Source organism: Castanea sativa, chromosome 8, assembly GCF_040712315.1.
Source record: "Castanea sativa cultivar Marrone di Chiusa Pesio chromosome 8, ASM4071231v1".
In the NCBI taxonomy this organism is placed as follows: Eukaryota; Viridiplantae; Streptophyta; class Magnoliopsida; order Fagales; family Fagaceae; genus Castanea; species Castanea sativa.
In genome coordinates this window covers 32,867,673-32,939,761 of record NC_134020.1, presented here as the reverse complement: position 1 = coordinate 32,939,761, position 72,089 = coordinate 32,867,673, and the positions used below count along the sequence as shown (strand labels likewise).

At 34.4% G+C, this 72,089-nt stretch overlaps 2 protein-coding genes across 2 annotated transcripts; one reads left to right on the top strand and one right to left on the bottom strand.

The window, feature by feature from the left end:
• Window positions 1–15,741: 15,741 nt before the first annotated feature.
• LOC142606219 (taxadiene 5-alpha hydroxylase-like) lies at window positions 15,742–17,665 on the bottom strand. Its single transcript, XM_075777602.1, has 4 exons — window positions 17,301–17,665; window positions 16,605–17,173; window positions 16,189–16,379; window positions 15,742–16,050 (listed from the first exon to the last, which is right to left on the bottom strand). Exons 1-4 carry the CDS (start codon window positions 17,663–17,665, stop codon window positions 15,742–15,744), a joined length of 1,434 nt encoding a protein of 477 aa, XP_075633717.1.
• Window positions 17,666–48,045: 30,380 nt separating this feature from the next.
• LOC142605717 (transcription factor RF2b) lies at window positions 48,046–52,749 on the top strand. The gene is made up of 4 exons (XM_075777153.1): window positions 48,046–48,902; window positions 50,996–51,128; window positions 51,694–51,778; window positions 51,943–52,749. The coding sequence occupies exons 1-4, from the start codon at window positions 48,310–48,312 to the stop codon at window positions 52,305–52,307; spliced, it is 1,176 nt and encodes a 391-aa protein (XP_075633268.1). The 5' UTR covers window positions 48,046–48,309; the 3' UTR covers window positions 52,308–52,749.
• Window positions 52,750–72,089: the final 19,340 nt, after the last annotated feature.

Below are 72,089 nucleotides of genomic sequence, written 5' to 3'. Positions count from 1 at the left end.
TTGGGCTTTCTTTTCTCACAACCATAAACATATATAAAGATTATTTTAAGGGCTGTTTAGGGTTGCATGAGTATTGGGCAAAGTCTTGTTCATTTAAATTGTGACCAGAGACAGAATTTGCCCTAGTTCTTCTTTCTCTTGAAGAAGCTACTGTGTTTATACACTGTAGGGTTTTATGACCAAGCAACTTCATGATCTTCATCATGTTATGAATAGAAGAACTTTGTAGCCAACATCCTTCTCAAGTTGGTGATCAAGTCGCGTACTGGGATTTGCACATCTATTGGTTAGTCACGTACTGGTAGCCGTGCAATACAAGGAGAGATTGTCACTACCGAACAAGTCCAATTGGGTATGGGGTAAGGGTTCAACTGTAGGTTGGTATAAGGTACTGAGATTCCTTTACTTGTAACTGCTTGTTTTGATAATAGTGGATTCTTGAGAGTGGTGACCTTAAAATCACCCGGTGGGGTTTTTGCCTTGGAGGTTTTTCCCATTCGTAAACAAATTACCGTGTCAATTTATTTTCCACTGCATATTTATTTAGTTGGTGATTTGTTTATATTGCCACGTATATTACATGTTAAATTGATTAATTAATTAACCTTGGCTAATTAATCAACTAATCCATCACAAGGGGTCAATACGTTTTTGGCCTATCAAAGTTGTTGACACATAACTACCAAAGTTGAAAAAATTAGAGTTGTTCAAACACAACCAATATAATTGTTATTCAAGACAAAAAAAAAAATAGTTAACCCAAAAGACACTCCAATACCACGACTCTAAGTCTTAATTAGAGTGCAACATCGTCATTTAAACATGACTCAACAAAAAATTGTTTAAACACAGCTAAAAAATACTAAGTTGTTCAAACACAACTAACATCGTCATTCAAACATGACTCAACAAAAAGCTGTTTAAACAAAGCTAAAAAATATTCACTTGTTCAAACACAACTAACATCGTCATTCAAATATGACTTCACAAACAGCTGTTTAAACACAGCTTAAAAATACTAAGTTGTTCAAACACAACCAACATCTTCATTCAAACATGACTCAACAAAAAGCTATTTAAACACAGCTAAAAAAAATACTAAGTTGTTCAAACACATGACTAAGGTTGTCAATCAAATATGACTCAATAAAAAATCATTCCAACACAATCGGATGTAAAGAGTTGTTCATATACAAGCTAAGTACGAAAAAGCTGCTCAAGTGCAAGCTAAACCTAAAGGTTGTCTCAACACAACAAACGTCATCATAGAAGGTTATCCAAGCATAAAAGAATTGTTTACTATAGCTAAAAGCAGGAAATCCATAAACCTATCTATCATTGTTAAAGGAATTGTTTAGTTGCCCAAAACAACGGGCCCAAAAGAATTGTTTAGTTGCCCAAAACAACGGGCCCAAAGAGAAATATTGTTCTTGCCTTGCAAGGAAATAAAAATAAAGTGAGAAGAAAAAATAAAAGATTACTGCTTATCAGGGATGGGATCTGCAGGGGTTACAATAGTGGCCTCCTTCATTCCTTTAGCAACATCTGTGGCTTCCTCCGTCACATTCTCCATTGTAGTCTCAGAAAGGATGATCAGACATAAGCTCTTTTTCGACGTCGTCAATAGCCAAGCCAGAAAGGTCCAAGCAAGGGTGATGCTTTGCCATCCACTTCACGAGAAGATCAAAGCCCTCCATGTAGTACTTGCATAATTCATCAGAGTACTTGTCAGAGTCTTTAAAATCCTGTATCGCCGTGGCCCCAACATTTTGCAGCTTCAACTCCAGGTCACCGATCTGCTTGTCCTTCAGCTTGCAGAAGTCCTTCTCCACTTGTAGGCTCTTCTCCAAGGTTACCACACGCTCCTTGTCATTCTCAGCTTCAACAGCGAGGATGGCCACCTTATTCTTAAACGTCTCATTCTCAGCGGATAAAGACTTGATCAAAGGCTCAGACGTAGCCTCCTTCTTTTCCAAATCCAAGAGTTTTCTAGAGAAGAAAAGAGACTCCCCCAAAGCCTACAAAAACTTCCCTCAGTAAAAATAAAGCGAAAGAAAAAAGAAGCAAAGACGACCAACGACACATACTTGCACAAGCTTTTGGATGTGTGACGACATCACCTCACTAGATGACTTCGCCATCAGAGGAGTTAGATCATCCACAAAAAGTGCCCCATGGACCTTCAAAGCTGCCGCATCAACATCGTCCCAGAAGGTAGGAAGGAAAGATTTACCACCAACTTTCTTCTTCTTCCTAATCTCCTCTCCGCCGGAGCCAATCATCTCTAGTGACGAAGTGGGAGAGGCAAGGCACTTGGCAGGAGGAGGTGTTTCGCATAATCTTTCTTAACGACGTCACCAGCTTTCTTCTTGGACAAAAGGCCACTGACGGTTCCACCCTTGGCTTTCTTCTCTTGAGCTTCGACTAATTTTTGCTTGCTGAACCTGGTAGTCATTCCTTAAAGGAAGAAGAAAAACATAGAAAAAAAAGTTTGAGAAGACGATTCCAGACCCAAAAAGCACTCACTCTTCTTCACAACTTCCAAATCTCTTCGAACCTTAGTAGACGGTTCTGGACCCAAGAAATGAAGAAATGAAGATTGAGGAGAGACGAGCTTGTCAAAATCCTTGATGGTCTTCAAATATTCCCTTACTTTTTCAACACGAGGCTGGTACCTCTTCTTCAAATGAGGATGCTGGGCAACTGTAAAACAAGAGTACAAGTAAGTCACCTATCACTGTCACTCCTAAAAAAAGGGAAAAAACAACTAAAAAGACGAGAAAGACGCACTAGACACGGGAACTCCCCAACTAAGAAAAAACTTGTGGGCTTCGTCCAAATCCTTACTAGGGATGAACTCCCAACCACTTCTAGAGATAAAAAAGAAATTTGGCTTCCAGTTTCGGAGAGACGAGGGGTAATCAAGGATTAACCTAGAAGCCCTATCCCACGGCTTAAACTCATAATAACCGGGGTTCTTAGACTTCCTTAGACGATAAAAATGGAGGAATTCGTCCCTCCTAATGACATCTCCATCATTGGCAGACATCTATACCACCATGTAAGAAACTAGAATCCGCTAAGAGTTAAGCACCAGCTGTGCTAAAGTGAGATGCAAATAGGAAAAAAGTCCCCTAACCAAGGGATGAACAGGGAAACGAAGGCCATTGGCAAAGTCAGCCTCGTAAAAACAAACCTCATCAGCATACGAGTGACAAACCTTTTCTTCGTCACTCGAGATCCTAATTTTTACAAAACCAGGGAACTAAAATCTGTCCCTGATCTGCTTCTCATCCTTTTCTGAGAGGGAACACGAGATGTTCCAGGCTTTATAGGGGGTAGAGATAGAAGTGGCCTTCGAGACCACACAATCATCAAATGAGGATAACCCCATCTCCAGGTCAGTAAACCTTACCTCGGACATCCTCAGCAACCTAGCTACCTCAGCAGAATGGGAAACTAAAGGAAACAAAGAAGAGAGGACAGAAGTATATGGATAGTCCTTCCCTATGAAGGAACTGATCCTCTCAAGATGCTCCCCCTCTATGGACTCAAGTAAACTACCTAAGTGAGCAAAAAAGAAAGCTATTGAAGGAAAATCTGCTCTAACAGCAGAATAATTTACCATGGAAGAATCAAAAAAGAAGAAGGAGCACGAAGGACTTACCAGGAAATGCAGAATAGAGAAAGGAAGCTCGGAGGAGAAACAAATCCTAGAATAGAAAACTAAATAAAGAAAAATACATAAGAAAGGAAAGAGGAGGGAAAAACCCAAAACAAGTGGCCAAAACTCACGTGGGAAAACCGAGACATTTTCGCACGTCGAACACATCCTAGCCGTACATGTGGCGCCCAACCACCCACAGCACACGGAATACGAAGCATCAGACGGATTTGTTCTTATCTTGTCTAAAAGTCAAGAAAATGAATAAGGGGGCAGTTGATGAACGAGAAATTTATGGTCGTCATTATACACAGATTGTCATTCACTCAGAGAAGACGTTACACATTTATTATGCTTATTGATGACAAAACGTAAATGACGGAGCAACGGTTAGAGAATGAGCTGTGGCCTTCAGACAAAGAATTTGTAACGCACTAGCCGTTGAGCATAAATGTTGTGCATTATTGCCCATTAATGAGGCATAAAATTATAAAAGAGAAGATAACAGAAGCTAAAGGTACACACAACTACTCTAGGAAATCACTCTCTACTCATTTTCTCTCTAGAATCTTTCTTCCTTACTGACTTAGGCATCAGAGGTGGTTTGGCTGACGCCACACCGGCGTGTTACTCTTCCATCTAGTTCATTTTATAGGGTTATCATTTACAGGGATGATCCCATTCATAGCATTGTCCATCCGCTACAACAAGGAATTCAACCTTTTGATTTTTTGCATTATCAGTGTGTATATGAGTGTAAGCTACTCTCTTATTTTCCCTTGAACACATACGTGTAAACTGATTAAGAGACCATATTTCTTCGACAGAAGTGGAATTGGAGTGAAGACTAAAAGTGTTCCCAAGTACTTCTAATCTTTGGTTTTGAATTTCACTGCATCAAGGTACGCTCTTTTGTTCTTGAATTCTGAAATTTACATAGTACATGTTATCAATTACGAATGAAGTATATCTGTTATTTTTTCACTGCGTATATTTTGTATGCGAAACAAACTATGTTTTTCCAACACCTTTTTCCAAAATAGGCCTTAAAATATCTTTATCACCTATCCTCCCTCAATGCTGGGCTGTCCCTTTGTTTCCATGCATAACTTTGAAGATATGCCATGTTCGTCTGACCAGGCTAATCGTGGTAAGAAATCAGTTTTAGCATTCTTTACATGAGGGATTTGATGGAACTCGATATTGTCGAAATACTGTAGAAATTCTTTGACAATCTTGAGATACTTCTGCATTCTTTCCTCATTCGCTTCATAATCTCTTTTTACTTGGCCAACCACAAGCTAAGAATCGGCTTGGATGATGAGGGTCTTGGCTTTAAGTACTCTTGCAAGACTTAACCTTGTCAGAAATGCTTCATACTCGGCTTCATTGTTGGTTGCTGGGAATTGCAATTTGACCATGTACTTTTGGATTTTTTCCTTCTGGTGATATGAGGACCACACTTGCTCCTCTAGCTTTCTTGGTGGAAGACCAATTTGTTTGGATTGTCCATGTCTTCTTTTGGGCTCTTCTTTTTCTTAAGGATAAGTGAATTTTGCAATGAAATCAGTGAGGACCTAGGTTTTGATCACTACTTGAGGCCGATATTTTATGTTGAATTGGCCAAGCTCTATAGCCCATTGGACGAGGTGCCCTGTTGCATCTATCTTATTCATCATCTTGCTTTTCAGTTGGTCTGCCATGACGACGATGGGGTGTGCTTGAAAGTAGTGGCGCAACTTTCTAGAAGCGACTACTAGGGTGAAAGTGATCTTTTCTAACCTTGGGTAATTCGCTTCAACTCCCTACTGAAATACTTGGCTGGTGTAGTATACCGGCCTCTACACATCTTCCTCTTCTCTGATTAATGCTGAGCTTACTGCTGTATTGGATACTACCAAATAGAGGTGCGGCTTCTCTCCTGTTACCGAAAGGCTTAACAACGGCGGTTGTGTTAGGTATTCTTTTAGCTTTCTCAAGGCTTCGACACATTTTTCTATCCATTGAAAGGCATTCTTCAGGACTTTAAAGAAGGGTAGGCACTTGTTTATTGCTGAAGAGATGAATCTGTTTAATGCCGCAACTTTTCATGTTAAGCTCTGTACTTCCTTCACTGTCTTCAGGGACTTCACCTTCATTATTGCCTTTATCTTGTCTGGATTGTCCTCTATGCCACATTGAGATACCATAAATCCCAAGAATTTCCCTAATGAGACAGTAAAGACACACTTTGTCGGGTTCAGTTTCATCTTATGCTTACGTAGTGTGTCGAATGTTTCTCTCGTCTAGGTGGTCTGCTTCATCATTGCTCTTCACCAGCATATCATCTACATATACTTCCATGTTTCTTCCTATTTGATGAGAGAACATACAGTTCTCCAAACTCTGGTATGTGGCCCCAGCATTCTTCAGTCCAGAAGGCATCACCTTGTAACATTATAACCCTTGGCTAGTGATGAATGCAGTCTTCTCTTGATCTTCTTCCTCCATTATAATCTAATTGTAGTCAGAAAAAGGTGTCCATGAAGCTTAAGAGCTTGTGTTCAGAAGTTGAATCCATCAGTTAGATAATCCTGGGTAAGGGGAAGCTATCCTTCGGACATGCCTTGTTGAGATTTGTGAAGTTGACACACATCCTTCACTTGTCATTGTTCTTCTTTACAATCACTACATTGGCTAGCCATTCAGGGTAGAATGCTTCCCTTATGAAGCCTGCCTCTAGGTTTTTCTCAACCTCTTCTGCTATTGCCATATTGCGTTTAGGCGCAAATATTCTTTGTCTTTGCAGTATTGGTCTGCACTCTGGATTAACATTGAGACGATGCTGGATAACTCTTCTATCGATACTTGGCATATCCTTGTGCTTCCAAGCAAAAACATCTTGGTTCTCTCTTAGGAAGTTTGTTATCTTTGTCTTCTTTAAAGGTGAAAGTGTTGAACCTATTTTCAAGACTTTGGACGGATCTCCAAGGACGACCTTAATTTCTTGTAGCACTTATGATGGTTTGGGGGCTAGTTTAGGTTTGTCTATCATCCACGTGTGGTATTCTCCAGATGCTAAGGCAGCCTAATAGCATTCTCTTGCGAGGGCTTGGTCTCCTCTAATTTCCCTATGCCATGGGCCGTAGGAAATTTAACCTTTAGGTAATAGGTTGATGTTGTCACTTTCAACTTGTTGAGCATTGGTCGTCTAAGGATGACATTGTATGTCGATGGGCAATCTACCATGAGAAAATCAATCTCCTTGGAGACTTATGCTGGATAAGTGCCTACAATTATGGTTAGCTTAACAACACCTTTGGGAATAACCCTGTCCCCGGTGAAACTTACAGATGGGGAAGTGAATGGTCGAAGCCTTTCTTTGTTCAGCTTCATCTATTGGAAGGCTGGTAGATAGATGATATTTGCTAAGATTACATTGTCTACCAATACCCGGTGCATGTTGAATTCTTCCATCCTGAGCATTATAACTAGTAGATCGTCATGGGGTTGTCTAATGCCTCGGGCGTCCTTCTCGAAAAAGGCGATATCCGGTTCGTTATATCTAAGTCTTTTTGAAGGTGGGAACCTTGAGTGCATGCTGTTCACCTCTCTTGCATATGCCTTCTTTAGTGACTTGAAGGATCCTTCCATTAGTAATCCTCTTGAGATCATCCTTATTTCATCTATGGGGGCTTTATCGCCCCTTTGTCTCTAGCTCCCTTTCCTTCTTGTCCCTCTGTTGTCTTCTATAAGACTTTGTTCTTCGTACAAACTTCTGCAATTTTCCCTGACGGATTAATGTTTCTACTTGGTCTTTTAGATGCCTGCATTCGTCAGTGCGATGCCTATGGTTCTGGTGGAATCTGTAGTACTTGCTTTTGTCTTTTACTTTTGCTGGAGCGTGAATAGGTTTGGGCCATGCAGAGAAGGTTTGTCCTTTATTTGCATCAATATTTGCTCGATAGGCATCACTAGGGGAGTGAAACTAGTAAATTTTGGCCTTTAATATGGGAGGTTCTTCTTTTTGTCTAACACATGCCTAGTACCTCGTGTCTCCTTCTTCTTCTCAGGGTTGTAACTGGTTCCTTCGTCTCGTTTCCTTTTGGTCGTCACACCTTTAGTAGTCACAGCGTCTTTTGCATTCATATATTTCTGGGCTTTGTGAAGTAGTTCTGCCACTGTTTTTGGCGAACTCTTGGTGATTGAGAAGAAAAAATATCCTAGTAGAAACCCTGCTTGGAAGGCCGTCATGATGACCTGATCTTCTGTTTCGTCCACCTGCAGCAATTCTTTATTGAAGCGCGTCACATATTGCCTTGGTGATTCTCCTTCTACCTGGCGTATGTTGAGAAGATGTCCAGTTGGCTTCTTGTGTTGCCGTTCTCCAATGAAATGATGAATAAAGCTTTTGCTAAGCTGATCGAAGTTTGCAATGGTGCCTGAGGGTAGCTTGCCAAACCACATCCTGGTTGCACCTTTCAATGTTGTTGGGAAGGCCCTACACATTACTTTGTCTGGGGTCATCTACAAAAGCATCAAAGTTTTGAACGGCTTAATGTGATCCAAGGGATCTCTTGAGCCGTCAAAGGACTCTAGTTGGGGAAGGCGAAACTTCGGTGGGAGTGGATGGTTCAATACTTCTGTGGTGAATGGTGAATCCATCCTCCGAATCATTCCATCTAAGTTTTCTATGGCTCTATCTTTTACTACATTCTTGAGCTTGTTTATCTCCCTCCTTATATTATGAAGCTCACTCTCCATTCTAGATGAGTTTTCTTTTGACGTTCTCATCCTCTTGTTGGCCTGGCTATCCAACCCTTCCTCATTATGGTTTCCTTTGTTGGGCTTTGTGGAGGCTAGTTGTGTTTGATCCAGTTGACGACTCGACCTAACCAGAATAATGTTGCGTGGTTTTTTAATGGGAGAAATTTTTGGCCCGTTTTGTAGCCCATTGTGAATCATGTGCACAAGATATAGAAAAAACGTTATTTTTGGTGATTTGGGTTTTTTCTGTTGTCGTTGTTGTGAGAGAAAAAGAAAAGATTGTAGCCGCACTTTGTATTTTTCCCTGATAATAGTGAAATTCATGCAACTTTGTGGATATAGGCAAATTGCCGAACCACGTGAATACTGTCTTGTGCGTGTGATTATTTTTTCTTTGGCGTGTGTTTTCTCTGTTTTTTGTTTCTCATAGGTTGGGAATTTCGTGGTAATTTCCCTATAACTGGTATCAGAGCCTAGGGTTAGGTTTGAGTGGGAGCAATGGCAGAGGAAGTAGGAAAGACGTCTGGAATAGAAAATTTCAATGACATAGACTTCGTGTATTGGAGGATGCAGATTGAAGAATATCTCTATGGGAAGAAATTGCATCTGCCTTTTTTGGGGATAAAACCTTCGACTATGAAGGATGAGGAATGGGCTCTTCTTGACAGACAGTTACTAGGAGTTATCAGGTTAACGCTATCTAGGTCTGTTACACACAATGTTGTAAAGGAGAAGACCACAGTAGATTTGATGAAGGCATTGTCTGGTATGTATGAAAAGCCGTCAGCAAATAACAAAGTGCATTCGATAAAGAAATTGTTTAATCTGAAGATGGTAGAGAACGCATCAGTAGCACAACATTTGAATGAATTCAACACTATCACAAATCAATTGTCGTCTATAGAAATTGATTTTGATGATGAGATTCGTGCACTGATCGTTTTGGCTTTTTTGCTAAACAATTGGGAGGCAATGAGGATGGTAGTAAGCAATTCCACAGGAAAAGAAAAGCTGAAGTTTAATGATATACGAGATTTAATTCTGGCCGAGGAGATTTGCAGAAGAGATGCAGGTGAAACCTCAGGATCTGGTTCTGCCTTAAACCTTGAGTCAAGAGGCAGAGGTAATGATAGAAATTCAAATCGGGGCAGATCAAAATCTAGAAATTCTAATCAGAATAGAAGTAAATCTAGATAAGGCCAATAAGTGCAATGCTGGAACTGTGGAAAAATAGGTCACTTTAGGAGGCAATGCAAAAGTCCTAAGAAGAAGAATGAAGATGATTCTGCTAATGTTGTAAAAGAAGAGGTACATGATGCATTACTTCTTGTAGTAGACAGTCCACTTGATGATTGAGTTTTGGACTCAGGAGCTTCGTTTCATACCACTTCACATCGAGAAATCATACAGAATTATGTTGCAGGTGACTTTAGTAAGGTGTATTTGGCTGATGGTACAACCTTGGATGTTATGGGTGTGGGAGACGTCCGGATATTATTGCCCAATGGGTCTATTTGGTTACTGGAGAAGGTTCGACATATTCCTGACCTGAGGAGGGATTTGATTTCTGTTAGATAACTTGATGATGAGGGCATGCAATACTATTTGTTGGTGGGACTTGGAAGGTTACAAAGGGAGCTAGAGTATTGACTCTTGGAAAGAAGACTGGTACTCTCTATATGATCTCAAGTCTAAGAGACACAGTTGCAGTTGCTGAAGCAAGTATTGATACAAGCCTATGACATCGCAGACTTGGTCGTATAAGTGAGAAAGGGATGAAGGGGCTGCTATCAAAAGGAAAACTACCAGAATTGAAGTCCATTGATTTTGACATGTATGAAAGCTGCATCTTAGGAAAACTAAAAAATGTGAGCTTTTTGAAAACTGGCAGGACATCGAAGGCTGAGAAATTGGAGTTAGTACACACTGATTTGTGGGGGCCTTCTCCGGTTGTATCCCTTGGAGGTTCAAGGTACTACATCACTTTCATTGATGACTTAAGCAGAAAGGTATGAGTTTATTTTCTGAAAAATAAATCTGATGCATTTGAAACTTTTAAGAAGTGGAAGGCTATGGTTGAGACAAAAATAGGTTTGAAAGTAAAATGTTTGAGGTCAGATAATCGAAGAGAGTACATAGATGGAGGGTTCAATGAATATTGTGCTGTACAAGGAATTAGGATGGAAAAGACCATTCCTGGGACACCACAGCAAAATGATGTGGCTGAGCGCATGAACAGAACTCTCAATGAGCGTGCTAGGAGTATGAGGTTGCATGCTCGACTACCAAAAACTTTCTAGGTTGATGTTGTTTGCATTGCAGCTTACTTGATAAACTGAGGACCATCAATTTCTATGGAGTTCAGACTTCATGAAGAGGTTTGGAGAGGTAAAGAGGTAAAGTTTTCCCATTTAAAAGTTTTTGGTTGTGTTTCTTATATTCATATTGATTCTAATGCTAGTAGTAAACTTGATGCAAAGTCTAAAATATGTTTTTTCATTGGCTATGGTGATGAGGAATTTGCGTATAGGTTTCGGGATGAACAAAACAGGAAAATCATCTGAAGTAGAAATGTGATATTTAATGAACAGGTTATGTATAAGGACAAGTCAACTGTAGTGCCAGATGTTACAGGGATAGATCAAAATAAATTTGAGTTTGTCAACTTAGATGAATTGACTGAAAGTACTGTCCAAAAAATGGGTGAAGAAGATAAGGAGAATGCAGATTCACAGGTAGATCAGAGTACACTTGTAGCTGAAGTCCACAGATCTTCTAGGACCATTAGACCTCCACAGCGTTATTCACCCACTCTAAATTATCTCCTGTTGACTAATGGTGGTGAGCCAAAGTGTTATGATGAAGCCTTGCAAGATGAGAATTCAAGCAAGTAAGAGTTAGCCATGAAGGATGAGATGGATTCCTTATTGGAGAGTCAAACATGGGAATTGACTGAATTGCTAGTAGGAAAGAAGGCTTTGCACAACAAGTGGGTATACAGATTAAAGAATGAGCATGATGGTAGCAAACATTATAAGGCCAGATTAGTTGTTAAAAGGTTCCAGTAGAAGAAGGGCATTGACTACTCAAAGATATTTTCACTAGTTGTGAAGATGTCAACAATTAGACTGGTATTGGGAATAGTGGCTGCTAAAAATTCACATCTTGAGCAATTAGATGTGATGAGCAATTAGATGTGAAGGCAGCATTCCTTCATGGTGACTTGGAGGAAGACATTTACATGATTCAGCCAGAAGGGTTCATTGAGCAATTAGATGTGATGAGCAATTAGATGTGAAGGCAGCATTCCTTCATGGTGACTTGGAGGAAGACATTTACATGATTCAGCCAGAAGGGTTCATTGTTTAGGGATAAGAGAATCTAGTTTGCAAATTGAGAAAGAGCTTGTATGGCCTAAAACTCCTAGACAGTGGTACAAACAGTTTGACAGTTTTATGCATAGAATTAGGTTCAAGAGATGTGAAGCTGATCACTGTTGCTATGTTAAATTTTTTGACAATTCTTACATCATTTTACTGTTGTATGTGGATGATATGCTCATTACAGGGTCTAGCATTGAGGAGATTAATAATATGAAGAAACAATTGTCAAAACAGTTTGCAATGAAAGATTTAGGAGTTGCAAAGCAAATCCTTGGTATGAGAATCATTAGAAACAAGGCTAATGGTATATTGAAACTTTCACAGTCAAAGTATGTGAAGAAAGTTCTCAGCAGATTCAACATGAATGAAGCTAAGCCAGTAAGCACACCCTTGGGTAGTCATTTCAAACTAAGCAAAGAACAATCACCGAAGACAGAAGAAGAAATGGACTATATGAGCAAGGTGCCCTATGCCTCAGCTATTGGCAGCTTGATGTATATTATGATGTGTACAAGGCCAAATATTGCACATGCAGTGGGAGTTGTGAGCAGATTTATGAGTAGGCCAGGAAAGCAGCATTGGGAGGCAGTCAAGTGGATTCTGAGATATTTAAGGGGTTCATCAGATACATGTCTTTGCTTCATAGGTGCAAGTTTGAAACTGCAAGGTTATGTAGATGTTGATTTTGCTGGTGATATTGATAGTAGAAAGAGTACTACTGGGTTTGTATTTACTCTAGGTGGTATAGCTATATCTTGGGCCTCAAATTTGTAAAAGATTGTTACTTTGTCTACTATAGAAGCTAAGTATGTTGCAGCAACTGAAGCTAGAAAGGAGATGATTTGGCTACATGGCTTCTTAGGTGAATTGGGTAAGAAGTAAAAGATGGACATTCTACAAAGTCGAAGCATATATAGACAAAATACCACTTTATCCGGTACCTTGTTAAAGATAAGTTGGTAATACTTGATAAGATTTGTGGATCTAAGAATCCGATAGACATGTTGACTAAGGGTGTCACTATTGAGAAGCTAAAGCTGTGTGCAGCTTCAGTTGACCTTCTAGCTTGAGGATAGGAGGATGAGTTGTAGGAATGAGGGATTGTTTTTGGAAGATAGCGACTGATGTTGGTGATTGACTAGTCTCCAAGTGGGAGATTTGTTAGGCTTTGTAGAGCCTAGTTGTGTTTGATCCGATTGACGACCTGACCTGACCAGAATAATGTTGCGTGGTTTTTTAATGGGAGATTTTCTGAGGCTTAGTCCATAGAGTAGTGTTGGCCCAAGCCGTAGTGCTCATGGACAAGCTTCTTGGGGGTCCGAGGGCAATACCCCTAGGAAAAATTTTTGGCCCGTTTTGTAATTCATTGTGAATCATGTGCACACGATATAAAAAAAAACGTTATTTTTGGTGACTTGGGTTTTTTTTGTTGTCATTATTGTGAGAGAGAAAGAAAAAAAGACTGTAGCCGCACTTTGTATTTTTCCCTGATAATAGTAAAATCCCTACAACTCTATGGATATAGGCAAATTGCCGAACTACGTAAATATTGTCTTGTACGTATGATTATTTTTTCTTTGGCATGTGTTTTCTTTATTTTTTGTTTCTCACTTGGGAATTTCATGGTAATTTCCCTACACCTTTCAATCCTTCGACGCTCTTCTTCATTCTGATTTTCCATAGTCTGATGTCGTTCCTCATTTTGGTATTCAGCGGCTCTCCTCAGTTCTTCATTCTGGCAAGTCACTTCTTCCAAGTTGGCTGTTAGGGCTTGAATTTACTATGCAGCTTGTTCAGCATCCATCTCGTGCTACGAGGTTCTCTTTTGTCACTTAGAGAAGATGGTTTTGAATGATCAGCTTCCCACAGACTGCGCCAAATTGATGATGCGAAAAATTACCAAAATCACCAAGTTGAGGGCATTGTCTCACTGGATGGAAGATCCCATGGTGGATCGTGTCTCCGGTCCGAACCTGTAAGAAAGTTTGGAAAAGAAGTGTAATGCACCGGTGTGGTGTTTGCCAAAAACACTTCGATGCTTAAGTCAGAAAGAGAGAAAATGGTTTTGAGAGTAAAACTGATTTGGAGTGGTTTTTTTTTTGGTTTAGTATCTGTGTGTACCTTTCAATTATATTGTCCATTTCTTTTATAGTTGTTTTCCTGACGTTATGGATAGTGAATTCCGGCATTTATGAGCAACGACTAGTATGTTATCAATAGGAGCTCTGAAGTACACAGCTAACTTGTTATTGTTGCTTTGTCCGTTACATTCTGTCATCAATGTGTGCAATAAATGTGTATCACTCATTTTGGTCTTCATTAATGTTGAATGAAGATTCCATGTTATTTTTAACTCGTCAGATCTAATTAACAATTAGGCCTTAAAATTGATTAATTATAGTTTTTGACAGCGACTAAATCTAATAGCAACGTAAAAGAAAAAGAAAAGAAAGAAACTAAGAAGTTTATCAACCATGGCCGGCAAAGAATGAGGATGACGAAATTAAAAGCTATTGAAAATAGGAAAGCCTACTGAGATGTATCACTATCAGGTATCATGTATGTAACCAAAACCCAGTTAACAAATTATTATTTTCAGGTCACCTGATTAAAAAATAATAATCATTGATTGGAAAAACTCAGAAATAATGACAACCGTATGATAATTGATGGAGATATGCAATTGGTCCTTTCATGTGACAAGCAATGCAGTGTGTTCAATATTATTGGGACAAATGCCCCGGAGCAACCTTTCAAGAAAAACTAGAAAACTTTTGTTTTTTGTTTTTAAAATTATTTTTTCCTTCAAGTTTTTGTAATTGCCTTATTGAGTTGAGATTTAAGGGTTGCATTATTTTAATCTTTAAACTCAGGCTTATCTGAAGTGTCCTGTGAATAGCGTTAACCCCACCTGCACCTTGGTTCCAGTAGCTTTCTGCTATAGACAACAATAAACTTGTGCCAAACCAATGTCATGAGTTCTCTTGAGGTTTCAAACTATGGACTTACCCTACACTAAGTTCTTGAAAATAGACAGGGGACCAATCATTCAAGAAAATTGTCCCACCTACCTAATCCGGAATGGACGATTTTGTTGTCTTCTCAACCTCATTAGTTGGAACATTTTCGAACCCAATGTTGTTGTAGGTTGATACTCAACTCGAGCTCGGCCAATCCATGATCAATCCTAACCACTTACCCTAGCTATCTCTTAATTAACCTGATACTTCGCTGTTGTTGTTGGAAATTTGACATGAGCCAAAACTCATTGAAATGGTTGTACACATCAAAGTCCAAACGCTAGAAAATTTTATGTGAAATGTTTTGAGAGAGAGTGATGCATGCCATTAGATTAGAGTAATTGTTATTGTAATTTTTATTTGTTACAATATAATCTTGTTTTGAATGATATAGTATAAACCGTATGGTATTAATAATTTGAATTTTTACGCATATATAACGACGTCATTATTGATTTATTTTTTGGCTTCAACGCAAACATCCAAGTTCAAAACCCCTATACAGTGCTATATACTTGATTACCTTCATCTTTAAATTTCATATTATTGGTCCTTTATTTTATTTTGGATGTCCTAAAATTTGTTTATTCTAGAAGTTCTAGAGAAGTTAATAAACATAGTGCTGATAAATTTTTTAATTTATCATTTACTTTATTTGAGAAGTCAGTACCCTTTTTTTAATAGTTTTATTTGAGTTTAGATTAAGATAGATAATTTTAAAAGCTTATACTTCTTGTATTGTATGCTTCGATTTCGTGCTTGAATGGTCTCTCACCCGTCTCACGTCTCTTAAATGAACATGTTCTGATGTTCATACATATATACGAAATTGGCTAGACAACATTGATCAAAATAAAGCAAGCTCCATTAATTAGCAGGCCAAACAAGAGTGCAGCATAAATAAAGTAATACATGAGGGACAAGCCTTCTAAAATAGACGCCTTGGTTTGATCTTAATTGGAAGATGCATGGATGGGTATGGCATTGGTTGACGTGTAATCACTTCCTCAGGGTTCAATTGTGACCATTCGTACATAGTCACCAAGTTGTGGATAGTAGTCAGGGTCTCAACCCTGGCAAACTCATTTCCTATACATGTGTGGACTCCTCCTCTAAAGGCCATGTAAGCATAGGGAGGGATTGGCTTGGCAGGGTTCCCAAACCGAGAGGGATCAAACACTTCCCGATTTTCAAATATGTCATTGTTCATATGAGTTCCATCGGAGGACCAAAACACCTGAAGAAGCAAATAAAGTTGCGAGTTGAGTACTACCATGCACTGATGTTGGATAACAATCGTGTTATACAATTGTATTAGTTGACAAGCAAAGTTGTGCCTGGTGAATTGGGACTACTGGGATGAAATAGACCTTACCTGCCATCCTTTGGGAATGGCATAACCACCATAGCTAGTATCTTTCAGTGCTTTTCTAAAGCCGCCAAAGACAGGAGGGATTGTTCTCATCAGCTCCTGTGCAACCTGCCATGTGTATTTCATCTTTTGTATCTCGGCCCATGTTAGCTTATCTTCTTTTCCTTCTCTCTTCTTTACAATGTCCATTTGTTCTAAGATTATGCAGAGAAAAAAATGTTAGAGAAATGTGTGTTTGACAACACTTATTTCTTTTAGCTTTTTTACTTTTTTGCTTGGATACAACTGTTTAAAGTACCATTTTTGAGGTAGAATTATATTTTAAATTTTTAACAACTTTCAGCAAAAAGGCAATATACTTTGAGCAATCAATAGGATAATGCAATCATTGAGATGCAGCCATAAAATTGACTAATTACCTTCTAAAACTTTCTTGTAGATCTCAGGATCTCTAGCCAGCTGCCGTATCATCAGACTTAGAAGAATTGTAGATGTATCATGACTAGCAATCACAAGGGTGATGCAATTGTCCATAATGGCATCGTCTTCGATTGGTTGTTGATTTTCATCTCTCAAAGCTAGCATGCAAGGTATGACGTCGCTTGTAGGGCTCAGAATCCCACTTGAAAGGTCCTCCCTTTTCTTCCTCAAGATAGGCAAAATCAGGTTGGCAATACTTGACCGAGCTCTTAGGCCTTTCCAGTAAACAGTGCCAGGGAAGTTTATAGGAAGAGACCAAAGTGCTTTGGATGCTGAAGCGAATTCTTTGAATAGTGCTTCCATTGTGTACTCATCTCTAATGCCAAAAAGGATGTTGCATGCCATAGTAAATGTAAGCTTCTTCATGAAAAACGCAGCCTTAATTGTGTCTTTTTCTTTAGTTTCTCTCAATATTAGGGTCTTGGCTAAACTATCCATCTCTTTGATGTAATTTTGAAGGCTTTCAGGCTTTAAAAAGGTCACCAATGCTCCTTTTATCAGTCTATACCTGTGCGACAAATGAGAATAGGTCCATCAAATAAATGGAACTCAAAAATCTTGCATCTTTGAAAAGATTTACAAGTAGATAAGTTGAGATATCAAATTATCGACATATATAGTTAGTGATTTAGTACCTGGAACCAGTGAGTTCCAATATATTTTGCTTTCCGAGAATGCCTTGCATGGTAGCTGGTTGTTTGGGTGCAAAAACATCTTCTTCCGCACCAAGTACAAACTTGTTACCAGCTTGACCAATTATAACCACAGTTGGTGAACCCATTAAGGAGGTTTTGAACACTGAACCATGTTTCAATATCCTTTCTTCTAACCAATCCCAGCCTCGATTTTCTCTTTGAGCTCGAATAAAACTCAATGTCTCTCCAATTAAAGGATACCCTAAAGAGCCTCTAGGGAGATTTTTGGTTTGACACTTGGAAAGATATTTTGATAGGAGGAAAGCTGAAACCAAAGTGAAAGCAATTAAGAAAAGGAAAGGCATTCCGACAACCTCGGACTCCAAGTTTTCTATGGGGGAGTAGAAGAAGTTCTTTGTACATTTTGTATAAGCTACTTTGGCTTGAATTATATAGTGTAATTTGTCCCTCCGACAAAAAAAGAAGAAGAAGAAAAAAAAAACAAAATGAAAGAAACAAAAACCCAACTAAATTAAATATATCAACCATGTAAGGCCGGCAATAAAAAATAATGTTGAAATAATAAGGTGACGGAATTGAAAGCCATTGAAAAAGATGGAATATATCATCTATTACAGCCCTTAAAATACCAAGGGCTGCTGAGATAGACCATTGTTAACAGTTGTAATCTCTAAAGATTGTATTTAATATATAAGTAAATAATATTTTTAAAAATTTAGGAAAATTATATAGCATCGTCCAAAGTTTATATTTTGTTTCAAATTAATTCTCAAGTTTTTGATTCTGTCAATTAAGGAATTGGTTCAATTAGAAACTTCTGTTATCCTTCTTTGTTATTCTAGGCAATAATGAAACAAATAAAATGAAGATTCATTTTCACTTTTTCACTCTAGGTGAAATTTTTTTCTCTAGACAAAGTTTTCACTTTCTATTCTCTTTGTTTAATGATCGCCAAATTGATTTACAAATAAGCACTAACTAAAACACATATTAAACTTTTATAAATGGCTTAATGTTTTTCTTTGTTTCGTTAGTGTCCAAAATAAATGAGATAAATACTGGAAATAGACTGAAACTTTAAATTGAAATACTCTATATATGACTTTGAAAACCTGAGAACTAATGTAAAATATGATATAATTTATGGGTGTTTTTAAATTGGATGTTTACTGTGTTTTTTTAGAAGAATATCTTCTATTAATTAGTGCTATTCGGATACTCGTTAGCAAGCTCCACTAAAATATACGTAAACAAGAGCAAGCTAGCAGAGTATTATGAATGGGGCTAGAGAATAGATTTATGAATAATATATATGAACTCCAATGCAATTTTAAAAAAAAAGAGAAATATACTTGTTAGCAATTCATTAGTTTGCACAAACAAATTCATCTTGATCATGTGTGTTTATTGATATTTATGCATATTTTGACTTTATTTAATTTTAAAAGCATGCATTATTTAATGGAGTATAAATGCACCTTAACCTATGTCCTTTATGCATCGAGTAGTTATAGAATATTTTTAGAGTACAATAAATGCATGCTACTTTCTGTTACATAATAGTAGGTTACATTACCACCACCCACCCTTGGTGTGATGGTCACTTCACAAATATAAGTGCTTGTGGAGTGTGGGGGGCAAGGGCCCAAATTCAAGCCTCTAGGAGAGAACTTTATACATATATATACTTAAATTATGCTAGAATAGAATTCTATCTTATATAAAAAAAATAGTTAGTCACATTAATTAAATTTAGAGTGGAATTTATAATTTATGAAAGAGGAAGGAATAGGTATTTATAATACTTCCTGAATATTTAATAATTTTCCTTATGCACTTGTTAGAAATAGTTTTAGCAAATCCATGACAACGTGAGCTGAATCTTGAACTTAGTCGAACTCAAATATCAATGTCACAACTTAATCAAACCTTTGATATTTGACTTCAAGACTAAGTCCAAGATTCGATCAGCTCAGGTTTGAGGTAGTTTCCGATTCCTCTACTTTCTCAAAAAAAATCTCTTGATCTATCAAAGAGTGCCTGTTAATAGACTCTTGATGATAACCATCACAGTGTTTTTTTCCTTTGGATTCGTTTGTTGATTTTCACTTTTTTGTCATTTAGTTTACAACACTTTACTATACTTAGTGATTTGTTTACTGTGAAATGATAACTGAATTTCACAGATCATTATAATTGGTTGATTTAATAAAGTTTATTAATTCTACTAAAATCAACAAACAAGTTCTAAAAATAGTTGCTTTTCAGCACTGTTAACAATTCATTTTTTTTCAAGCTCAAATGAAGTAACCCCTTGAAACCATTAGCCGAATCCCTCGAGAAACACAAATTTTGATTACTTTTTTTTACATCACATTGTTAAATTATTAATTGTCCCAAAAGTTTAAACTACTGAGATATGGTAAATTTAAACATTTAACTAATACTTATAACACTCCCTCCCTCACGTGTTGCCGAAACTACCTTTTAATAGGTGAGGTTCAATACATGAGAATTTAAATGGAAGGTAGAGTGGAGAAGACAAAAATCGAACTCAAGATTTCATGCTCCGATATCATTTTAAATTATCAATTGTCCTAAAAGTTTAAGCTATTAGGATATGATAAATTTAATTATTTAACCAATATTTCTAACACACCTTAATTATTTCTAGACTGATCATTACGTCTAAGCCGGCTTCGATATAGAATCTTTTACCGGAGGAAAGTTCAAGAAAAAATATTTGTTTTATTCATTTATCTATTTGTTCCTTCTTTCAAGTTTCAATTTAAGTAATTGGCTTATTGAGTTGTTATGATCTACATCATTTTAACCTTTACTCCGGCCAATGATGTCTTGATAGTGAGTTAAATATTCCACTAAACTGAAATGCCCAAACATAATGCAGTGGGTTCTTGATATTGTCCGATCACTCTGTTAAGCTAAGTTCAGTATTAAACAGTTGGATCTATCGTAAACCTTAGTGATTTGGTGTTAAGCTAAGTTCAGTATTAAGCAGTTGGATCTATCGTAAATCTTAGTGATTTGGTGCTTCAACGTGAGTGTGACCAGTTCATATATAAGCGACATGTCTCTGTCACAAGTAACTTCGCGAGGATTCAGCAAAAAAAAAAAAAGGTAACTTCAGGAGGAGAAATTATTGTAATGATTATTACATAGGAATATTAATAGGTATTATAAATAAGGAGAGGTCACAACATTTTTACAACAATTTTACAACAAATCATAGGTGGTTAGTTGTTATAGGTTCAAATTTGAATCTAACACTAAGATTACTTTTTTGCCCCAACAATAATAACCAGTAACAACCTGCCACGTAGGATTTGTTGTAAAAATGTTATAAAAATGTTGTGGACATATCATTTCTCATAAGTAATATAAGATATTGTAATGTAATACTTATTGTTATTTATTTGTTTGATGACAACACAAAAATAGAACCCTGAAGATAATGGAATGTTTAAATCAAATTGTCTAAATTGTAACATTAGAATTAAACTTAAGGTATATTTTAGAAAATATCTTACTCATATAATTATATTTCCTAAAAAATAACATTTTTAAGACCTTTTATTTTCATAATTGTTTTCTGTATATGGAAATTTTGTTTATTTGGAAATATATTAATTTTAGAAATTATATATGTACTAAGGAATAACTATAATGACCATTTTAAAGATGAATAGTTATTCCTCATTTTAAAGAATAGCTATTTATAAAAAATCACTATTTCTTGTAATAAAAATATAATCAAACTACTGAATAGCTAAACTATAGCAATAATCATTACTTTGCAATGCTTATTACAGACTACCAAAGATACCCTTAATTCCCATAAGCCTAAACTATTACAAAATCCCTCCCAATGAGTTTTTCTATCAAACCACAAAGATTCTTAAATCTCTAATTATTTGGTAAAATACCTCCAAAAGTTTTTTGAAACGTCAAAATTTTGGACTGAAGAAAGCAAGGAAATTCTATAAAAGAAGGCCAGAGTTTTGGAGCCAATGAGATGGGAGTTGTCGTTTGCCAAGGCTAAAGTAATTTCTTCTCTAAAAAAGGTTTAGTAAGTATAGACTAAATGTAACGGTGGTTTCTTCTATAGTGAACATTTCCTATGAGGTTACCTTTTTGGTGGTTTTTATTTTGAATAGTTCTTCAAAAGTTTTTGACTTCATCACCAGAATCTGTGTTCTTTTTTATTGTTTCATATTACTTTGGATTACAGTGATTACTATTGCGGTTATGTTGATTGTTAATTTTGGGTATAAATGGCAATTAATCCATTACTTAGTGTCACTTTGGTCAATCTAGATTTTTCAATAATATATATTTTTCATTTTCTCTCTTTATTTTTTCTTAAAGAATTTATTCTCCTTGGAACATTCACATTAGTCTCCTTAAATATTTAGCTAAACTAATCCTTTTTTTTATTTTTTTATTTTAAACTTTTGCTAGTTTAGCTATATTATTATTTGTGAGTTCCAATTAGCTCAACTATTAAAGTCTCTGTTAATTAAATAAGAGATTTGAGATTCAATCCCCGCTTATACCAAAAATCAATAAGGGTCTTAGTATGATAATAAAAAGCTATTATCAAGAGCGGACGTCATAGATTGAAACTCTCTCTAAACAAAAAAAAGTTATCTGTTATTTTTATACATGCACATTAGCCTCAATACTTTATCAAACATTGAAATGTAATGTAGCGAGGATAAAGGCTTACTACATGTAAAGAGACTATCTTCTTTAAAAACTTTAGTTAATATAGTGAGGCTTATGTACGCTTGCTGAAATATTAAATTAGTGAGACGGATGTGAATGCTTACATGTTTTTAACTATTTAAGGCAAAATAGTATGATTCTTAATTCTCTAATGTTATTACTTCAATATACTTATCTAAATTCATACACACACACACATACATACATACATATATATATATATATATATATAAAATGATTTTTATTAGATCTAACTAATATTTATAGGAAAAGATGAGGAGAATGATGACTTGTCACCTCAAAATAGGTCCAACTTGAGGTTGCTAATGTGGCAGCCTAACCTAGTGATGTGGTAAATTAGCTTAGGTTCCCTAAGCTCGGCCAATATATAGTCCAACTAATTAAGTCAAACCTTTTCTTTTACAATAATGCATTTAGGGTCTGGATTAGGTCTAGTACTTCTAGTGCACTGGACCTGGTCGAATTGTGACTCATGTCCAAAAAAGGACACGTGTCACCATCTCAACGGGTCCAGTATCTCTGGATACTGGACCTAAACTGCTTCCATGCATTCATACTCGCCCACCAATATTGGGATCAACAATGTCAATCCTGACATTTGACTATTTAAGGGATAATTCCCAAAATTAGAGGAAATAGATTGCACAGAATAATGTTATTGACATCCTGGAATAATCCAATCCCAAAAGGCAACATAAATATGGGTGTGTGTGTGTGTGTGTGTGTATAATAGGTAAAACTTAGAGAAAATCCAATTAGATTTTAGAATTGAAGTTCAATTTTGCGCCATGTATCCTAAATTATTTATTTTTAGAGAGTTTTGTTTCTTAATTTTGGAGCTAATTGTGGGACCACATTATAAATATTCATCCAAGTGAGTTATTGAGTACAAAAACCAAAGAGTCTAGAATTAATGAACTATAAAAAATAAGAAAAAAAGTGCTTCACAATATCAAAAATTAAGAATTCATAAAATCAAATATGAAAAATTTACATTTTCTACCTAATAATATTCTTATTTGATTTTCTAAAGAGTAAACAAAATATAGGAATGACTATATATCAATAGCGTTTAAATTTTATATATATATATATATATATATATATATATATATATATATATATATATATATATTGGAATTATACTATTCATCTTAATGTATATCTTTTAAGTATATCCATGCCTATACATAGAGTTACAAGTTAGTTCACAATAATAGGTATGAACAACAACCCTAATTCTACAATTCAAAAATCCTATCTAATACATCATTTATGAACTTATAAGCATCAGAGTCTTCCCTGCAAGCACACCTTAGCAAATCCCCGTTGTTGTTTGTTCCAATTTTGTAGGTGTTAACGGAGTTGTTCAAGCTATTGATCAAATTACATCATCAAGAACTAATATGGTTTTATTACTAATTGATCCTTATTGTAATTTAAAAATTAAAAATAGGGCATTTATAAAGAACCATCTATACAATCTTTCAAAGAAAAGATGTTGAAAAAAGAAGAAAGTAATGCACCTTTAGATTATGTCGCTAAAACTTCAATTCCCAAAGAGGGTTCTAAGAATCTATAGCGATCAATTTTTTTTCCATATAATTTGACTGTCTATATATATTGAAAGCTTCAATTTATATTTGATATTTGATTATTGGGTAAATTACAAGTTTGGTCCTTGATCTTTACAATATATGTCAATTTGATCTCTATTATTTTAAATGTGCCAATTTGATCTTTAACATTTTGGTATTGTGTCAAAATTGTCCCTGTCATTAAAGTGATTGATGGAAAAGGTTAATGTGGCTAATAGTGACTAAAATATCAATTTTGATGCCATCTTGATGCCATGTGACCTTTAAATATGAAAAAAAAGAATCAAAAACAAAAAAAAATTAAAAAAAAAAACAAAAACTTAGCCAAACTAAAAACATTTGGATCTGACTAAAGTGGAGAACAAAGAGGAGAGTTAACCGAAAGAAAGAACTACTTTTTCAATATTGAGAAGCGCGGCACTATGTCGATGTTCATTCCTCGACAATGAGGGAAAGAGGTGGGTATTGCAGGGAGAAGAAAGAGGGAGTTCGTTAAGGTTAATGCCAAAAGTTATGGCATCATGACTGTGTGAGAGTCCTTGTTGTTGCTGTTATTTGAGCTTCATGTTCATGGTTTGGTTACACGGAGATTATACTGATTTTGTGTTCAGTGGGGTTTGGTTCCCTATTGTCCAAAGCATTTTAGTTATAGAAAATATTAGGTTAGCCAAAAAGAAGGTTGTAAGAGAAAAGAGGAGATCAGAGTAAGTGAAGTGAGTTTAATGACAAAATTCACGTTCTTGATGGTAAGTGATGATGTGAAAATCGTTAGTAAGTAGGTTCATCTAGATAGGTCAACCCAAGCTCGTCCAAATTCTTTCAAGGTTTAGAAAAAAGAAAAATGGGGTCCTCTCGAGCTGGTCACCTGTATGATGTCAGCTATGGAGTCTCTGATGCTAAAGTCAGTGAATATGGCTTGGGAGATGCAGAGAACTTAGTTGTAGGGATTTAAGCTTAAAATGTCTGTACCTTCTCTTGGATTCTGTAGGCTTATATATATATATCGACTTTCTTTAGTAGCTGTTTATCTCCTTAAATGGTGGTTTAAGGAGAGCTTGGGTAATGTCACAGGTCTTCAATTTGGCCTTTATTAGGGTCCTAACGGTCTTCTCACTGATGTGTAACCGACTGTTAGGGCATTAAATGGCAGCTTTCATGACGTTCTGTCTTTGTCCAGGCTGGCTTCCTTGGACAAGGGTAATTACTTGGTCCATCAGTTGCCCCCTATTTTGAGATCATCCTTACATGTGATGACGATCTCGAGAATACGAAAGGCCATTTTGGTCGAATGTGACTCTTGACATTTTGGTTGTGTCTGCATTTAAGGTGGAGTGGCAGCGCCGTACATATCGTGGCAACGTGGTGCACTTTCAATGATGGATGCCAGTGCTTTGTCAGAGGGACTTTTGGGTTTCTTGCCGTTTTTTAGTTTTCCAAATTTAGCTTCTTAAGCCACTTCGTTTTTCTTTTTCTTTTTCACTTTTTCTCTCTCTTGCCCCATTCTTGCTCTATGTTTTTCTTGTTCGAGCTTTCTTGAGTTCCACCAACTCTTTCCTTTCTAAGTCCCGTCTTTTGAGGTATGGTTTCTTTTTCTTCTCCTTTTTTATAGCAAAAATTACTTGTCTTTCCTTTTCCATTTAAGGATAGAAATTTCTCCCCTTTTTTTCCTTTTTTAGTTCCATGGTTAAAAGCTCTTTTAGGCAACTCTGTCCCTCCGTTTTGTTTCTCTTTGCCCGTTTGGGCATCTTTTGGTTCCTTTAGCAACCAGCACCCCCCAATTGAGGATTTCATATTTAGGGATAGTAGTTTAGGTCTTGTATTGGCTGATTTGCATCCTTTGCTATGCCGATCCTTGAATTAGTTTAAGGAAATAGTGGGTGAGAGGGAGGTAGAGTCTAAGGTGAGGTCTAGTGAGCTTGAGACAGAGTTGTCGTCTAGTGATGACCTCGTCGGGGTGGGAGGAGATACTATTGCGTCGGGCCCTTCGTTGTTTAGACTAAGGGAGATTAGGCCCTTTCATGCCCTTAGGGAAGAGTGTGCCCTAGACTTTGACACCCTTTCTAGGTTTAGGGACAGATTCCAGTTCCCTGAGGAAGTTAGGATTCGTCTTCCTCAAGAAGAGGAAAAAAGCCTGTCATTTCTCTCCTGGAGAAGTGTGCTTCTACGAGGTTGCTTTCCAGTGTGGTCTTAGGTTCCCCGTTCATCCATTCATCATGGAACTCTTGAACCATTTCAACATTGCTTCTGAGCAACTTATGCCAAACTCGTGGATGATAGTGATTAGTTGTGTGGAGATTTGGATGGTCGTCACCGAAGGTGACATGATCAGGTTGGACGAGTTCGTTCACCTGTATCATCTGAAAGAGTCCAAAGAGTATGGGTACTATGAGCTGGTGCCCTGGATATTGGAAATCCATATACTTCTTTGTGTTTGGAGATGGATGGGAGACACTTTTTGACGACTTCTGGGGTGAGGTTCCTAGATTGCTTCGTCGGTGAAGGTCCCCGAACTTAGGTGCATCGTCCCCCACTTGCTTTTTGATAGTTTTCTTTTCAAACTTGATTTGTCACTAACCTTCGTTTGTTGTGTGCATTCACAGTTAAAGAGCGACCCAGGCTCAAGAGCAGATATAAAGAGCGCGTCTAGACCGCCACTAAGTATGCAAAGACGGTCGACGACCTCGTTGATCTTTAAACTTTGGCTCGTCACTTCCTAGGTCCGGAGCCTTCCTCCTTCGTCTTGCACGCTATCAAGATCGAAGAGAAAAGTGAGTTTTGTTTTGGTTTTTTTTTTCACACCTTCTTTTTTACGCAGAAATGATGACCAAGTTCAATCAGGAGATGTATGTGAAGAAGAAGGCCAAGAAGAATGAACCCCAACAAGACAAGATGGAGTCCCCAAGGACAGCTTTCTTTATGGAAGATGCTAGTGTTATAAAAGATGCTACTAGCGCATTGTACTGGCTGTAGGGGACTCAAGCCCTCGTTGATTGAGAGGAATAAGCCCTCGCCTACCATCAACTAGTGCCATGGGAACTAAGGACCATGCCAGTCCTTTCTTTTTATTATGCTTATCTAAGTAGACAAGCCCTATGAGTGACTTTATTCTCGGCTACTAATGCGCCAATGTGATTTTCATGTACGAATTATCTTCCGTTGTTTGATTAGCCTCACGAAACTGTAAAACATTCTTTCTCAATTATGTGGTGCTCCTAGGGGATATCAAGATAGGACAGCTAGTGGTATCGGAACTTCGTCCGCGTTGTTGGGCTACCTTTGATCTGAAAGCATAGAACATCTAGTTGATCCGATCTTGATAGCTGTTTGTAGCTTAGGGAAGAAAATGGTTCGGGTCGTTGAGAAGGGGGTCTCGGTCTCCTTTGCTATCTCCGTCCCTAAAGCCACAAGGACGGCCTCTCCCATGACCTCCCTGGAAAAGCTCACTCCTCGTCTAAAGAGGTAGAGGACTATGGCCAAGGGAAAGGAGAAAATGGGCTCCCAGGTGTCCAATGTTTACGATGATGCTGGGATTGCTCTGGTTAGGGCCCATTCCGCTGTTACTGCTGACAATCTTAAGGCACTAGCTGGCATCCCTTTCCATGAGCTTGTGAACAATCATATTCATAAACTTGTCCAGATAAGTTTCCTTTTGTTTCGCTTATGTTTTGGAATGGTCCTCGTAATTTTATAACCCTCTCTTCCTTATGACTTTTAGGCTCTAGGAGAGGCCATTCACATATCTATTGGGTACCTTGGCCAGGAGGAGAAGGCCATGGTGGGGGGTCCAAAGTGGAGGTTTTGGAGGCCAAGGCTACAAAGCTAAGGAGAGACCTCATTGCCACCATGGATGAGGCCAACACAGCTAAGGAGAAGGCCATGGTGTGGGCTGACGAGCTTAGGGTCGAGAAGCAGCTAACACTGCAGAAGGACAAACAGTTCCAAGCCGCGAACCAAAAGGTCAAGTCTGTGGCTACTAAGGCCATCCAGGCTTTCCAACAGACTAAAGAATACAACACCGTACTCTTCAGCTAGTATTACAAAGGCTTTGAGCTTCTCAAGAAGTACATGGTGAAGCATTCCTCTAGAGTTAACTTGGAGGGTTTGAATTTCGAGGAAGTGGGTAGGGAGTTGTAGGCTGATGAAGCGCCCAAATTGTTGCTGTTGCATTCTCTCGAAGAGAATGCTCCCGGGGCCAAGGGTTGTGAACCTGAGGACGCTCTTGGCAATGTAGCTGGTGGTAACGAGACTACTATTTAAGTATTACCCTATTTATCATTTTTTTTAAGGTGCCCAGTGTGTCTTTGGGCTTTAGATATTGACTTTGAAATAATCTTCTCAATGATTATATGTTAATGCCATTGTTCATTTACCTTACCTCTAATGGTTGCTCTACTTTCTTTTTATTCATCCTTGTGTGATTTCTGCTTGCTTGACCTTCGATGGTTGTCACCTCTCCATTCTTGTTGATCTTGTGTTTGCGAAGAAATTTAACTCCGTCAACATTTTATGACTTAGTCATTTTCATGTGATTTTTATCCTTGTTAGGAATTTTATCACTTAGCTTCGTAAGTGATTTGCATCCTTTTGAGGAGTCTTATCACTTGGCTAAGTGATGTACATTCGTCTAGGGAATTTTATCACTTAGCCATTTTTTAGGGTGATTTACATCCATTTAAAGAATCTTGTCACTTGGCTTTGTCAGTGATGTACATCCGTTTAGGGAATTTTATTACTTAGCCATTTTTTAGGGTGATGTACATGAAAAGTGCAATTTTCGTTTGTTGACGACTAGAGGAATGGTCTATCATGGTTGGAACTTTTTTTTGGGAGTGCTTTGACGACTATGGCCATTGCTGTTTGTAATAGCAATTTCCTATTCCTTCTTCTTTAATTGTACGCTTAAGTCACTTCAATAGTGTAAGCTACATTTTGTTAGGAATGACAATGTACAAATATACAATTGCATGCTATACAATTATGGATGTCATTTGATGAAGCCAAGTGATAAAATTCCTTAAATTGATGTACATCACTGACAAAATCAAGCGATAAAATTCCTTAAATGGATGTAAATAACCTGAAAGACAAGCTAAGTGGTACAATTTGTAAAAGGATACAGATCACCTCAACAAGGCTAAGGTAGACCATATGGCAAAGGTCAAACAAAAAACAAAAAGTTCACGTAGCAATTGATGGAAGATGATCATGATAGCTTGAGCAACTTCGTCAGCCTCCATTTCTTCATGGGCTCAAAGTCCAGGTTCTCCAAATCAACCCCTAACCGCACTTCACCAAGTACCTCCTTAGCAGTTTGAAGCCTTAATAATACCAGCTAAACAAGACAGTATTGTACTCCTTAGTAAGCTGGAACACTTGAACAGCCTTGGCAGCCACGGTCTTGATCTTTTGATCGGTCGACTAGAGCTGCTTGTCCTCCTGCACCGTCAATAACTTCTTGGTTCTAAGCTTCTTGGTCAGAGTTTTAACTTTCTCCTTGATAGCATTCCCTTCGTCCATTGCTGATATGAGCTCTTCTCTCAATGTGGAGCCCTCAGCCTCCACCTTGGAGTCGGCCACAACCTCCTTCTCCTCATGGGCTAGATACTTCGTAGCGATATTGATTGTCTCTCCTAGCACATGGCACTCATAAAGATTAGGATGAAGACAACACTAAGAGAGAAATATACGAACAACAATGGAAAAATATCAAGTCTTCCCTAAAGCCTCATCGTCAAAACAACAAATGGCACAACCAAGCTACAAAAGAATGATGAAGGGATCTAAAGAAAAAAAAAAAATCAAAATGGTTGTCCAAAGAAATCACCTTGCCCTTCAGCAATGATAAAAAATGGTCGTTCAAAGAAATTAGCTTAATCTTCAACAATGATAAAAAAATGATCGTTAAAGAAATTAGCTCACTTTCAAGATCAATCTATGATCCCTCGAATGTCCAAAAAGACCTTCAAAAGGTAGATAATAAGAAGTTGTCACAGAAATACTACCATTCCTGAAGAAGAAAGTAGATGAGGATAAAGAAGTCTGAATCTAAACAAGTCAAAAAATTCCTTAAACTTGACCAGCATAAAGCAAAATCAGACTTGGGAATGGGAGGCAATTGATGAGTCCATAAAAACCATTAAGGTCATCTATCTTAATGGACAATCATTGCGTCATTAGTAGGCCATCAAAGATAAATGAGTAACCGTCCAACACATTCAATAACGACCATCAAAGGTCTTAAATTCTCTCATCAAGACAAAGAACGTTACAATTAGGGTAATGATCACCCTCATTTATGTCCAACAACTACCTAAGTCTCTTATAAAAGGGACAATTTGTCCATTTGCTAAGGTACGTCAAAAATTACTACAAAACACTATCGATATACGAAATATATGGGTGGATATTAATTTAAGCATCGGAGGCTCCCCCATCGGGCATGATCCATTGGTCTTCAATCTATCTCTCAATTATCTTGTAGGTCCTACAAGATTGTCTAAGGCTCCGGATTGGATGAGTGACCCAATTGACGAATTTGGTATCATCAGTAAGGACTAAGGATTTCTTCAACAATCTCTCATTCCCTAGCACCCTGTTTAGTTTCTTTTCCACAAACTCACTACTGAGGCAAGTCCATTTCTTCATTGTTGTTAAGATAGACCAAAATTCAACATTGGGTCTTTGGATTGGGGGATTTTGATAATTTGCTTAATTGTTGTGACACCATCTAATTTGGGAGGGATTCATTAAGTTAACCTGGAATTCCATGCCAAGTTGGATTTTAGATCTCAAATGTTTTTAGTTTGTTTAGTTTTAATTTTAATTTTTATAATTTAGGCCACTTGGCATCTTACATGGAATTCTAATAGGTATTAAAATTAATATTTTAGTAGCACTGTTAGCTATGTCAGTTTTTTTTTCATTCATCACTTAACGGTATTGACTATTTTGACACAATATCAAAATGTTAAGGACTAAAATGACAAATTTAAAAGGTTAGGGACCCAATTAAAATATAGTGTAAAGATTAAGGACCAAACTTATGATTTACCCTTAATTATTTTAGTTCTCTCAAAATGTGTATGCTACATTTTTAATTGAGGATATTTAGTTGAATAATGCTACATACACAAACTATTTTATAACATTTTTACAAACTGTTGATGTGACTTTAGCATCATCCAAATAATTATTAGTAAACAAAAATATGATTTTAGTGGTGGACCCATATTAGAACTAGTAAGAATTTGACATATCAATAGTTTGTAAAAATATTGTAAACTAGTTTGTAAAAATATTGTAAACTTGTTTGAAGTCGTAGCATTACTCTATTTAGTTTTGGAAAATGCTTGAGATACAAACTTTTTTACAAAAACTTTTACAAACTGCTAATGTGATGAGTGATAATTAGAAAATAAAAAGTGACGTTATTAGTGGGCTGAGAACTAGTAAGAAGTTTGCTACAATAACAGTTTGTAAAATAATTTGTGACTGTAGTATTACTCGTTAGTTTTGATTTGACTCTTAAAAAAAATATTTGAGGATATTTTAGTTTTTGTTTTTTTATTTCCTTTTATATCTACCTAGTATCTTCATGATAGTTTATGAGAGATAGGTAAAAGCTGTATACCATTTGGAAAACGATTCTCTCCGTTTGATTTCGATAGACACTTTTTGTATACGTCTCTTTTGTTAACAAAAAGCAAAGACAAAAACCTGAGTAAGAGGTGGCATCTCCATCACCATCCTGACTCTTGAACAAAGAAAATGGAACCAAGGAGATGGAGATCAATCCCCATAACAAAGATACAATGGTCCATTGAGAAATATCATGAGTCAAAGGGTTTGCTTTTTTGATAACATGGTTTATAGACCCCAACAAATAAAAATAAAAATTAGAAGATTGTTTCAAATATTTTCAATAATAGAAGTAACAGATCGATGTGGAAGATTAAGAGTGATAAGGAATATTTTCAACTCCTAAAAATTCAACTAACACCCTGGAATCTTCGGCCTCTAAAGGGTCTTTGGCCACTATCGAGTCTTCGGCCTCTAGTCACCAAATAAGTATGTTGCCTTGTTTGTCTAGTTAGACTCCGTTTGAGTCGCCAGGCTTGTAAGCATTGTCGGTCTCTTGAGGGATCATCATGTCACCGATGCCTCAAGCAAGGTTGTCAAAATTGGGATCCTACGTAGGATCGTAGGAGATAGGTAGGATCGGAGATCGTAGGATTGGATCGTGGATCGTAAGATCCTTTCTATTTTCAGATTTTAAGCAAAAAACCTATTGATAGTGACTTTGTATGTTATATAATCACTTAAAATATGAATCCATCCATTAAAAAAAATTGCATTATAAAATGTAATTTGCACGCACTATCGTTCTTATGTCATTCTAACGAAGCAAAATATATTTAACTTTTGACATAATGTATCTAAAAAGTTCAGTATATGTTTAATTAGCAACTAAGTACCAAAATATTATCTACACATATGGAAAATGTTTTCCAAATTCTAAGTTCCAAATCCAAAATAAGTTAGGCTAGTTAGCATATAAAAACTAGCTAACTACAAATTTACAAATATGTAATCCAAAGGAGAATTCTCAATCTAAGGTAAACTAGCTAATTAAATAATGAAGATCCTGTTTCATAATTTTTCAAATTTTACTTAATTTAGTTGACAAAATAGAAAAATAAAAACCTTAAAAGCTTTGTCAAAATCATATGCACAACACAACAATATGGAATCAAACTATCAAAGAATGATAAACTACTAAGTACTAACTACCAAAACAAATTACCAGAAAGCTTAAAGATAGCGATGGCTCATGGCAAAATCATTGAGAGGGCTGAGAGGTGCTGGGTTTTTGACAGTGGAGTGAGGAGGCGTAGGATTGAGGTGTTGGGTTTTTTACTAGGTTTTTTATTTTTTAAACGTTAAACTTAAGTCAAGAAAGTTTAAAGACAATGATGGCTCACCATTAATAGGGCTGAGAGGTGCTAGGTTTTTGACAGAGGGCTGAGGAGGCGTGGGACAGAGGTGTGTGCTGGAGCTTTGTGTTTCTAAGTAGTTTAGGTTTTGTTTTTGAAAAGGTTAAACTTATACCATAGGTTTTTTTTGAGATTTTATGTTGACATAGGGTTAAATTTGGGACTTCAATTCATTATTGGGCTTCTAAAACCCGTTGGGCTTGTGGGTTTAGGTTTACCCAAATGAATCCCACTTAAAAAAAAAAAAAAATTCAAGCCAAATGGTAGGATCGGATGGATCCCATACGATCCTACGATCCTATACGATTCTACACGATCCTAATATTTTTGCGATCCTGCTACGATTTTAAAATTTTTGGTGAGGTGGGATCGTAAAATCGTGCGATTTTACTATCCGGATCGCGATTTTGACAACCATGGCCTCAAGGGACATGAGATAGTAGATATGACTCGTCAGTCGCCCTATGATGCCAATGAGAGTCTCTGGCAACTATTTATACTTAGTTCCACGCTGTTTGCATGTCATCCACTCCTACATCCCCATATAGATAGAACTTGCATGTCACACCCAAAGATCTTTCTACATATTCGAATCCTCAAAATTTGGGAAATTAAGCTCAAATATCTTGGAACATTAACTTCATATCTTCCCTACAATGGAAAATCCTACGTTCATGGGATCTTGATTAGCCCTATATTATATAGGCACCAAGCCTCATCTTCTTCAAGGTATGTGAAATTTTCTAACTCTCATACTTTAAGTTATAGGAGATTCTTCTGTCACTGACTTAACTTTCAGAGAGTCTTTGGTTGGCACCTCACTGGTGCTTGCTATAGGTTTTTCACCTTTTGTTCTTCAAATACCCCCAATTGTTACGCATGTGGACAATTGACTCATTGCTGATTTTGTGCATCATTAAAGAGAGTAGGCAATAATAATAAAGAGTTGCCAAGGCCGGCCCCAGACATTTTAGGGCTTAAGGCGACAATTAAAATGTGGTCTTTTTTATATTTATGTATTTATTAAATTAATATTTATTTAATATTTTTATATTATAATATATTTCATTTAAAATATCTTTTTTCGTGCCTTTTGAGATGCAAATTAACTGATTAAATTTTTGTATTCAAGTTCTTCTAATATCTATTTTTCAATAATATAGTTAATCTACTTAATATTTTTTGGGGACATTGTTGATCTTAGATATATATGATAATATAGCTATTTTGAAGTTCATAATCAAAAAATTTTTTATTGCAAAATTAAACATTATTATGGTTATTTACATTGTTATCTTGCAATTGTATCATATCATGCAATTGTATCATATCATTATCTTCATACTTTTTTGGTGAATTTCTTGCTAATTTGTTATATTTTCATCTAAATTTGTGTTGTATTTTGTTTATTACTAATAACAAATTTAACCATTGATCTTTTTGAGACTCAATTAATTTTTCTTCTTTTTTATTTTTTAAAACTTTCATATCTAGATGCTTTTTTAATAGTAGACTTTTCTAATCAAAAAATATTTACAAATAAAAGAAACACTATCAATAATATATTTATATAACTTGAATAAAAAATAATTTCCAAGCATAGAGCAATAAAACCTGTTATATAAAAAATACTCAATCTCAACTTGTATAAATAAAAACATATTCATTATATTTTTCAATGAATTAATACTAATAAAAATAATATATATTTATTCTAAATATCTATTTTGGTATTAGAATGTACAAGAACAAAAACATTTGTGTGACAATGTGTGTGGTATTCTTCACTCACAGACTTATAATTTGTATTTTGTTTTTCCTTTAGTATTATTATTATTATTATTATTATTTGCTTTTGTCTTAGTGTAGTCCTTGACTGCTAATACACAAAAAAGGCAAGATTTGGTAGAAGTGTAAAACTCATCCTATAATAAAAAATAATAATAAAACGCAAGATTTTTTAAAAAAAAAAACAAAATGCCACGGCTCGTAATTAGAAACTAGCCCACAACCACAAATCTAAAGTCTAGTGTGCGTTTGGATACTGCTTATTTTGCTGAAAACTAAAAATAATTAAAAATATATATATATATATATATATATATATATATTTCGGTTATTGTTCATTAATGAAATCACTGTTCATTTGTCTGTTTGCACTTGTTTGCACTGTTCATGTCTCATGAAGAGTACAAGAGGCGCTGGACTTAAAAAAAAAAAGGCCAAAAACGCAAAACGTGGGACGTGGACTTGCAAACCAAACGAACACTTAATAGCAATCAATATCATCACTCAACAGCCACAACTCACAAGTTCCACCCACTAACCCACAAGATTTATAATACTTGAAATCAAAAACCCACACTTCAAAGAGAGATACCTCAATCGTGAGTGTGAGTAGTAAATGATAGACCAGATCAGAGGAAAAGTGGAGCCACCAACGAAAGAGATTTATCTGTAGTGACCATTGACCAGTGAAAGGAAGAATGAGATGCAAAAATTACAGAGAGAGAGAGAGAGAGAGAGAGTATGGGTAAAATTTTGGGATTTGGGATTTTTTTTTTTTGTTTATTTGTGATTGTTCTGTAAGTAATTTTTTTTAGATTGGATTTGAATTTTATCTGGTCGTAAATTTTGGTTTGTCTAGAGATTAAAGATATTATTTTTGGGACAACTAGTTTTGTTTAGACCAAAGAATTTTCTTTTTGTTCTTAGGTCAAAAGGATGTTGCAGATTTATTTTGGGTTTAATCAGGCACCATTTTTTTTTTCTAATACCTCTTTTTGTCCAAAATTTTGGGCCCCCTTCCACTCGGGGGCCTTAGGCAATGGCCTAACTAGTCTAGTGGAAGGGCTGGCCTTAAGAGTTGCCTTAGCTTCTGCCCATAATGAATCACTCAAATCAATGAAGTGAGAATGAGGACATAAAAAGAAAATTTCAGCTTTGCGATTGCAGCACTTAGCGAAAAGCATTATTAAGTTATGAACAAAGTTTAGTTACAAAATTGGTTGTAGCTTAAGGCTACAACTTTATTTAGTATCTTTTTATTAGAGGTGAATTTTGATAAATTAACCATTAGATTATATCTTCTTCTAATAAACTTTATGCTTGCAAAATTTATAGAAAATCAAAGATCAATAGCTATATCATCAATAAATTATTTAAATTGCAAGTTTTTGTAGTTAAATTATGCATAAAATATAAGCGTATAAATCATATAGTAATAAATATCTGATTGACACAAAATTTGACATGTGTATTTAGAGAGTAAAGAATATATAATTAAATGGTTAGATTTTCAAAATATATAGTAATTTTTATTTTATTGAGTAAAATTGTAGTTTAAAACTATAACCAATTTTGTAACTAAATTTTATTCTTAAGTTATTAAAGAATGTTACACCAAAGTTTATTTCTAGGAGGCCGTGGGTGCCAGAGAACTAACTTTGGGGTTCTTAAAAGAGCTAATTCCCATACTAATCTTTTGTGCATATCCTATATATATATATATATATATAAAAAAAAAATTGTGTATATATCAAATAATTTATAAAGTATTTCATTTGCATGTTGAACTATGTATAATTTTTTTTTTTTTTGTACTACCATAAATAACATAATATATGGTATTAAAAAAACAAATCATTACATTAATTAGGGTCTGTTTGGATAGAACTTATTGCTGAAAACTGAAAACACTGTAACAAAATAATTTTAAAATGTGTGAATAGTACCGCGGGACCCATTTTTAATGAAAAAGTTGCTGAAAAGTGAAATTTGTGGGTCCGTGAATAGTGCACGGATGCACTGTTCACAGAAGACTGGGTCAAAAACTGCGGCTGGAAAAAAAAAAAAAAAAAACTGAAAACGCTGAAACGCAAAACGCAGTTTCAGTGGAATCCAAACGCCCTCTTAGTCTTAAATTCCAAGCTCGTGTATATGATATGACAGGTCGACATCCAAATGCATGACATCTTGCCTTTGGACTTTGGAGGTTGGACCTCTAAATTGACAGATCCTACACCGAAATACCCCACAACTTATAGGCTTCATTTCGTTGGGATAGAAAATTGAAAAAATATAAAACTTATTTGTGTGGTTGAAAAACAAAGAGAGAATAAAAATAAAGTTTGTATAAATTTATTCTTATACCCTTATTATATAAAAAAATAAAAACTTTATTATAAGAGAAAAAACACCTAATGTTTAGAAAGGAAAAAAAAAAAAAAAACAAAACATTAACATTGAAACACAAAGGGAAAAAAAAGAAGAAGAAATTAACATGGAGGGAGAAGAGGGGGAAATGAGTAAATTCTCATCTAAACCCTTTTTCTCCTCCATTATTTTCTCAATTTAGGGAGAAAACAAAACATCCCAAAATAGTGGACCTAGAATGTTTTGTTTTCCTTCTTCCCTATTTTCCACACCCTAACTAAACAAGAGCACTATTTAAAATCCCCCTTATTTTCCCCTCCTTCTTTTCAGTCCCCCAAAAAATCACTCAAACCAAACAATGCCTTACTTTAGTGCTAACTAAACAAGAACACTATTTAAAATCCCCCTTATTTTCCCCTCCTTCTTTTCAGGCTCCCAAAAAATCACTCAAACCAAACAATGCCTTACTTTAGTTATGCCGTAATCAGCCAAGGACGACCCCAAGTACTAGCCCAAAGGACCATGGCCCCATAAGGTTTAAAATAATAATAATAATAATGTAATATATTTCAGGTTTATTCAGAATTTGAGCATAACCAAAGTAAGCTTGACCCTCTAAACATAACTCTTGGCCCCTTGAATCATAAAATAGCCCAAATAACAACAAAAATAAAGTCAAACATTTACGTAAATAGCCCAAATGACAACAACAAATCTAACAAGAGGTCATTTTATTTTTGATGAACACAACAAGCCATTTTTCAACCTTTCAAAAACAAAACAAAACAAAACAAAACATAAAATCGTAAAATGACACTTAAGTTTGTAAATTTTTTGTGATAAAATTTGTAGTATCTATACCTAATTGCAAAATTTCATTTCACACAAATAATTTATAAATTGAGAAGTAGGAAAATTATAATTAATGCATTTTTGCACACTACACACACACATACTTCTGCGTGTATTTCGTGAATTTTTTTGGCGAAACTACACTATTGGTCCCTGAAGTTTACCTACTAAGCGCTTTTAGTTCCTGAAGTTTCAACTGAGCTCTATTGGTCCCTAAAGTTTCAAAACTAAACACAATTAGTCCCTCCACTAACTTCCGTTGGTTTTTTTTGCTTATGTGGCTAACGGAAATATGAGTTGGCATATTTTTAATGACGTGGCAAAATTTTTTAATTAAAAAAATCTCAAACATCTCTCCCCTCCGTTTACCCCTCTCTATCCCTTCGTTACCTCTCGGTCTCTCTATTTCTCTATAACTTCTGGTGAAATCCATGTCAGATCTTTGGAGACCGCAAGACAAGGAGTTTGCAAACTAGATCTCCATACATTGGAGCGCAACCAATTCTAACAACCTACATACTCCTACATACAGGCAATACCTGGAACAGATCTCTTGCCGTGAACATTTAAAGTTAAATTTCTAGAGCAAACTTGTTCTCATGTGGCTGAATGGGCATTGGGTTATAGAGCAACTAGATTTGATCCAATTCATACCTTGTACATATTATTGGGGACCTTTAACATGGACGTCGGACTAGGTGAGGTCCCCATTATTCCCTTAATTGGTGTTCCCTATTGCCTTTCGTTATCACTAGAAACGTTGTCTCCACCTCGTGCATTTACAGATCTAGTCCCCTATGTCTTGTACTTCGTGGTTTATTCAATTTGCAAACAAAATGAAAGTTTCTTTGCTGTGTCTTTTCTTGGTCTTTGAGTTTGAAGGTCCAGGTCAAGTTCATGGAGAGTGCCATAATAGGATAGTGTGAATTTGAAGTATGGATGTTGGCAACGGTGATTGGATTTGACTAGTGTGGAAGAATTACATAATAACAAGAAATGTGTTTTGGTTCAGTAGTAATTGCTGAGTTGGCTTTGTACTTTTTTGTAAGGCAATTTTAATTGACATGTCTTATTTTTATTGTGCCATCTCATACATATTGCAGGAATTGCATGTTAAGCAATTGCATATAGCCTGCTCCTTCAATAACGTTGCCACATCATTAAAAATATGCAAACTCATTTTTCCGTTGGACACATAAGCAAAAAAACTGATGGAAGTCAGTGGAGTGATCAATTGTGTTAAGTTTTGAAACTTTAGGGACTAATAGAGCTCAGTTGAAACTTTAAGGACTAAAAGCGCTTAGTAGGTAAACTTCAGGAACTAATAGTATAGTTTCGCCAATTTTTTTCTTCTAATACTTTGGCCCCCTCAATCAATATGCTGACTCCATCCCTGTTAGCAGGTACGCTTAATACTGGTCATCATCCTTAATAAGTGGGAACTGAGAATAGTATGAGTATATTAGGAATGAGACACTTGATGAACCGAGAATAGTAGGAATAAGACACACCACATTCCCACGTTGGATGTGCATTACTAACCAGCAGCTCAGCAGATTCAGACTATTGACTGTGGCCATAGTGAGTGGATTTTGAAGTTAACAGGGCAATTAGGTTCCAAATTTCTAATCGCTTCCACACATTTATTGAACGCTCAATAGGGTTGGAGGAGTGGGTATCTACTGCCATGAAGTTGTCAATTGTTGAGTCTAATATGTAATGTCAAATCCAATAGCGTTGTCAAAATCGGTACGAAGACACATTTATGCATTAATATGTTTGGACCCTTGTCTAATGCTTTCAGCTCCTAACTTCTGGTGCACCCATTGCCAACCCACCAGTACTAGTACTAAGAGCATTTGTTTTTGTATCAATGTTTACGGTAAGAATATATGTAAAATTTACATTTTTAAATTATAAAATCACCCATATTCCCTTTCAAAAAAAAAAAAAAACACCCATATTAATCAATTTAAAAAAGTATAAATATACAAAGTTATTATTATAATCATAAAAATATACACAGTTTACTACATGTAGCTTTATATATCATTATTTTAATTATTTTTTCTCACATTTTGTCTCGAATTCCTCTCTCTTTTTTTTTCTTTATCTCTCTCTTTATTAAGATAATTATAAACAAAGAATAAAAAATGATTATTTAAATAAAATAAAATGTAGAATGGATAATTTGATGAGTGTTTTTGAAAAATAATTGTGTAAAATAGAAAAAATAGGTTCTTATATTAAAATGGACATAAATTTTTGCATGAACCGATATGAATGCTCTAAAAGACTTCATAAATTGAACAAAGAAATTTCCATATATATATATATGGGTTAGGTTCAAGTTACACCTGTGTAACTTTAAGCAATGGTACACCACTTAATAACTAATTAATAAATTTATATTTTGAAAATTTCACTGTTGGATTAAATATTTTATATGTTCTAAACATGCACGCCAATTTTCATATTAATCTGATGTTATTTACTATTCGGTCTATAAATTTATCTTTTATGCATTATTTTAAATTACAAAAACTTGAATTTATACAATTGATAGATGACATGATTATTGATTTTTGATTACCTTAAAATTTTGCAAGTATGGAGAATATACAAAGACAATGTAATTCAAAGATCAATTTATCAAATTTCACATGCAGTTAAAAAATATTGATTGGTGTAATATTGCTTAGAGTTACACTAGGTATAACTTGAACCTAACTTTATATATATATGTTGGAGATATTACACAAAATAATAATAGAAGAATAAAGTTAACACAAAAGATAAACAGAAAATAGATAACTTAGAGGCACTATATTATTTTCTTTAGACAATATTTGCCCCCACACTTTTGTTGCTAAAGGGTTATCGCAACTTTGTTATCAGGATACAACCAAGATGTTGGGTTCTACAGATAACAATTCTAGAGAATGACCACAGGATTTCTTGTGTTTCTCTCCAACTTTTGAATTTGTGGATTTTTTTTTTTTAAGTAAACATAAGCCTCTATTTATATCCATAGGGTTATATTTCATGAAAAGACACGTATGGAGAGTTAGTTATTTTTTTTAAGTGAACATAAGCTTGTTTCATGAAAATGCACATATGGAGAGTTAATTATTTTTTTAACTGAACATAAGTCTGTTTCATGAAAAGGCACATATGGAGAGTTAGTTATTTTTTTCATAAAACAGTTAACAACGCTTGAAACCTCTTCAACATTTTTGAATAGTCACCATAAAATTCAAGAAGATTCAGATTTTCAAATTTTCACTTAGAATATTCTAGAACCTGAATTTTCACTTTATGAAACCATATTCTTCAAACTCAACCATCATTATTACAACCTATCCTTGTATATACAACAATCCCCTACTAAGTTATAATAATATATGTCTCACTTGATTGATATTCTATCATGTATAATGGAAGGTGTCTTTCAACTTAAACCTTCCTTTAGTGTAATTGCTCAAGAAATCAACAGAGTTAATGGTAGCTTGGTGCTTAAACCAAAACTCTTATATGTTGAAGTCAAAAACAACACACACATGAGAACACCCACAACACATTTAGAAATCTACTGTTGTTAGCACTATTATGGCTTTGTGCTCTTCCCGATTTAGTGAACATTTACAAGAGAAAACCCTTTACTCTTGCTAGAAGCGGCACCACTTCTATGTTCACAAAGGTTAAGTTCCTTCTTATGTCCCTGTTACACAGACATTTATACTTTATGAACTTCATTAAGAGTGTAAAACTCATCCTCAATTTTATCGTAATAGTCTGCACTAATCCATCCTGAATGAGACACAAAATTAGTGCTCTTACTAACCACGTATCAATAACTTGTTGTTACCCTTTAAACCTCTTTAGATTAAATCAATTTGAGGTTAGATTCCCACTATTGGTGATTCTTTTAGAAGAAGGGTTTTAGTCCCATTCTAATGGATGTTACCCTGACTATATCTCGAGACACTGCTTTGGTTTAAGGGTCTGCCAAATTATTATTTGACCTTACATAGACAATTGAAATGGTACCAAATTCTTTTAATTATCTTATGTAATCATGTCTTAGACATATATGTCTAGACTTACCATTATACATTTTACTGTATACTCTGCTCAAGGTGGCTTCACTATCGCAGTACACCAAAATGGCTGGTATTGGTTGTGACTACAACTCTATGTCTAATAACATATTTCTTAGCCATTCCGCTTCCTTGCCTGCTGCCACCAAGGCTATAAATTCTGATTCTATGGTGGAGTGAGAAATACACATTTGTTTGTTTGTTTGTTTTTTTTTTAATTTTTTTTCTATGCCTAGAAATGACACCCCCACCAAGAGTGAATATCCAACCAGACGTGGATTTGTTATCACTCACACTAGTAATCCAACTAGCATCCGAATAACCTTTCAACACAACTAGAAATTCGGAATAAAAGAGTCTCAAACTTATGGTTGTCTTTAAATAACCAAGAACTCTACCAATTGCTTTCCAGTGATCCACACTTGGATTACTTGTAAATCTAGAAAGTTTGCCCACTGAAAATGATATGTTTGGTCTTGTACAATGCATAGCATACATCATGCTATCAATAGCACTAGCATACTCAAGCCGTGTTATTGCTCTTCCAGTGTTTTCACCTAACTTTATGCTCCAATCAAAATGTGTATTTGCTTTCTTTATATTAAGATGTTCAAATCTTTGAAGCACTTTCTCAACATAATGAGATTGACATAGTGCAAAACCCTCACTATGTCTTTTAATTTTGATTTCCAAAATAGTATCCACTTCATTCAAATCTTTCATTTGAAACATAAAAGAAAGATACTTTTTAGTTTCACATACACCTTTCATATTTGTACCAAATATGAGCATATCATCCACATAACGGCATACAATGACTCCATATTCCTTTGTGAATTTGGAATAAATACATTTGTCGGAATTATTGTGCACAAAGCCATCTGACAAGATTGCTGAGTCAAACTTCTCATGCCATTGTTTTGGAATTTATTTCAAGCCATACAAAGACTTGACTAACTTGCAAACTTTTTTTTTTCATTTCTAGGAAGTGCAAAACCCTCAAGTTGTTCCATGTAAACTTCCTCATCAAGATCACCATTTAGGAAAGCTGTCTTAACATCTATTTGATGTAAAATCAACTTGTATATGGATGCAAGAGCTAACAACACACGAATAGACGTGATCCTAGCCACTGGTGCATAGGTATCAAAATAGTCTACTCCTTCTTTTTGTTTAAAGTTTTTTTTCCAGCTAACCTTACTTTGAAGGTTTGTATTGATCTATTAGTATTATATTTTCTTCTAAATACCCATTTATAACCAATTGGTTTAAACCAGTAGGTAGATCCACTAGGACCCAAGTATTATTGGATAATATTGAGTTCATCTCATTATTCACAGCTTCCTTCCAGAAAGCTAAATCTCTAGAAGCCATAGCTTCCTCATATGATTTAGGACCATTCTCTGTAGCAAACATTAGAGGTATTTTATTTAGGACCACTTCTCTATTTCCTTCAACAAGAAACAATTGCGCTTGATAAGAAATGAAGTCTGGACCAAAGTTCTTTACTTTTCTTATCCTTTGACTCTTTCTTTGTTCACTTGGTAAACCACTTTCAATCCTCTTAATACCACCCAAAGTAGTATCAGGATTAGAGTCACCTTGTTGTGTTTGAGTAGGTATCAAAGCATTCATGGAATCTTTATTGAATTTATCCTCAATAAACTCAACATCTCTTGATTCCACCACTGTATTAGAGTTTAAGTCTAATAATCTATATGCTTTTGAATTTTCAGCATAACCTACAAACAAACTTTTCATAGTTCTTGATCCTAACTTTGTTCTTTTTGGATCAACCACTCTATAAAAGGCTAAACACCCCCACACTTTGATATAATCAAGGTTTGGTTTCCTTCCATTCCATAACTCATTTGGAGATACTTTTATCTTCTTGGAAGGTACTCTGTTATGCACATGACATGTTGTAAGCAATGCCTCTCCCTATAAATTAAATAGAAACTCTGCACTTAAAATCATGGCATTTACCATATCTACAAGAGTCCTATTTTTTCTTTCAGTCAAACCATTTTGTTGGGGTGTATAAGGAGCTGAACTTTGGTGTATTATACCATGTTCCTCACAAAATGTAGAAAAATTATTAGGAAAATATTCACCACCTCTATCACTTTGTAGGATTTTTATTTTCCTATCCTTTTGATTTTCTACTTCAGTTTTATAACATTTGAACATGTCAAAGGATTCATCTTTATTTCTCATTAAATACACATGTAAATCTAGAGAAATCATCAATGAATGTAATGAAGTATCTTTTACCTCCTCTAGTTCATACACCATTCAATTCACATACATTAGAATGTACAAGTTCAAGCATAATAGAATTTCTATCCGACTTAGAAAAAGGTTTCTTTATCATCTTTGCTTGAATACAAACTTCACATTTCATTTCATCATCATGCTTATATGAAATTATACCATGCTTTGACATAAACTTCAAGTATTTGAAATTTAAATGTCCTAATCTAGCATGCCACAAATATGAAGAATCAACAATATAAACACAACCAAAAACTTCTTTATTAATAATATTTAGTTTATACATGTCATCAGTAGCATATCTCTTTCCTACAAATATCCCATTCTTGGACAAGATTAATTTGTCCGATTCAATTACAGCTTTTGCACCACTCTTACATAACAAATTGGCAGACACAAGATTCTTCTTAATATCAGGTACATGAAAAACATTGGTCAAAATCAGCGTCTTGCCGGAACTCATTTTCACATCAACGGTGTCCTTTCCAAGAACCTTTGCTTTATTGTGGTTGCCCATCAGTACTTGTTATTCTATGGAAGACTCATCATAAGTCCTGAATTTCTCTTTGTTGTTGCACACATGCACCGTTGTACCCAAATCGAACCACCAATCAAAAGGATTTGCAATCACAGCCATATGAACTGCAGTGATCATATCAATATGTATGCCACTCACCATAGCAACAATGTCCTCAATGACATTTGTTTCAATGGCATTGCCTTCTTCATCATTTTTCTTGTTCTTTAAGAGTCTACATTCGTGAATGTAATGGTCTTTCTTTCCACAATGAAAACATGCCTAGTTCTTCTTGTCCTTGTTAGGATTATTGGAGTTGTTCTTCTTGAAATCACTCTCACTTTTGTTCACTTTCAAGTGCTTATTGGTCTTACTTGAACTCCCACTTTGAACATTGCTCACATTGTTCACATTCACTTTAGAATCGGTGTTAGTCACATCTCTAACCCAACTTTCCTCTTCAATTCTAAGATGTTGTCCAAATTGTTCTAAAGTGAGATCTTCCGACATATGCAGAAGCTTCTTCCTAAAATTATTCCAACTTGGTGGGAGTTTCGCAATAATTGCACCCATTTGAAATGATTCAGGAATATTGATTGACAAATCACAGAGTTTATTGACCAAAATCTATAACTCATGCACTTGATCCAAAATTGAGATATTATCAAGCATTTTATAATCAAAATACTTTTGAATAATAAACTTATTCATACCTATTTTCTCAGTTTTGTACTTTACCTCCAAAGCATTCCAAATCTCTTTTGGTGATTTCATTGATGTGCAGAGATCATAGAGACGATCTGAAAAAGTATTGAGAATGTACCCTCTGCAAATCAGTTTGTCTTCCTTCCATTTCTTTCTTCGTGCCTTTATCTCATCAGTGTCTTCATCACTCGTAGTAGGAAAATGCATCAAATTCGAGTCTAAGGCATAGAAGAGTTTGAGTGGAGTAAGTAAGAAATTCATCTTGTCTTTCCATCGGTGGAAATTGGTTCCATCAAAGCGATCCAATTTCACCAACTCATAATTCAACATCTTTAACGCTGAAACATTACTTGTTCCTTCCATTGTAGGAAATATTGTCTAAGATTGTTGGGGATATTACACAAAGTAATAATGGAAGAATAAAGTTAACACACAAAACAAACAGAAAATAGATAACTTGGAGGCACTATTTCGTTTTCCTTAGACAATATTTGCCCCTTACACTTTTGTTGTTAAAGGGTTATCGTAAATTTGTCCCCAAGATACAACCAAGATGTTGGGTTCTATAGATAGCAATTCTGGAGAATGACTACAGGATTTCTTGTATTTCTCTCCAAATTTTGGATTTGTGGATTTTTTTTTAAGTGAACATAAGTCTCTATTTATACCCATAGGGTTATGGTACATGAAAAGACATGTATGGAGAGTTAGTTATTTTTTTTTAAGTGAACATAAGTTTGTTTCATGAAAAGGCACATATGGAGAGTTAGTCATTTTCTTAAGTGAACATAAGCCTGTTTCATGAAAAGACACATATGGAGAGTTAGTTATTTTTTTCATAAAACAGTTAATAAAGATTGAAATCTCTTCAATCTTTCTGAATAGTCACTAGAAAATTCTGCAGAAAATTCAAGAAAATTCAAGAAAATTTAGAGTTTCAAATGTTCACTTAGAAAATTCCAGAACTTGAATTTTCACTTTATGAAACCATATTCTCCAAACTCAATCATTATTATTACAACCTATCCTTGTATATACCTATATATCCAACAATATATATATATAAAAACCATGAAAGTAATTGGGATCTTTAAGCTCTCTTTGTTGTGCACAAAAGTAGCTTTTATACGTTGTAGTGTGATTCTATTCTAGTGAAAGTGTAAATTGCAACATAATCATTTTGAGAACCTGTAAAGTTCATTACAGAATTTAACAACTACGTTTACTTAATATTGGGATTCCTTAAAATAAACATCAACAAGCATGATTCCACTCTTGTCCCCTCCAACTGGATTGGCTCTCTAAAAAAGGACCATTGGTTAGTGTCTTAGTGGTATTCTAAACAGTGAAAACTCGTGCAGATAGTGCTACCACATCCAAATCAACTGCTTTACTAAACTAATTAAATTAGGACTATTTGAAACCAGCCTAAATCACTTTACATTCTATAATGTCATCACATGTTACTGAAGAATATATACTCAAATCACAAGCCGGGATGTGATGCACTAAAAGGAATAAAAAATAGTCTTTAATCTCACTCTTTTTTTGAGAAAAAAAAATGATATATGACATGCTATTGATAGTGAAAAACAATAAAAATAGAATAAAACAAATTTTATATTTCAAAAAGGACAAAGTTTGGTTACAATCCTCACTAAAAACATTAACATGACTATATATTTTGAAAATCTAATTATTAAATTACATATTTTTTATGTTTTTAACATACATGTCAAATTTTATGTCAATCAAAAATTATTTATGGTAAAATACTATTTTAGTCCTTAAAATTTACCAAAAGTTTGTTTTTTATCCTTAGACTTTAAAAGGTTCTTTTTTCATCTTAAACTTTGTAAATAGTTTTTTCAATATTTTAAGGACAAAAATAGGGATGAAAAAAGAATTCTTTTCAATAGTTTAAGGATGAAAGACGAACTTTTCAATAGTTTAAGGACAAAAAATGAAATTCTTAAAATTTAGGAATGATAAATTTTTTTTTTATAAAGTTTAGAACCAAAATAGTACTTTGTTCTATTATTTACTATTCGATTCATAAGTTTATTTCTTATATATAATTTTATACTACAAAAACTTGAAATTGAAATATTTAACTGATGACATAATTATTAATATTTGATTTTTAAATTTTTTTACAAGTATGATAAATATAAGAAGAAAATGTTATTTAATGCTAAATTTTTCAATATTTATATCCAATAAAAAGATACTGATTGGAGTTGTGAACATTTTCTATAATAAAGTTTGTAGTCAAATTTTATCCTTTTAACAAAGAGTTAAGGAAATAAAACGCGTAGCAGATAAAAAAGGAGAAGCACATCTCTTAAATTTCTAAATATTATAGGAGAATCGAATCTCATAAAATTCTAAATATTCTAGAAGATAAAATAACAACATGCATGATATGACTAATACTAGGCAAACGCAATTCAAGTTGGAATTTCCCTTTCTAGGAGTTACTATTTATTATTAGTGATTAGTGATGTGCAAGTCCCCTGCTCACAAAATAGTAAAAAAAATAAAAAAAAATAAAGAGCCAAAGAGGCGGTGGATTTTCATTTTGACAAAGAATCCGCGAGAAAAACTACGTCGTTTATCTTTTCAAGTATTAATTTTAGTTTTGTTACTCCACAAAAGAAGGAAACTTAGTGAGCAATAATAATTAAAAATAATAAAAAAAAAAAAAAAGAAGGGGGAAACAATTTTAAAATAGGATAAAAAGAATTGAAGGAAGAGTCAAATAACAGTTTTATTATTTTCATGATCAAGACCTTTTCTCTCTTCTCTCCTCTCTTCTCTCTTCGTTGAAACGAGAGGAGAGAAGAAAAGAAAAGAAAAGGAAAGGAAAGAAAGACAATGCTACGCTTGTTGTCTCAGACAAACTACACATGTTTTAGACAACAACAATAAACACACAAACACAGACAAACAGAGAGAAAGAACGCAAACAACAACGGAAGAAAAAATCGAAAGACAAAGACAACAACAAAAAGAAAAACATCATCAATGTCCACGCAAATGCAAGATCCACCACCTTCAAACCCTAATTCCCACAACAACCATCATCAAATCAATTCGAACAATGCATCTCATTCTCATCCACCGCACCCTCCCAAGAAATCTCAGCCATTACCAGCAATCGCGAACACCACGACGTCGTTTATGAAAGGTGGGGGGCACCACAGGAGGGCTCACTCCGAGGTCAGCTTCCGGCTGTCCGATGATATGATGATGGATCTATCGCCGTCTGATGCTTTTAACGGCGGCGGCGGTGGCGGTGGGTCCTCCACTGCTAGTTTGGACGAGATCGGATCCGAGGATGACCTTTTCTCTACCTACATTGATGTTGATAAACTCGGTGGCGCGGATCAGAGTGGCGTTGAAGGAAACGGTAATGCAAATGGAGAGAAGAGTGGTGGTGGTGGTGGAGGCGGCGGCGGCGGCGGCAGAGGTAGGCACAGGCATAGCAGTTCCGTTGATGGGTCCTCCACTACGACGTCGTCTACAGGTGTGTTTGGCGAGATTATGGATGCCAAGAAAGCCATGCCTCCTGATAAGCTTGCTGAGCTTTGGAACATTGATCCCAAGCGTGCCAAAAGGTCTTGCTTTCTGTTTTTTGTTTTTTGTTTTTTGTTTTTGCTTTTGGTATGAAACGTGGTGCAATTTTAAGATCTCTGAGTTTCTATGATTGCGTTTGTTAAGTCAGATCTCTCTCTTTCTAAGCTACAGTTAAATGTCGTTGCAACGGATATTTGCTTTTGATTTTATGCTCAAAACACCGGGTTTTTTTTGTTTGTTGCTTTCCAAACCATAATATTCACGAACACACATAACGTTTTTAAAGGAAATTGTGTTTCGTAGATCCATTGGTTTGTAAATTTAACTTGTGGGTTTGAAGGTTCTCACATTTTGGATATGATCATTTGAAATTTACTTCGTAGATTTTTTTCCTCTCTGATAAATTTTTAATGTTTTCTTCTCTGTATAAAAGTGTTTATCTTATAAAATCTGTCTGCTATTTGATGTGCTGATTAATTAATCAAATTATGGATGCGAACTGTGTTTCTTAAGATTTGCCAATATTCTTTTTTAAAAGTGACATTAACTGGTACATTACTACAGGGGACAGTGATTGACATGAATGATAGAGGTTTTACAGGTGGTAAGAAAGGAGTTTACTCTTATTTTCTGAAGTGTTTAGATTTCTCCATTAGACTCCACTTTCTATAACACATAGATGTCCTAGTTTTTTATAATTCTATAGTTGGGGGGAGAGGATTTTGAGCTTAGACACCTCAGTTGAAAACATCAGGAGGTGCCAGTTGAGTTACAAGGCTTTTGGCCACATAGATGTTCTAGTTTACTTATACCAAAAGAGGAGGGGGTGGGGGGAGATTTTCTAGTTGGTTGGTCAAGGTTCTAGCATAGGCTTCTTTTTAGAGGTTGTCAAAAAAAATTTCTTTTGGCAAGTTTTGTGCATTAGTCTTGTGTTTTGATTATGAGTGTAGGTTCTCACGTGTAAATGCAAACTTGTGGAAATTAAGAACATCGAAATGCATTCAAGTTGGCTTGTATCATCTGGATCCTAGTTGTCTTACTGTTGTATCTTTTCTATGTTGTGTTCATATGTGGGAAAGTGGGAAAGGAATCGGAAATTACAGTTTACCAACTTATGGTTTTGATTGAGTTTGAATTACTAACCTATAATTTAAAAGTTACACTTGCTTATCACAAAAGAAGAAATAGATAAATAAAAGTTGCGCTTATCCGCCTTAGGTATAATTCTATTTATTTATTTTTCATGAGTTAAATGAATTCAATTTATAATGAGGTTACTATAGTGTTTGCTAGGCTTTCTTTTCGAGGCACATGATGTACACACACAACAACAATAGGGCTGGCCATATGTTTTCTTTTCCATCATTCTTTCGTATCAAAAATCATATTTTGTCTCCTTCCTAGTTGGCATGTCCTCTCCACTTCTACGAATGTTATTTTAGGTCTTACTCTTATTCTAACCTTTTTTGTTCCTTTGTCATGGATCAACACTTTTTTCGTCACTAGTGCATTAATTGCTTTCCTCTACAAATGACCAAACAATCTCAAGGGATTCTCTCTCATCTTTTCATCAATGTGGCTCCTTTATATTTAAGCAAATTTCTGCATTCCCAATCCTATCTTTACCTGTTTCCACTCATTCATCTTAACATTCTCATTTCACTTACACTCATTTCATGAACATGTTGCTTCTTAATAAGCCAACATTCAATACCATTGAGTGCAAATGGTCTTATAACATTCTTGTAAAATTTTCTGTTTAACGTAATAGGTATTCTATGTTCACTCAATACTTCTAATGTGCTTTTCCACTTTATCCACTCTATTATTATCTTATGATTTATCTCTTCTTCTTTCTCTTCATCCTTATGAGCTATTAATCTAGGATATAAAAAGCACTTGCTATTTGGTATCTCTTGACCATTAAGGTGTATAAAGTGCATATTTTTAAACCTCAAGTTGAAAAATCAAACTTGACGTGAACTGTGGATAGTGTAATTGAAACACTCCCCTCCCAAAAAAAGTAAACACACATACTAGGATACATATGTCTGTACTTGTTACATTCATTTTATTTTATCTATATTCGAGGCATTTTAGGAGCTTGTGCTGATATTTGAGTTGTTATATATAGGATATTGGCAAATCGTCAGTCTGCTGCCCGCTCGAAAGAGAGGAAGGCACGCTATATACAAGAACTTGAGCGTAAGGTTCAGACCCTTCAGACAGAAGCTACCACTCTTTCTGCCCAACTTACGCTATTCCAGGTTAGTCTTGGCAGTTTCTAGATCAAAGGACACTTCCTCCTCCCACATGAATCAGTAGAGAGTGAGGTCATATGTTCAAAACACATTGGGTGGATGTGTAAACCAATTTTTAGTGGTCATGTGTGGTATAACAGAACCTGATTGGTTTCATTGGCTGACATGCATATTTTTGCATGTTAAAAAAAGGTTGTAGCTTGTGTAAAAAACTTCCACTTTTACTTGAAAAAAAAAAGGATGCATGGTTACCCAAGAGAAAGGTTCGTTTCTGCTGCAAATGTCTGCGCTTGAAACATGTTTGAAAGTAAGATATGCAGCATACTTCCTTCAGGTGACATCACTAATAACTTATCGGATGAAACTTTGTGATGTATTCTTATTGTATTTCCTTCCTAAAAAAAGATTCTTTGATTACTCCAGAAATTTTCCACTGCTATGTCTATTTAATGTTATACCTTTAGTTGTTTCTTTCAGAGTTCTTTTGCTAATTTACAGACACAAGCACATGCATACTTTGTGTTACCTAGGCAAGGATTATTACTTATTCACTTCTTTTCTTCTTATATAGAGAGACACAACTGGTTTGAGTACTGAAAACACAGAGCTTAAGCTTCGATTACAAGCCATGGAGCAACAAGCTCAGTTGCGTGACGGTAAGTGTGGTACCTGCTTGTAATTTGCATTTTGATCCTTGAGAAAATGTGTGATTCTTATTTTTAGATATCATTAAATGTGTTTATTCCAGTGCCTTTTTCTTCTCTTTTCTTTTTTTTGGTTCTAAGAATTTTGTATGAAATTTGTCGGTGACATCATACAGCTCTGAATGAAGCACTGAAGAAGGAAGTTGAGAGGCTCAAGATGGCAACCGGGGAAATGATGAGCCCTTCTGAGTCATTTAGCATGGGAATGCACCAGATGCAATTTGCGCCATCAACATTTTTCCCACTTCCGCAACAACAGGGACCTGCTGGCCACCAGAATATGCAGTTGCCATTCAATCATTCCCAATCTAGCATGTCAACTCACCAAATGCATCAATCAAATTCTCATGCACTCTCAGAAATGATGCAGAATGATCATCTTCGCCGATTGCAGGGGCTTGATATTAGTAGCCAAGGATCATCTCTTGTGAAGTCTGAAGGCCCTACACTTTCTGCAAGTGAAAGTAGCTCCACATTTTGACACAAATTGGCTGCTAAACTGCTGACCCGCTGACTTGTTTATGGCACTCCCTTCTGGTAGATTGTTTATAGACTTTGACATCTAGTCATTTAGAGAAGGTACTCTATTTATTCTATTATTTATTTCATTTGTGTTGAGGATTTATATGATACTTAATTGTTTATAGTTCGGGTTGTTCCTCAAAAAGGGGTATCACCCTCAGGTTCGTTGCAATGTTCATCAGTCATTTATACACTCTGGGATTTGTTTTGCTGGGGTACTAGAACATATGGGAATGAAAGGTCATTGCCATTGGTGGTTGGGATGTTACCTGTTATCTTTCTACTTTGTATCTTGTTTAAATTGGTATATGTAAACTTTGTGATTAATCGTTTTTTTCACCCTTCCGTGCATTGTCTCCAACAATTGGCTCTTTCTCAATTTATACTCTCTGTTTTTCCCCTGCTTTCTCTAGTAATGCTTTTAATTAATATTTTTATGAAGTCATAGTGCGTGATTCTTTTTCCAAGTAGATATTTATAAATTCGATCTTCTACAGGTTGGTAATCGATTTTTTTATGGGTGCCAAGATTATATTTGGACCTACACTTTGATAGCCTAGCAACAATTGCATTGTTTGTGGTGTCTCAAGCCTGCGGTTCGAACCTCACATGACATCTCCCCATGTCCCCCACTCTCTACCTATCAAAAAAATAAAAAAGTTTGGAGCACCTTGTAGTCTTGTACACTGTGCCAAGGATCTAAGTTTCTCTCTGTATCGACTCTTCAAATCCGACATTTATTCTCTCATTCATTTTAATCTTATTGAGCATATCTTCCTTGCAATTAAGAGAACAATTAACAAACAAAATCCTCTATCACACTGAGTTTCTCACTATACAGTTTATAGTTTTATACCTACTAACTTTAGTATGTCATGTATTTTATTTTTTACCTCTTAAATTTTGGTTAGTAAACTTATTTTAGAATAAAAAATGCGTGTGGCAGGCTGTATTTAGTAAAACATAGAATGGAATGCCTATGTTGAACAAGCCCGCTTTATTATCATTTATTTGTTCTCGGAGATAATATAATTCGTAAAGAAAATTGTCTTCTTTTTATTTTTATTTTTTAAGGAAAAGGACTATTGTCTATTGGTTCACAGATTTTATAAAGAAAAATGTATTTCGCCTTGCCTGACTGTATTTTGAAATTTTCTTTGTTTTTGTGAAATCTCTCTCTCTCTCTCTCTCTCTCTCTCTCTCTATTTTTTAGCACAATCAATACTAAAAAGTATGCTGCAATAGTAGAGGGAAAACCAAAAAATTTGGCTCTTGAGGTATAGTGCACAGGCAAAGATGGTTATGCACTATAGCTAAGATGGAAAAAATATATATATTTTATTAAAAGTTATATTATTTTATTAGGTTTATTTTTATCAAAATATCTTTTTTAGTTGGGCAGTATATGCACTCTGCTAGTATTGGAGACTTGAATTTCAGTCTTTGTCCCTTTACACCTTACAAGTACTTATATTTGTGGAGTGATTATCATGCCAATGGTGTACTGTGGTAAGATTATATTTTATTAATTACTATTATCTTTTAAAAAATATTTATTATTTAATAATAAAAATGCATTCTTCAATTACATAATCCAATGCAATTATACAAAGCCGTAAATAATCAATTTTTACTAAAGTTTTAGCATAATCAAATGCAATTATTTTTTTTTAAAATGCACATTTTTGTTTTAACCTAAAATATTTTCTTGAAAAAATGACTCCTTTTTTGGAATTTTTTTTTAAACTAGAAAATTGACTTATATTCCTATGTGTGGTTGACTTTGAAAACGAGTTGGATTACATTTGTGGTGTGGAATTTATATATTGGGCTTATTTTTCATTATCACCAAAAAAAAAAAACTATTGACTTGTTGTATTACCAAACACTAGAAAATAAAATTAAAAAAAACATTTTTGGGAAAATATTTTCCTGCAATAAAAACTGAGCAGTCATAAGTATTATTATTTTTTAGGCCAAAATGCAAAATTCACCCTCTAAGTTTTTTTGTCATTTCAGCCCTCTAAGTTTGACTTTTGTCTATTCGGTCCTCTAAATTTCAATTATACTCAACTCAGTTCTTCGTTTACTATCCATTAAATTGCATTGTTAACTTATACAAAATGACGTCGTTTTATAGTTTAATTAATATTCCATTTTTTTAATTTATGAATTTTAGAAAAAAACATTAATTAAATTTTTTTTAAGAAATAAAAACTAACTAAACAAATGCAATTATTTTTAAAAAAAATGCACATTTTTGTTTTAACCTAAAATATTTTCTTGAAAAAATGACTCTTTTTTTGGATTTTTTTTTAAACTAGAAAATTGACTTATTTTCCTTTGTGTGGTTGGCTTTGAAAACGAGTTAGATTACATTTGTGGTGTGGAATTTATATGTTGGGCTTATTTTTCATTATCACGAAAAAAAATTTATTGACTTGTACTACCAAACACTAGAAAAAAAAAAACATTTTTGGGAAAATATTTTCCTGCAATAAAAACTGTTAATGACATATTTTATGTAGTTGCCTAATCCTTTGACAAAACGCACTTTACTTGTATTTGGGTAGATCTAGGATGTGTTTTATACTTCAAAGAACATGTTGTTCAAGTCTAGTATTAAAGCCATGAAGATTGGACCAAGAAACAAGTAAAGAAAAGTTGTTCACTAAAGCTGGACAAATAGCTCGACATCTGCGGACAGATAGCTCGATAGCTGCTCGACAGATTGCTATCTATTGAGGTTTAATGAGGCTCGACAGATACTATCTATCGAGGTATCTATCGAGGTTACAGAAATCAAAATTTTCAGATCTGATTTTCGGCCTATGCTTATGTATTTGTGTAGGGTTTCTTTTCTTACAATCCTAGACATATATAAGGTTTATTTTAGAGGCCGTCACATAAGAGAATACAAGGAGAACATATGCGAAATGTGACCGAAGCCTTATTCTCTCTGAAAGAAGCTACTGCGTCTTTTGCGCCTTAGGGTTTTGTAACCAAGTGTTTCTTGATCTTCATTGTTGATGAATTGAAGAACTTTGCAGCCAACATTCTTCTTTCTCAAGTTGGTGTGTGAGTCACATACTGGGATTTGTGTAAATGAGTTAGTCACGTACTGGGATCCATACATCAAAAGGGTGACGTTCATATATTGAAGAGTTCAGAAGTTCTGAAGCGGTAGAAGGTTTCTACTATAAGCGGTTGTAGAGTTTAGGGACAAAAGTTTTGTACTAGATTTGAAACTTCTCTTTATTATAGTGGATTGCTTTTCGGGAAGGTTCCCCCCCAGGTTTTTTTACTGTGAAACTGGTTGGTTTTATTGGTTTTCCTAGGTCATCATATCTTGTCTTATTTACTTTTTCGTTGCATATGATTTTGATATGATATTGATGTTTGTTTGTTTCAACAAGTTTTATTCATAATAAACCTAATTAACAACTTGGGTTTAAAACTTGTTAATTCTATCAACCGGGGTCTAAATTTCCCAACAAAAACTGAGTAGTCATAAGTATTATTATTTTTTAGGCCAAAATGTAAAATTTACCCTCTAAGTTCTTTTGTCATTTCAGCTTTCTAAGTTTGACTTTTGCCTATTCGGTCTTCTAAATTTCAATTATACTCAACTCAGTTCTCCGTTTACTATCCGTTAAATTACACCGTTAACTTATACAAAACGATGCTGTTTTATAGTCTAATTAATATTCAAAATTTTTAATTTATGAATTTTAGAAAAAGTAATAATTAAAAAAATAAAAATAAAAACTAACTAAACCCAAAGTCTGAAACCCACGAAGAACTTGAAAATTACAAAAGATAAGCATTGACTTTTTGGTTGTTGATTTGAATCCAAAAGAAGATAAAAAACGCATATATTATCCAAGTCCTCTTCCACATCAATTGGAAAATCCAACCACGTCTCCAGATGCATACTAATATTCTTCACCCAGAACCTCATCGATGATCTGAACGCCACCAAAACCACACTCTTCTAGATCTAAATCTGATTCAATTTCAGATCCGAACAAGGTGTTGTTCGTCATCTTCGAAATCTAGGCACTATCATCAAAAGAGAATTGGCGCTATTTCGACTTTGTTCTTCACGGGTTTGTTTCAGACTTTTGGGTTTAGTTTATGTTTTTTTTTTTTAATTAAAGTTTTTTCTAAAATTTAGTAATTAAAAAAATATTAATTAAACTGTAAAATAGTGTTTGTGTGTGTGTGTGTGTGTGTGTGTGTGTGTGTGTGTGTGTGTGTGTAAGTTAACATGTAATTTAACAAATAGTAAATGTAGGACTAAATTGAGCATAATTGAAACTTAGAAAATTGAAATGACAAAAATTAAACTTATAGGACTAAAATGACAAAAGGTGAAACTTAGAGGCTGAGTTTTCCACAATAGAGCAACCAAACGCAGCCTTAAGCCAGCCAATTATTTTATTGGTTGAAAATGATTCTTATCTCTCTTTTGGATAAAGAATCTTCGCTCTCTCTTGTGTGCACACCTTCTAACAAAGATTTCCAAAGATTCAATCATGTTGGCATGGGCATTGTTATTCCAAAAAACATAATTCTCATGGAGCACAAAGTAACACAGAATGCAACGTAGAAATAAGTTATATATATTGATACTTTTTGTAAGTTCAATTGGTTGTATTAAACTCTGCAATCCGTATACAATATCAATATGTCAATATGACATGATTTCTTAATAAATAAAAACACAACAGCATTGTGCTTCAAACAAGCGGACACTAGCTTTCACGGAGGTTTATTTTCATCCTTATAGTGATAAAGTGCAGCCAATAGAATTAGTCCACCTTGCAAATCATAAAATTCATAAAATCAATTTATGTAAAATCAAGTATACTCATACTAGAATGAAAAAAGAGTGAAAGATAGGCATAAGAGATTTACTTTGAACAGTCAGTGGTGGGTGTGATTTTGTAGGTACAAGTAGTGCCACAAGTCTCAGGTAGTGTTCCAACTAAGTCGTAGTTGATTCCTGGGATCCTTGAAATACCATCCATGATGCAACTGCATGTGGCTCTGTGATCTTCTACGGTAGTGGAACCAGCATGGACTGTTTTAACTCCCTCACAACAAGGTTGTGGGACTGTCCCTCCAAAAATGGCATAGCTGATACATGGAGTCAGTAAGGTGTCACCTCAGCGCATGTTATGTTTGCATCAACATGAGCAGAAAATACCAACATGCACACTAGTAGTACTTTTGTGAAGGCCTTGGTAGAAACTGCAAACCTTGCCATGGTAATAATGTTTAGCCTCTCTCTCTCTCTCTCACACAAACAATGGTCCTAATTTCTTGCTTGGTTTTATTTTTGGGTCTGGATGCACATTCAGTTTGCAGACCGAGTCCAACTAGAAAGGGTTCAAAATTTCAAATTGGACTAGTCGTATTTATGCTGCTCAAGCTGCATTTGGCAGTACATGCCATGCAAAGCCAATTATTTTCTGAAAAAATCTTGGACCTTCATGGACTATTACATAATTGTTTTGAACAACCACATTATTTTGGAAGTAATGTACTTTGTTTATAATATTGTCATAATTTGGGTGGTTTTTTTGGTGTAAATAGACAAGTGTTTTGTTGAATTCAAGACGATACTTTAGACATAATACTTTAGATATATGTTATATATATATATATATATATATATATATATATATATATATATATATATATATATGAATCTGTGGTTAATGTGTAGTTTGGACATTAGTTATTGTGGAATATTGATGACCAATAAGTCTATTTGATCTATTATAAGCTTATGTTAATTATTGTGGTATTTTTGAGCAGGTTTATATAGTATTTTTAATATGAAAATGATAGGCCAAGAATGTATTGACCCCTTTGGTAAATTAAATTAATTAATTAGCTAAGTAAATTAATTAGATTCAATTATACATGCAATAAGCGTGGTAGCACAAACAAATCACCAACTAAGTTAAATGCAACGGAATTAAATATGACACGGGTGATTTGTTTACGAATTGGAAAAACCAGTGAGTTAAAACCCCACCGGGCGAATTTCAGGTCACCACTTCCGAGAATTCACTATTATCAAAACAAGCGGTTACAAGTAAAGGAATCCTAGTACCTTATACCAACCTACAGTTGAACCCTTATCCCAATACATAATTGGACTTCTTGTTGGAAAAACTGGTTTTGTATCTCATACAAAAGTACAAAACATATAGCGGAAGTAACAAATAAGGATCTATTTTATTCATGATTGATAACGTGCACTATGTAAATTTCAGAATTTAAGAATAAGATAGTGTACCTTGGTGTGGTGAAATTCAAAACCAAAGATTGAAGTACTCGAAAATACTTTTAATCTTCACTCCAATTCCACTTTACGACCAAGATGTGTGGTCTCTCAATCAGTTTTCAAAGGGAGAATGAAAGTGTATCTTACTCTCACATACACACCATTTTTTATATTACTAATAAAAATTCTGTATGTTTCTCCCTTTATAACTAACTGATTATCTAATTGGGCTGACCTATTGGGCCTTTCTAATTGGGCTGGTCTATTGGGCCTTTACAATTGGGCTTTAGTGTGTGGCTTGGAGTGGGACCAAAAGAGACCAATAAGACACTAGCTCCAATGGGCCCTAGGCTTTTTCGTCAACTCTTGACAAGTCCAAAGTTACCATTATTTATATTTAATACCACTAAATAAATATAATTGCACTCTAGGCCTTATTAATAAATTATATCCCAAGACTTTATTATACATGCGACCCATTCATAAAATATTTGTAGTAATATAAAGTCGTGAATGTAGACTGCCACTTTGTAGATTACTACATCTTATTCTTGAGTACTCAGTTTAATCCTTTAAGATTATTCATCATATATTTATGAAATCCAATTTCATAAATATATACTTTAGTAATTTCTTACTAAAGTGGTTAGGTCTAACACTCTGAATAACCAAACCCATTAAACTTATCTCAAGGGAATATTTTATATCTCCGTTAAGAGATTATGAATTCCATCTTGAGAATATATGTTTCATCAACACTAAATGTGGCTGCCCAGCAAATTAAGGTTTTAACCGTTACTTTAGATCTCACTCCTAATATATCAAAGCAACCTACACCTCATGATCAGGTCCATTATTCTCTTAGGATTAAGAGTTCATTCAAATAGAAGTCGTGAGATTTATTATTCATTTGACAGTTGTTAGGAGAATAATAAATTTCACAGCGGTCCAATTCAATATGTCTTAACTCTTAAAACATATTAACATATCAACTAGAAGTCTCCACTTTCATGATCAAGACAAATCATCTTAGTTGATACGTTATAGTCTTCGCAGATGAAATGCCCAATTTCATCACCGACTACGAACTATAAATTCTGAGTTTACAAAGAACTTGTGACTTATATCTTCTGTGACTAAATTACATAAATCACATACTATGCATCTCATGGACTATATGATAATGTCCCAATATTCATGTTACCATTATTTTAGATAATAATAAAACAACTTTATAAATCACAATATTAAGTCATGCACAATGTCATACATAATATCATACATAACATCATACAATAGGATTTAAGGGCACACATCCTAACACTTGTAATGTAGTGACTATCTCCCCTTTCAATGTACGGATCCCAGTACGTGACTAACCAATTGATACACAGATCTTAGTGCACGGCTTACACACCAACTTGAGAAAGATGTTGGTTACAAAGTTCTTCAGTTCATTCACACGATGAAGATCAAGAAGCTCCTTGGTTACAAAACCCTACGGCGTACAAACGCAGCAGCTTCTTCAAGAGAAAGATGAACTAGGGCAACTTTTGTCTCTGGTCACACAATGCATGTAACAACAAGTGCAACAACCCCAAGACGACCCTTAAAATAATCTTTATATATGTCTAGGATTGTGAAAAAAGAAACTCTACACAAATAGCTTGAATATGCATGAAAAACAGATCTGAAAATCTGATTTTCGTAAACCTTAATAGATAGGTTATCTGTCGAGCTGCTGTCAAGCTTCAAGAAAAAAGCTTCTTTTAAACCTCGATAGATTCAATCTGTCGAGCTTTATAATACAAAAATTATTCACTTGTTTTTTGAACAGATTTGCATTGCTTTAACTCTTAACTTGAACACAAAGTTGCTTGAAGACTTAAACCATTCTAGATCTGTCCAATTACAAGTAAAGTGCATTTTGTAAAAGGATTAGCCAATTCTAAATGACATATGTACATAACAATTTCCACATATGTCCTAACAGAAAATAATAATAATGAGCAGGTTTTAAATGGTGTTTGATTGCAAGGCTTTTCTATTTAACTAGGTTTTCATATTATGTTTGCATGGCTTTGAATTTTCAATATGCACTGTGATTTGCCCTAAAAAAAAAACCTATAGTCATGTTTTATAAACGTGGCTACAGCCAAATCAAAAAAAAAAAAAAAATCTATAGCTGCCCTTTTACAACTATAGTTAAAATAAGGTCTATAGCCACGTTCTACAAATGCGGCTATAGATTTTTGGACCTATAGTCACATGTATAGTCCACATTTGAAAATGCGGCTATAGAAAATGCGGCTAAATATAGACCAAATGGACCTATAGTCACATTTTTAGGAGCTACAACTGCGCTTTTATAGCCCGCGTTTTTTGTAGTGATACTTTTCTTCCTAAAGTCTAACTCCCAACTCTCTTGCAGCAAATATTATATACTTTCTTATTTGTTGTCTTTATCTTCTTTGTCTAAGTGTCCATTTGGATTCTACTTATTTTACTAAAATTGAAATCTTTTTGCTAAAAGTACTGTAAATAAAAGTAAAGGTTAGTTGAAATAGTATAGTGTGACTCATAAATAGTACTAAAAAGTGCAGTGGGACCCATAAATAATAACAAAAATAAGCTGAATAGTAAAATAAGTTGGTAAAAATAATCCATACCAAACGCACACTAAGTAAGAAAAACTATTTATACCATAAAAATAATATCGAATTAGGGTTTGTTTGGGATCCGCTTATTTTGTTGAAACTAAAAACTTTTTGCTGAAAATACTGTAAATAAAGGTAAAAGATAGTAGAAATAGTACAATGGGACCCATGAATAGTACAAAAAAGTGCAATTGGACCTATGAATAGTAGCAAAAATAAGCTGGCAAAAAATAATCTATCCAAACGGACACTTAGCTTTGTTTGGATTGCATCTGCGTTTTCACGCAGATGCATTTTTGGTTGTTTTTTTTTTTTTTTTAATTCCAGCGCTTGGTACATTGTTCATGGGACATGAACAATGCATTTAGGCTTATGAATAGTAATTTTAAAAGTGAACAGTAACTGAAAAATGATTTTTTATTGTTTTCAGTTTTCAGCAAAATAAGCGGTATCCAAACGCACACTTAGTCTAAATGTTAAAATCAAAATGTGGTCTCAAGATACTGTGGTGTTGAGAGCAAAATCGAGATGACTATAGTCCTGGCATTGACTCTCAATAATAATATCGAGACCAAGACAACGGTTTCTTCATCAATGAGAGAATAAATCATTATAATTATAATTTGGCATAAGCATGTGTAATATTGGAAATTATGATACATATAAGTCAGCAATTATGCTATGTGTGAGTTTGGTTCTATGCCACATAAGAAGATTAAAAACCTAACTCTTTATTGATATTGATTGAAAGTTATAAATTTGTCATTAATATATTACACTTGACTATAATAGGTTCACAATGACTGTAACTGAAAGCGGCAAGTTTGGTGCCATTGTTTTTTACACTTCTGCTATCTCGTATAATGTTTGGTTTGCGGGGGAGGAGGTCTTGCATCTCCTTGGTTAGGCTCCTTGAAATTAGATACAAAGATGAAGTTACAAACAAACAATGGATTAAAATAATTCTAATAGTAACCATAATAGCAGCTGCACAATTAATCATTACATTAAATTACTTGTCATATCGTGAGTTCGTCTTTATGTCCTTTGTGACCACCTATAACACACGTAAGTTCTCTTACTGTGCATTTTGGTCGACCTTGTGGGGGTGAGTGTAACCCAACGGCCTGCTCATTTTGTAAATGCACATCTGATTGTTTAGCTTCGCTCCTAACAGCTGAAAATCCTACAATTGCGGGGGAAGATGATGTAGCAGATGATATGTGAGTGAGGTCTGTACTCATGGGATCTGTATGAAGTCTAGGAGTGGGCATGAATGACATGGATTCAGTATGGGGTGAGTCCATGGTCAAAGTAGGGCCAATAGAGCTGGTGTGTGGGAGGGACCCGTGGTCTATTCAGCCATTGGTGTACGAGGGTGACTCGATGTGCATGACAGGAGGGGTCTCGTTGAAATCAATATCGAGGTCAAAGGATGGAGTAGGTGAAAGCAATACCTATCTACAAAATCAATGCTTAGTTTCCAACTCCATTATTATCAAGCCCATGCAAAGCACTCTTACTTCGAAAAACATTGTATTGTTTAAGGTCCTCTTCTAGACAACCTCTCATTGGATCATAGCTGGAATTTTCCATTATCACCAACAGAATCATTTCTGTTCACCTCATTTTTTTTCTTTTGTTGGTAAGTTTACACATGCACCAATGGGGCTATACTCCGTCCTTTCTTATGTATCATTTGAGCGCTCATTGACTTTCTATATTTTATTTTCTCAGTTAGTTAGAACTATATATATATATATATATATATATATATATATATATATATATATATATATATATATATATATGTAAAAACAAAACATCATGAGCAAAGTATTCACAATCACCAACTCTAATAATTTTTCAAAACATCATGACTAAAATGAGCAAAAATTCCTTGCAGAAAATCAAATGGAATTTGATCAATTAGGGCCTGTTTGGTTTGGTGCTAACTCAATTTTCATATCTCAACACTCAAATTTCATCACTCAAACTCATTACCCAATTCTCATATATCTAACTCAATTTTCCCATAACTCTATTGGTAGTGTGTTTGGCTGGAAATTCTCAATGGGTATTTCAATTAAAAAACTCAATTTTAAGTAAAGTTGTGGGACCCACAAAAATTAATGCTCAACAAAAATTCACCCTCTTCATTTACATCTTCATCTCTTTAAACAAAACCCAACGACTACAACCTGAAGATAAAAGAAGAATGCAAAGTGAAAAAAAAAAAAAAAAGCTTTGACTTAATAAAATAAACCCAGAAAATGAAGCCAAAAGATCTCAATTTTTAGGGTTTAGTGTTGATATTTGAAGCTTTGATCTCATGTCATAAACCCAGTAAATAGCACAAACATCACAAATACATAAAAAAATTGGTGCAAAGAGATAAAGAAAAAAAAAGAAGCAGCTATGAAGAAACAAGGAATAAAAAAAGAGAAAGAAGAATGACATTGGAGTGAAGAAGGAAGAGAGAGAGAGAGAGAGAACCATGCGTGTGACCTAAAGAAGAAAGGATGAACGAAATATTAGGATGTGTGCCCTTAAATCCTATTGTATGTTGCTATGTATGACAGTATGTATGACTTAATGTTGTTTTTAATAAAGTTGTTTTATTATTATCTAAAACAATGGTAACATGAATATTGAGACATTATCATATAGTCCATGAGATGCATAGTATGTGATTTAGTCACAGAAGATACAAGTCACAAGTTCTTTGTAAACTCAGAATTTATAGTTCGTAATCGGTGATAAAATTTGGCATTTCATCTGCGAAGACTATAACGTATCAACTAAAATGATTTGTCTTGATCATGGAAGTGGAGACTTCTAGTTGATATGTTGATATGTTTTAAGAGTTAAGACATATTGAACTGGATCGCTGTGAGATTTATTATTCTCCTAACGACTGTCAAATGAATAATAAATCTCACGACTTCTATTTACATGAACACTTAATCCTGAGAGGAAAATGGACCTGATCATGAAGTGTAGGTTGCTTTGATATATCAGGAGTAAGATCTAAAGTGACGGTCAAAACCTCAGTATGTTGGGCAGCCACATTTAGTGTTGATGGAACATATATTCTTAAGATGGAATTCATAATCTCTTGACGGAGATATAAAATATTCCCTGGAGATATAAAATATTCCCTTGAGATAAGTTTAATGGAATCGGTTATTCAGAGTGTTAGGCCTAACCACTTTGGTAAGAAATTACTAAAGTATATATTTATGAAATTGGATTTCATATATATATAATAAATAACTTTAAAGGATTAAACCGGTTACTCAAGGAGAAGATGTAGTAATTTACAAAGTGGCAGTCCACATATCATTTTGTGGAATTAGCAACATCGATACAACATTTATTATTTGTCTTGCTAAAACTAGCTTTTCGCATTTTCGTCTATGAATGCTCTAAGTGGCACATATTGATTCAAATGTGATTAAAGTGAAAGATTGTTGTCAATACTGTTATGAAATTAATATATGTGTGTATGAAAAAACTTTTCTTTTAGGGAAGGACTCAATAAGGGAAAATACGAAGTTATCAATGAGATTGATTGAAACTTTTGATTAAAAACAAATTATAGTTAACGCAAACTTAATAGAAATTAAAAAAAAAAATGACTTGATGGTTACAAAAAATATACACACAATATATTTATAGGACTCAAAATTGGCGTTGAGAACCCATCACGTCATAACTAATGCCCAATGTTTATTACAAGAATTGCGCATGTCAGCAACCTGCATGAGAAATAACACAAGGCACAAAGATTTGTTAGTAGAGTTTTTGGAGATATCTAGAGAAGGGATTTGGAAGAACAATGACGTATCCTCGTATTGACATAATCATAAATTGTTTTGATACATTATCCTCTTTTGCTAGTGGATGACAAATTAGAGACATTGTGAGCGCTTTACGGGAACTACAATTTTTTTATTTGTTGGTTTTCATTGTAATACTGTTGCTGGCTAGTTTGTAATACACAGTAAGTGTATTAAAGTTTCCTACCTTCCTTTTCACTTTTCTACTAAGTATGTGATTGATAATAAAACTTATTTCATTCAAAATAAAAAACTGTACTAAAAAGAGTAAAGATTACAAAGGAAAAACAAAAATTGTCAGATTATCATATAAAAATTATTTTCATGGTTAAAAAACCAATTGGTGCTAGACCCATCTCCTACAATACCTCATTTGCATTTTCAATTCAACATTATGACTTAAATCAGATACCATTTTGCTTTCAATATCCTCTTTCACAAGAATGACTTTTTTTTCAATCCATATGCAAGTTTTTCAATTGCTTATCTATTTTCATGAGACCTTTTCATAAGGGTTTTCATACAAGTAATGAAATGGTTTGTATGTGAGTGTTGGACACTCTCCTATTCTCTCTTTGATGAAAACTGATTGAGATACCACACATCTTAAGCATTAAGTGGAATTGGAATGAAGATTAAAAGTATTCCCAAGTGCTTCCAATCTTCGGTTTTGAATTTCACCGTACCAAAGTACGCTTTTTTGTTCTCTAATTCTGAAACTTACATAGTACATGTTATCAATTGCGAGTGAAGTAGATCAGTTAATTTTCTGCTGCGCATGTTTTGTATGAGATATAAACAAGTATTTTCCTCTATTTATCCAACAAATGGTATCCGAGCGGTCTTCAATTTCGAATTGTATAACATGTTTTGTGAGTTTCGAAGTTAGGGACAATAGTTTCATGTTGTGAGAAATTTAATTTTCTGCATGATTGTTGAAACTATGATTTGACAAAAACTGATTTTGATGTTATGATATTGTTTAAATTTTGAGTTTAAGTATGTTAAACTGAATTTTAAGGCTATAGCATCAATGATATTCAGTTTAGATATCAATCTGTGTCCATTATGTTCATATGATGGTTGTTTTGTTCATGAAAACGTTAAAAAACTGTCTTAGAAAAATTCTGGGAAATTCAAAATTCGCGACGCTCGATCGATCAAGAATCTGTCGAGCATCAATCGAGCTGACAGAAGTTTTCTCGATCGATTGAGGATCTGTCGATCATCGATCAAGCTCCGTGGAAGTTTTCTTGATCGATCGAGAATCTGTTGAGAATCAATTGAGATTGGAAATTCAGAGGCTCGATTGATCAACAAGCTATAGGGAAGCTGTTGAGCCTGGAATTTTTTTTGTTTTTTTGAATTTTTCTAAGTGTTTTCAAATTTATAAAATATAAGGCTATGTGTGATGAGATTACACATGGTTCTAACTAAAAGACCTAATGAGATCAAAGATATTAGTTAATTAGAACTCTAAGTCCTAAATTGTTTTGTGATTAAAAGTCCTCAATTTATTTTAATTAGAGGTTTTTAATGAGATTAGAATTCTAATTAAAGGTATATAGTTTCTAATGAGATTAGAATACTTTATTTAGTAAATTAAGGATAGAGTTCTATATAACTAATTTTTGATTCATTAGTGTTTAAGGAATCCTAAATAGTTTAGAACTTCCATTTTAGTTAGTGATTCTAATGAGATTAGAGTCTTCATCAAGTGCAAGGTTATTAGTTGTGATGGGATCACAATTATTTAAGAAAAACCCATATAACGAGTGGGGGTGCTTGAATAACCCTTTTGTTAAGTTTATTGTAATATGAATAGATACCTTGTCTTGACTTCGAATCTTGCATTCCATGTGGAGGGTATTTATTTCACAGATTATAAGGTTAAACTTCTTTGTGATTGCGCAAATGTTCGTTACGCTATAGTGACGTGACTTAGTAACATCACATCGAATTTAAACAATTAAACACATTTGATGTGTAGGGTTAAAATTGTGATGAGATCACAATGATTTCAAAACAATCCACTTGTTTTAAAATTTCTAGTGGGAGAGAGATTCAAGGGTTGATTCTCACAGCCTCCATTGCCGGTTTATAGTAGTGTGATTAGGCACCTCGCCTTGGCGTATATGCCTTGCTCCCTTCAGAGGGTGTTTAATTCATGGTACTATAGGTTAAACTTCTTAACGATGGATGAAGTATGTTTTTACATTAAGAACGACCACGCTACCGTGGAGTTACTTGGTGACTCACATGGATTCTAGGCAATGGTGTACACTAGACTAAGCGTAATGTTAACCGCCCTTCGGAGCTATGTCATTATTACTTAGAGGCTAAAGGAAATGCGGAAAATTATTTTTGTTTGGTAAAAGTTACCATGATAGCATTAATAATGAGAATAATTCTCGCCTGATCATAGTGATTGGTATGACCTCACTTTCGAGGAATATTAATTGCGGGATTAGGTTGTCGTTGCATCTGGTATAGTATGTTTTTCGGGTTCCATACTATATGGTTAAGGATGCAAAATATAATGTCCTGGTATTTAAGTTCAAAGTCTCAAAATAAAGTTGTCATAAATTTTGTCCTCAAGCTACTTTTTTAATTGAATCTCAATAACTAAGAAATAATTTTGGACATGGTGCTTTAAGGAGCTGAAGTACATAAATATGTTTCGATTCAGCATTGTCATAATTTCCTATACATGATGCATTGATGGAAGATAGCTTATGATATGATCATAGTCTCCATTCAAATGCTAATATGTTTCATTGGCTTCTATCTCAATTGTACTACTGCATGAGATGCAAGAGTTAGTACTAGATTTAGACTTTATATTAAGTCTAAAGGAGATGTTTGGTATGAAATATCGTGCTACTAGACGATATTCAATATAAGTCATATTGAGTGCCAAGAAAGGCTTAAGGAGTTCCAATTCTATATAATTTTTATGAAAATGTTTTAATTTTAAAATGAATTGGAATTCTTGGAAGTAGAGATTAAATATTAATCTCATTTGGATTTGATCCACAAGTCCTTGTTAGAATCATTGGATCAATTCAGATTGTTTTGAAAATGATTTTCTTTTATACTATCTGAATTGTTGAGTGAGTTCTATGCAAAGGAAGACATCCTAAAAGCTAAGGCTAGGATCAATATGATTTAATTCAAATTCTTAGCTTAGACCGAAAGGTAAGGGTGGTAAGAATAGGAATTATAATACAAAACAGTTGGGCAAGCAAGTTGCCCTAGTAGTTGCCAAAAGGAAATTAGACTCAAAAGCATTACCAAAAGGAAATTAGACTCAAAAGCATTACCAAAAGAAAAGTGTTTCCGATTTTGGTAAAGTTAAAGCATTGTCCATGATTATTTTCTAGATGGAAATTTACATGTTTTACTTTTAAAAGAAAGTTTTCGTCCTTTAGTAATGTATGTTACACTTATGTCTAGATCTTATCAATCTAAATAATATTCAAGATTGGTGAAAGATGGGCTTTTAGAACCATTATTTTGTTATATTCTCAATCTATGAATTATATTTAGAGGATAATATGATTTAGGGTTCCTTTATTGTAAAGGAATATAGTTTCAATAACTTCTTTTAAGTGGGTACATACATGAAGGAGGAATAAGACTCTTTTAGAAATAGTAAAGTACATGATTAATATTTCCATTTGCTTATTTCTTTTGGAGATATACTACAATTATTATTATACATTTTCTAAAATTGATTTCAAAAGTTTGTTCCTAGGACATTAGTCAAATTGTGGATTGGGTGAAAACCTAGTATATGATACTTCCGCTTTTGGGGATGTCCAGTACTTGTGCTAGAAAGAAAGTCTAACAAATTGAAATCATAAGATAGAAAAATGTGTATTTATATTGGGTATCCAAAAGGAATTGCAGAAGATTGTTTTGGTAATCATAAAGAAGACAAAGTGTTTGTAAAGTATAAACACAAAGTTCTTGATGATGATTATGTGAATAATCTTAAAGCAAAACATAAAATTGTTCTAGAAGGAAGATGTCAAAATTTGTTGTAGGACAACTATGAAATACATTTAGAAATGAGATGGTTGTATTAGATACACCACAAAGGATTATTCTAAATATATAGTTAGTACACAAGTACAATATCGTAGTGGGAGGATTGTTAATTACCAATTAAATTCATACTTTTGGAATAAACTTTTGAAGTCATTCCACAAGGATATGAATTTGATCCTCAGTCCTATGTAGAGGCAATAGATGATATGAATATGGATTATTGGATCAAGGTTATGTAAATAGAATTAGATTCTATTTAAAGTCTAGAACTTGTAGAGGTGCCTAATGGCATAAAGCCTATTGTTCTCAAATAGGTCTACAAGAAAATGAGATTGATAGATTTGAAGGTGCAAACCTTCAAAGTCAAGACTAATGGCGAAAAGATTTATTCAGAAAGAAATTGTTCGACTATGAAAAGATTTTTTCACCAATAGTCAAGTTTGACACTATCTAGATTCTTTTATCCATTATATTTCATTTGGATGAAATATGACAATGGATGTCAAGAAAGTTTCTTTTAGTAGCAATCTTGTGAAAGACATCTATATGATGTAACTAGACTTGTACATAATAAAGAACTAGTAGTGTTTATGCAAGTTGCTTAAATTCCATTTATGGACTAAAGCAAGCATATGAATCATAAAATATCATCTTTGATCAAGAAATCAAATTGTTTGATTTTGATCAAGTATTAAAAGGCCTTATGTGTGTAAAAGCTATATAGAATAATAAATTTCATAACGTATGTTGATGATATTCTAATCATTTAGAATGATGTAGAGTTATTGTCATTAATGGAGTTTTTGGTTGTCTAGTCCAGTTTGATATAAAGTACTTGGGAAATATTAGTCACATCCTAAGAATTAAACTTTGTTAAATTCAGAAATTAGAATGTTGGACTATCTCAAACTGCTTAAATAGATTAGATTCTAGCCAAGTATAGCATGTAATACTTCAAGAAAGGATTCTTTCTTTTTAAGTTTGAAGTTCCTTTAAATAGGATTGTGGTCCTAAGACATATAAAAGGAAGAGCATATTAAGATGGTTCCTTATACTAATCGATAGGAAGTCTTTATGCTATGCTACATGCTAGGCTAAATATCTATTTTGTGGTGGGCATAGTAAGCAAATATCAATTGAATCAAAGATCACTTAATTTAGTGGGAGTAAAGCATATACTCAAATATCTTAGGAATATGAGGGATTATATGCTTGTCCACAGAAGTGAGGTTTTGATAGATACTGGATGTACAAATACTGATTTGTAGTTTGATTATGATTCATGAAGTAGGACTTCAAGAAATGTGTTCATCCTTGGTGGTAAAGATACACATCATGAAGTTGGACTTCAAGATATGTGTTCATCCTAAGTGGTGAAGATACACATTATGACGTTGAGCTTCAAGATATGTGTTCACTCTAGGTGGTGAAGATACACATTAAAGCGTAAGTATCATCTCATCAGAGAGATATGAGTACTTGTTTCCAAGCCTTGCTATAGAGTGATTATGAATTACTCTAAAGGGAGATAAGTGCCGGATATATTATAAATTGTCTTTGAGGGCAAGTGGGAGATTGTTGGGGTTTATGCCCTAAAATCCAATTTATTGGTGTCATAAATAATTAAATTGTTTAATTATATGAGATTATTTATAAATGAACTAATGAGACATTATCATAGTCCATGAGATGCATTGTATGTGATTTATGTGATTTAGTCATAGAAGATATAAATCATAAGTTCCTTGTAAACTCAAAATGTAATTCGTAGTCGGTGATGAAATTGGGTGTTTCATCTGCGAAGACTATAACATATCAATTAAGATGATTTGTCTTGATCATGGAAATGGAGATTTCTAGTAGGTATGTTGATATGTTTTAAGAGTTAAGACATATTGAACTGGACCGCTGTGAGATTTATTATTCTCCTAACGACTGTCAAATGAATAATAAATCTCACAACTTCTATTTACATGAACTCTTAATCCTGAGAGAATAATGGAACCGATTATGAGATGTATGTTGCTTTGATATATCAGGAGTGAGATCTATTAGTTACGGTCAAAACCTCAGTATATTGGGCAGTCACATTTAGTGTTAATGGAACATATATTCTCAAGATGGAATTCATAGTCTCTTAACGGAGATACAAAATATTCCCTTGAAATAAGTTTAATGGGTTTAGTTATTTAGAGGGTTGGGCCCAACCACTTTAGTAAGGAGTTACTAAAGTATATATTTATGGAATTAGATTTCATAAATATATAATGAATAACTTAAAGGATTAAACCTGGTACTCAAGAATTAAGATGTAGTGATTTACAAAATGGCAGTCTACATCCATGACTTTGTATTACTACGAATTTTTTATGAAGGGGTTGAATGTACAATAAAGTCTTGGGATATAATTTGTAGATAAGGCCTAGAGTGCAACTATATTTATATAGTGGTATTAAAAATAGTTAATGGTAACTTTGGACTTGTCAAGAGTTGGCAGAAAAGCCCAAGGCCTATTGGAGCTAGTGTCTTATTGGTCCATTTTGGTCCCACTCCAAGCTACACACCTAAGTCCAATTGGAATGGCCCAAAAGGCTAGCCCAATTAGATAATCGATTACATATATATATATATATATATATATATATATATATATATATATATATATATATATATATATAAGGAGAGAAACATACAGAATTAGATTAAGTTTTTCAAAGAGGGTTTTTCATGAGACCTTTTCATAAGGGTTTTCATACAAGGAATGAAATGGTTTGTATGTGAGTGTTGGACACTCTCCTATTCTCTCTTTGATGAAAACTGATTAAGAGAGCACACATCTTGGGCATTAAGTGGAATTGTAGTGAAGATTAAAAGTATTCCTAAGTGCT

Bases quoted from the DNA above. Each gene is read 5' to 3' on its own strand.
- LOC142606219 (XM_075777602.1), bottom strand. From the start codon at position 17,665: ATGCCTTTCCTTTTCTTAATTGCTTTCACTTTGGTTTCAGCTTTCCTC. The intron at 17,174-17,300 runs GTACTAAATCAC...TTTGTCGCACAG, and splicing joins TTGGAACTCACTGGTTCCAG to GTATAGACTGATAAAAGGAG. The intron at 16,051-16,188 runs GTAAGGTCTATT...TTGCTTCTTCAG, and splicing joins CCATTCCCAAAGGATGGCAG to GTGTTTTGGTCCTCCGATGG.
- LOC142605717 (XM_075777153.1), top strand. From the start codon at position 48,310: ATGTCCACGCAAATGCAAGATCCACCACCTTCAAACCCTAATTCCCAC. The intron at 48,903-50,995 runs GTCTTGCTTTCT...TGTTATATATAG, and splicing joins GATCCCAAGCGTGCCAAAAG to GATATTGGCAAATCGTCAGT. The intron at 51,779-51,942 runs GTAAGTGTGGTA...GACATCATACAG, and splicing joins ACAAGCTCAGTTGCGTGACG to CTCTGAATGAAGCACTGAAG.